The sequence below is a fragment of the Coptis chinensis genome, chromosome 7, assembly GCF_015680905.1.
Source record: "Coptis chinensis isolate HL-2020 chromosome 7, ASM1568090v1, whole genome shotgun sequence".
NCBI classification, from domain to species: domain Eukaryota; kingdom Viridiplantae; phylum Streptophyta; class Magnoliopsida; order Ranunculales; family Ranunculaceae; genus Coptis; species Coptis chinensis.
Window position 1 is genome coordinate 13,081,197 of NC_141462.1, and position 72,089 is coordinate 13,153,285.

Consider the following 72,089-nt stretch of genomic DNA (forward strand, 5'->3'; position numbering starts at 1 on the left):
GGCAAGTGGCGTTCTAGTAGGATCCAAGAGTTGAACTTTTCCGCAATATTAGAACACATATCGCCATATCTATTTCCTTGAAAATAAGCATTACACCAATGCTCATAACCTATGGTGGACAAAAATGTTTTCACTTGATTGCCACAAATATCTCGAAAATCAGCCATCACTTTCTCAAACTCATGGTGCGTCCCAGCATAGGCAAGCTTTGAAAAGATATCTAGGGTATGCAAGCGGAAGCAATGATTGTTGGGCATAGCTGAATTAAGATTATTTTTAAGGTGCCACAAACAATAACCATGATGGGAATCAGGAAAAAGCGAGCGACACCCACGAGTAGACCATGCATGGTTTCTGTTAGATGTAAAAGTTAGCCTACGATCTTTGGAGACCACCAACCTAAGTTGCTCCAAGAACCAATCCCAATTATCATCAATTTTAGAAAGTACAACCGCCATAGCTACTGGAAAAAACACGGAACACAAATAAACATTAATTACTGATTTGGTTTTACGTACCATACTCATTATGAAATCTTAACTCTTATATATAAAAATAAATTTTCATAGGCTAAATTATTATGTAAATATTAAAATACATAGGCTAAACTACTATATGAACGTAAATTTTCATAGTTTATGCTTGTTCAGTTTTACAAACTACTATGAATTACTATGTGAAAGTCACAAACTCAAAAAGACATACCCCCATTTGCATTTTTGGCAGTAGCTGACAAGACGTACACACCCCTTGTATTTTGTTTTCACGAAAGTTCCATCCAAACAAAGCATAGGACGACAGAAGTTAAAGCCGTGAATACAAGCACCAAATGCAACAAATAATCTCTTGAACTTTCCTGTTGTTGATTCCTTTTCCAAAACAACATGACTCCCTGGATTGGTTTCTTTCAGCTTTCCAACATACCAATGTAACTGATGATAAGATAAATCATGGTCCTCATGTATCTCCTTCAATGCAAGATCTATGCCGGTATGCGCAAAGTAATAATTCAAGTTCACACTATATACCCTTAGAAAATGGTTAGTGATTTCACCTGGCTTAATCAAAGGTTTGTCTCTCACCATATCTAAAACAATACTTTTTACAAGTTTACTATTCATTGGGGGATTGTTAACGTCAGCGAATCCAGCTCCACATGTGTGTTTTGCTTCCATTGTCTTTATTTCAAAGAACTTCGACATCTTATACTTCTTGGATGCGTGAACTCTCTATAGACACCCGGTTTCAATCTTCAAATAACACTCAGCCGTGACTCTATCAGAATCATTCTTCTTAATAAGAACTCTGTAATGATTAACAAGACAATGACGTAAAAGGTTAACACGAAAATTGGCACACCACCAGGAAATTTCTGTCCCACTCCAGTCAAAATAGGCAAAGAAGCGACATTAACATATTTTTCATTATATGTAGTAGAAGACATAGAAGAACTAGAAATACAAGAAGAAGCCTGAAGAGAGACTTTGGAACTAGAACCAGCGTCACACAAAGCAAAAAATCCTCTTGACAATACTGTTATAAAAAAGGTATCAAAATCTTTAATCAAATTGAAGCAAACAAGGGATTGAAGCTCCGAGTCAGTATCTATCATAATACGCTTTGAATCCATTACAAAAGACAGTTCTATAGACAATGGAGTAAGGTCTGGTCACTTTTTAGAAATCGTACGCTTCAAATCAGCAATCATATCGTTAGTCCCGACACAGACACTCATAATTTGCTTCTCGTACATAATAACAAAAAGAGCAGTTCCATCTATGTCTGCATTTGCAAAAAAACAACAAAATCAAATTGATGAACATATATAAATGTATTTTTACATAGTCAATATCACCAACGAAACAATATTTTTAGTAATTTAACTTTTAAATTTTCATGGTCCAAATAAAAATCGCAAAGAAGATGGAAAAGAGGTGAATATCTTCATGTCTAACCTTATTTCGTCAATTGAAAAATAAAGGAGGTCAAATCGTGTTATCCAAACAGATGAATCGGTGTTCTTATTGGTCGAAATTACGATGAATCTGTAAAAAGGGTAAAACGGATAATAAAATAAAATAGAAAATAAAAATCGGGCTGGATTTGCCCTGTTATTGGAAAACAGGGATATGGGCTGATGGGAAGGAGTTTATACTCAACCAAACCCCTAACGATTTTGGTGAGCCTTGGAATAAATGGGCTCTTTTGTGGGGTTGATTTTATATGGGTTTCAGGCCCATGGTAGGAACGTTGGAATACAATATTTGATATTCCGTGCGACATAAAAGAAAATATCGATATGAAGTTGTGGTGACACCAAAATCAGCGCTAAAAAAAAAAGAAATTTAAAAAGAATAATTAGTTTTGTGGCGATGGGGGACGTGGACGATGATTTATTATTGTTGAAAAGCTTTTACGACGATATCAGCGAAGTCGAGAGGGGAAACGAAGTCGAGAGGTAATAAGTAGTACTCAATTGAAATATTATTTTTTTAGGGTTTTCAATGTCTTACAATTACTAAATTGACCTTTAATTATTATATTTTGTTTTTGTATGTGGCAGGATACTATCTAGTTTCAAATTAAATGCATTTGAGTATCTTAATTTACCTTTTGATTCATCACTTGATGATGTCAAGAAACAATATCGTAAGGTAATCTTTTTTTCATCCCCCAACTTTTCTAAACATATGTTTCTTTGTCTTGTTCATTTCGTTTTTTTTTTTATTAGGTATCTTTGATGGTTCATCCTGATAAGTGTCACCATCCACAAGCAAAGCAAGCATTTCAAGGTACTTTTTATTTTTTATTTTTTTTTTACTCAATTTATACATTTTTTTCACTCATTTTGTTATTTGTGAGCAGCATTGGCAGAGGCCCAAAAGTTATTACTTGACCCTCAAGAAAGGGAATATATTCTTAGTCAAGTTAATGCTGCAAAAGGTGAGCAAGGAAGTTCGATTCTTATCTACCGCCGTGATGTTTAATTGTCTATTAAACTTAAATCATTTGGAGTTCAGTTTTCTTTAACAAGTTTGGAGAGAAAACCATTCAATTCAATGAGTGGACATTCTTCAGTATATCTTGCCTTAGTTCTATATCTTCCCTTTGCTATATGTTTCAATGTAAATAGTGTAGATTGCCGATGGGTTCTGGGTTATAGTTGTTTATGTCAAGGAAAGTATCTTGTACCATTCTTGAAAAACAGTTGCTTTAGTGCTGTCACTAATTTTTTATGCTGAATTGAGATGTACTGAGTATGGAATTACAAATTGAACAAGAACTTGTGGAATTTTTTTTAATTAAGTTGTTCCAACTCATTTTTTCCTTATCCTGGTTTTCTTTTGCATAAACTGTCTCTCTTACTAATCCCGTTTCACCTCATTTTTTTCCTGTTGTTTTTAGTAATTTTTGGTGGACAGTTTAATTTCTCTGACCATAAATAGTAGTGATAAAGCATTTGATGTAACTATTTAAGGCATTTTATTCTTTAGACATTTTCTACGTGTCCTAACATGCATATGATGAATTGCAGAAGAACTCAGAGCAAAGAGGAAGAAAATGTTAAAGAAAGACAATGCTTCTAAGTTAAAGTCACTGGTTGACGAGGTAAGATGAGGTCACATTTATACAATAATCAGTCTCTGTGGTTTGAATTAGTCTGTGTTCAGCTTTCTGCATCCTTTTTGTTCATTTTTAATTCAAGATCATCTAGAAATCATTAATTTCCATAAATTTGAAGTGTATTGGAGGATCTAGTGTGGTGCAATTGTATGATGCGGCTAGGCAAGGATGGATCCCGTAATCTAAGCTGTACTCGAGTGCTCAACACTCTGAAGGAGGGAGGGGGCAGTAGCTAAACTCTTAAAATTTTCTTTATTATTATTATTAATCCTAGGTTACATTGACACGGGCATGCGTGTTGGTGTCCGACACGGATATGGGGTGTCGGATACGGTGAGCAGTTGAAGATCGACACGGGGACACATATAGGAATAATTAATTAATTTTTTAATAATTATAAATTTATTAAATTAGATGGTAAATCAGAAATTCGAGGTAAATTAAATACAATATGTGTCCGACACGGACACGTGGATATGTATCTGACACAGATTTTTTTCAAAATATGGCGTGCCCATGTAACCTAGATTATTATTATTATTATTATTTTCTGGGGTGTCCTTATATATTTGAATGTTAGGGCATCTCCAATGGACGGTGTAAAATTACACCTCTACATAGGCTCCACATAGGTGCCATTCAGCTTTTACAAACTCCTTTCCACTCCATTTATTACTTCATTAGATATACCCACTTTGCTTTTCCAATGGGGGAATGGACAATATTTGTAAATTGAATAAATGATGAACCAGACCCATCACAATTTGTAACTTCTAATTTCCTTTAAAACACATGCGACGGACCAGATCCGTCGCAAAGCTATTAAGTAAAATTCCTCACACGTGGCTTCAAGTGACGTCCAAAATTTAAATTGATTCATACGTTATATTAAGTGACGTCCGGGTTTTTTATGAGTGTGTAAAGGAGATGTATATTTCCACCAACTTTTATCAACTAATACTTATTATATACGGTTTACACCCTCCATTTGGCCCATTGGGAGGGTGTTTTTGAACTTGGGGATGTATATTTTACAAACTATACAGTTTCCACTCTCCATGCCCTTAGTAATTGGGGGTTACTAACTACTACATAATAGAGTTTTTTATTTTATTTTTTCAAATACTTGTGTATGGCATATGGGGGAGTTAGTTGGTCACACTCTCATCCATTGTCAGTGTTCTTGGGAGGTTTGGTGCATTTTCTTCATCATTCTGGGTTGGTTTAGGTTGTTCCTCGGTCAATGAAGGAACTTTTAGATTCCTGAATCCAGTGAGTCATTCTTCTGAGGAAAGCAAGTTGTGGAATATCATACCTTTGGAGTTTGGACTTCATTTGGGGTGCTGGAGAGAAACAGGAGATATTTTGATGAGAGATCCTTATTGGTGGAGGAGGTGATCACTTTGATTAAAGGACTGATATTCCTTTAGTCGAAGGTTTGGGACGAGTGGTGGGCTACTCCTTTTGGCAGATTTGTTTTCCTATGTGAGTTTTTGATGGGCACAAGCTGGTGCAATCATCTTGTTTTGTTGTTTTTCTTTCTTCCGGTTTTATATGTTTATTTCCTTTTTTTTTTTCAATCGTAGAGTAGAATATATCTTAACTTTTATGTTTAAATTCTACTATTTTTCTCCATTTGATTATTGTAATACATTGCAAATTTGAAACTTTTACTGGTCAGGTAATAAAAATAAAAATTATAATTACCCCCCGCCCAGGATGCATCACTGCGGCTAGGCTATGGTGATGATTGAGTTGCCTTTCAGGAAATATATTAAAACTTGATGAATTTAGAGAAAACTCTTGTTGTTAAAAGGTCATCATTTGATATCTTCTGCTAATATTTGAAAGCTTTTAATCCAGATTTAACGTGACTAAACCATCTAGCAAGGTTCCCATCTGTCAGTTAGGGGTGAACTATTCTGTCTGCGTAGTTGCGACACTGCTTTAAACTTTCATAATTATAAATTGTATTTTAATTAAAAAAATCTGTGTACTATGGTTTGTTGGTTACAGCCCAAGCAACTAGGTGTTAAAGAAATGAACTCCCCCAACCTCGTTGTTAGTGGGTATTAAATTCATCCTGGTACAACCACCAGGGCGCCCGAGCTGCTGGACACTTACAAACTCTTATAAATCTGGTAACTTTTTTTTTTCTGTTTTAGAGAATGGTTTCATACTTCAAAAAAATCTAGTTTCAGACATTCTTCTTATGATGAAGACACTATTTCTTGAGTTGATGCAACCTGTTAGTATTTCTACTTTGACGCCGCCTGTGATGTTGGCAGGAAAGGCCACACTGGAGTTGGGTGGGGGTGGGGAGGTGTTCTCTTGGACTTTCTGTTTAATTTGTTATTAGTATGCACTGAATGTTCTTTCTATTTATAAAATAAAAAGAAAAGAAATGAATGCTTTTTCTGTATTGCCATTTAGTCATTTATCAACCCCACTATTTAGTGTACTTATAATGATTGCACCTAGTACTGTTGTTTAGAAAAGTTTTAATAGTGAAGTGAAATTAAGAAAATAACCGTTCTGCCCCCAAAATACAGGGAAAGTACGACCAACAATATGAGCAGTCAGAAGAGTTCCAACAACAATTGAAAATGAAGGTGCGAGAGCTATTAACGGATCACGAATGGCGCAGGAGGAAAATGCAGAAGAGGGTATGTCAAGAGCTGAAACAGCACAGTTTTTCATTTAATCTCTTTTCTAGTTAAGTACGTCCGTTTAATTGTGCTTTACTATATAGATATTAGAAGAGCAAACAAGATTGAAGGATGATGAAGCAGAAACAAAAGAAATTTGGAAAAGGAAGCGTGAGCATGAGGAACAGTGGGAAGGGACAAGAGAGCAAAGGGTTGGTTCTCAATAACTGCTATTTTTTATTTATTCACTTACCCTTTTTGCGTTTGTTTTTTGAAACTGATTGCTTTGTGTTTTTATATAATGGGTTTGAGTATCCCCATCAAAAGAAAATAAAATTTATTGGATAGGATAAATTACTAAATGCATGCGTAGAGATTTAAGAAGTTTTGACAAGCCACGCGATCTACTCAATGTAATTGGCCAAGTTTACTCTGGGGACTGATCATTGTTCCGTAATCACTAATCGCCCTTGTGATGACTCAATTGCTGGATCTCTTTTGTACCACTTACCATGTGTTCCTTCACTAGATGACAATCATGCTAGGACATACAACCATGGAATGTGGTTTTTCTGAAGGAATAGATTTTATTGGCATTTGGTTGGTAGTAGATGCTCATGTCCTCTTAGCATTCTGCGAATCCCATTTAGAAGCATAAAATTTATGCCCTGAATGCTGCTTTTGTGCTCTGCATCATAGCTCAGTCATGGTTCCTTTTAGCTGTGGGAGATTTTCTCATCATCTATCAATTGACTCTGTAGAATTGGCTGGTTTTCCCGCATTCCTAGGTTAATTATATCTCAATATCATTGGTGTATAACGATATTGTAGGACAGTACTTGGGTTTGATTCTACCAGTACGACCGGACCTTCCTCGTGGACCCTAGATTGAGCCACACGTTATTGAAATGCAGCTGGCTAAGAGCCACAATAGATCATGTTGAATTACTCCAAGACCATAGCTAGCCAGGGATTCGCTCCCCATTCGAAGTAGCATCCTTTCCTTATCGCTGCCCTCTGCCGCAGCCCGAACATGCCTTTAGGAACAGAACCTGCAAAACAGAACATGACAGAAGAGACATGGGTGGGAGGACAAAGAACTGACCTGCCGTTTCTGGTTGATCTCATCCTCTGTTTAAAGGTTTTTTCTTGTGTTGTTTTGCTTCTTATGTAATGCTGTCCTTACATATGGGTACCATGTAATTGAAGGATTCTAGATTCTTAACTGCTTAGCGTCAGGTAGCAGAACTAACTAAGGATACATCATTGGCAGGTCTTACAAAGACTGTGATTTCTTAAGGGTTATATAGAATATGTTATGCGAGCACTGCTATGCAGACCTACTTTTTCGACCTACTATTGCGACTCACTATTTGGATAATGTTGGTTTTCATCAACGTACAAGCAGGCACGTGTCTCGATGTAAATGAATAATTATCAGTTGGTAGGTTAGTTAAGTAGGTCAAACTAGTAGGTTTGTGTATAATTACTGTATGTTATGCAGCTAGCGGAATATGGGGTTTGCTTTCCAAGCTCGACTTTCACTTGACTATGGGAGTGGGTTTGTTCAGACTGGATCCAGAACATACCGCCATCAGTTGCTTGAAGTTGTCCAGTGGACCGCTGTTCAAGCTTTGTGGGGTTGGGCCGAAGGTCTTGGAATCAGCTTCCACCTTGACCTGGAGAGTGAAGTTCCAAGGTTTAGGGGTTAAACTTAGGAAAGTTAGTCTGTAGTAAAGTAAAGAAATTTGTTTGGGTTAGAGTGTGTCACAAATCTTGATAGCAGAGCATGAAATTTTCGTGACTGGTTATTATACATTTATAATCAGCAGGTCAGATGGGTCTTATCATCTCATGATTGATGATAATTGGTGAACCAGATTGGAAGTCTTAGAATTTCTTAATAGGAACCCGAGTTGAACAGTCAGTGTTACTATGATTTTCTTTTTACTGTTTTAGGTGTGGTTGAAAATGATTGAGTTGTAGCATCAGATTAAGTGACGTGTGTTATGCATCTTAATTATCATCTTTGCTTTTAGCAATAGGTATAATCGCTTTACTTTTAACATTTCCTTGCTATCTGTCCGTCTTCATGTTGTTACTGTGGAAACTGGCAATTTGTATCTTCTCATATCTTCCTTTGTTTTACTTCACATGGCAAGGTCATTTAAGGTTGAGTACATTGTGTTATTTTGTTAATGCTCATGGATCCTTTTTCTTCTGTAAATTTTATTTGTTTTCATAATTATTAAAAGGCCTACTATCGTCCCCTTGTCAGAAGAATATCCTTTTTCTTTTTTACCTTTTTACTTTTCCTAATTAAGTAAAAAATGAAAAGTCGTTTTTGGTTATTTTTGATGGTGTCAAATAGTGGAACATGCATTTGGTTGTTTTAGTTTTCCAAGTTGTTTTTACCACGTTCTCCTGAAATGGTGATGATTTACTCATTAGTTATATTTTCAGGTATCCAGCTGGAGAGACTTCATGAAAACGGGAAAGAAGGTAACCACATTAGAGCTGCATCTGTTTGTGTATGCGCGGTTTGGGTTGTTAATATGACAGGTTTATGTTATTTGTTTTTGCAGGGAAAGAAAGGGGAACTTAAACCCCCAAAGCTCAAGACCGAAGATCCAAACAAGTCTTATGTTCAAAGACCAGTTAAGCGAGCCTGAAAAGACAAGATTGGTTGATAGGATTCTATTACAGCTCAATTGGTAGGAATGTATTTGTTGGTAAAGTATCTGATGTATTAAGTCCTGTGGGGAGGAAAGCTTATTATTATTCAAATGAGGCAGCAGTGTGATAACAACTGGCTACCATGGATCGTTAACTAGCACCCACTTCTACCCCCCGCAAAATGTTCGGGAGTGAGATATGGTTCATCTACAAAACAGAGAAGCGTTTTTCCCACATGTTGCATAACAATCCTTGTATTTTGCCCTAGTGGCCGGCAATTTTATGCCAAACATTGAAGCATACTTATATCGACTTAGTAGATCTGTTTTCATGACAGCCATATCTAATTTCGAGGTTCAGCTATAGAAGTCCTTTTTGACAGTATAAGTATTTAGTGTTCGGAATTGCATCTGCAGTTTCACTCCTTTACTTCATGTGCAAAATGTTGGACAGATACATGCTCCTTGGGCTGTTTTCACAATTGCCAAATACGAATAGCAGAACAGGCCATTCTTTAACAAGTACCAGCTGACAGTAGCGCCTCAGCGGTATCAGAGTAACTTTATGAGTTTAATATATGAAGGGTGGTAATATTTTCACCCCTACTCTACGATAAGTTCACCGCATAGAAAATAAAATACCCATGATGCCCCCCCCTTCTCTCCAGCAGGCAGCAGCACCTCCCTGGCTGCACCCACCACCTCTTTTATTTTTTAAATTAATGGAAAAATTTGTATTAAAACCTTGAAACAAATATTAATGGAAAAATTTGTATTAAATCCTTCAAACAAATACTACATGAAAAAATGTTTTGGCTCAAAGAGGGAACATTTTTCTCCCTTTCTCTTTCTCCCGAGCCCTGCACATGTACGCCAACATACATTCATCTACCAGAGAAGCTAAATTTTGTTTAACTTGCTTCATAAATTGCAATTCATAATTGCTTGCCCCCTGCTCTTAATTCCATTCTTTCACCGCTAGATTAAGGGACAAGTAACCCTTTAGTTTTGTGGGCAATAGGCAAGCCAATTGACTAACTTTGCCAAACATGAAAATCTTTGTTTGAAGTGACAGTAGTAGACTAGTAGTCTCCTAAAGAAGTCAATATATCTCACAGGCTCATGAGAGAAGAAGAAGAGGCATGAGAATAATTGGACTATTTTTTTTCGATAATTAGTCAGAACGTCCTCCAACTTTTTATTCAACTTCTGACCAACTGGTCCATCACACGGTTAAGCAAAAGTTGACCTGACTTAGTTGACTAGTGCATCGAGATCCGAAACGAAACGTTACGATTTGGAAAACTCAAACAATAATGACTGATTTTATTAAAAACGATAAGCTGTCACCTCGTTTTACTTTTTATTTCGTTTCCCCGATATTTAATTATTCTGTTTCTCTCACCTCTCACTCCATCATCGTACCGGTAACCGATCCTTTTATCTCCCCGATACTTAAACCCGATACGTTTCAGATCGTTGACTTTTTTCACCCAAAAAAAGTATGTCGCTTAAACCCAATAGATCGGTTCCGATTTTATTTGTAATTTCACTTATATTAACTTTATTTATCCTTGTATTGTTTTCAGATCAACTGCTACGAAGTAGGATTTGAGTATCGAGTTTGTTTTTCAAAGTGTATCGGAGGAGATTTTTCTTCTAAGTAAGTCCCATTTGATTATGTGAAATTCTTAGTTTCATTAGCTCAATTTTTAGATTTCTTTATAGCAAAAACAGTGAAATGCATTTCTTTGTACTTGGCTAATTGTTAACATGTACTAGGAGTTAATGGTTATATATGAACGTGGTTGCTTTCAAAGCTTTATGAATGGAAAATATGATTCTTTTGGAGTACGAGGGGATAGTATACATTTTTAAGTATCATATTATGCTGGGTTTAGCTATTTTTTTTAAGCTTTTTGCTAGTTTTTCTTGTGCAGGTCTCGCAGTCCCCAGGCTTTTCTGTGCATTGTATGTTTTCATTTGCTTTTGTTCTTTAACAAATTGTACGTTATTACATGTTGAGGCATCAAACTAGTTGATCCGCGTTATGATTAGAAGTCAAGTCAAATCCGAGGGCCTATGATTTTTACGGTATTTTGGCACTTAGCCAGTCATATATATATATATATATGTCGATGTAGCCAGCCCGATATTTCACATTACTATGAAATCTTTCGAAGAGGTGGAACCCCCTTGTAGACAAAAGTCATATTATGTAACATCTTATACTCCATCATATAATCACCTGACAAATAGTTATAACTTGTTTTAATTTGGAACATGATGCCGAATCCACAAATTCTATTTTTTGGTTGTCAAATCTGACAATCTCTAACTGAGTTGGACTCTGAATACCTGTACCAGTGTCCATGATACAATGCTGCTAATGCTTGTGTGTTGGATACTCTTCGATTGTGATAATTTTTCACAAGGCCTTGCATATTTCCAACTCCTTAACCACTCAAACCTGCTTTAGTTATAAGTTTATTGTTTTCTTAGACGTTTTCGAAGAGACCACAAGTTGATCATATGCTACTCAAAAACTTTCCTTCTCATGACCCTTTTTACTAGATTCTTGGTTCCATATAAGGAATAAACCCTTTGGCATTGTAAAGATACTACAAGATCTAATTATTTCATTTCTACACAATCTACACTATAGAATCCTAGTTTGTAGATGGGAAAAGAAATCTGTGAATTTTTAAGGAGCTTTTCCTTTTGATTGTAGATGGCATAATCACTTTGATTCAATATCCACACTCCAGATATGTAGTGTACATTTGTTCTTTCTCCGTTTTCCCTACTTTTTTTTTGTAGAAGTGAGAATTCACTTCCAAAGTGTACTTACGGGAACCTCTTTTCTGCCATCCCATTTCCCAAAGGAGGGAGGTATTGTCTTAACCAGATGTGAGAACCGTACATCCATGTCAGCTCAACCGATCTTATTTCCTGGATGTGGTTCACATTGTGAATGTATGCTGTGCTTCTTGACCTGTTTATCCAAAAATCAGCTTTTGGATCTCTTAGTATATTTTTATATGAATATTTCAGTATCACGTCACTAACTGATTGAGGAGTCAAACTTAAGTTTTGTCATTTTTATTTTATTTTTTTCTTTTATTGTCTAAACTGCTGTTCTTGGTGGCGACGTTCTTTCTATTGTTCTCCCTCCCTTTCTCTCTCTGTCCAAAATATTTTGTTACATTCATTAACTCCTCTTCCAACATTCTATTCATTAGGTTTGTCTTTCTTTCACACACACACACACACACACACATATATATAATTATTATTATTTTTATCTTCCAAAACTCTTTTTTTCCTCCATTTGAACGAACCCTATATTTGTCGGTCAAGTGGAAAGGAAAATGTAGGAGATGCCAGAAAACTTTTACTGGAGTAATTAATCTATAATTATTGCAAGAATTCCATTCTATTGTTGAAAAAGAACATTGCTGAATTCCAAAAATCAAATTACTTCAAAATGCCATCTCAGTGAACTCAAATCTGGTGGAAGAGAAGAATTATCACTTTTGGAGTCAATACTGGCTTTCTTGGTGTATTTTCTTCTTAAAATTATTCTCATTGTGGTTTCATGTCCAATATCTGCTTACTTTGATGTAATTTATAAGCCCGTTCTTGTTTCCTTATTTTCATAATTTATGTATATTTTTTGTTATTGCATGCAGTATTGAAGAACCGCAGATTGCAAATGTTGGTGTTGCTATTCAATATATGTTAATGTGAAATTTTGCTAAAAAATGCCACGTGCCAAAGACATAGGGTGGCAACACGGGAAAATGGTTGGGGGACATAGGCACCATGTGCAATGTAATTACTGCCATAGGGCCATGATTGGAGGTATTACACGATTCAAAAAACACCTAGCAAGTAAAAGGGGGGAAATTAGGGGATGTGAGGCCGTCCCAAAAGAAGTAAGAGAGCTCATAAAGAAGCATTTATCTGCATGGAAAATTAGAAAAAAAACAGTGGAAAATAAGAAAAAGAAGGGAAATGAGGATGACTTGAGTGAATCTTCATCTGAAGATAAGGACACAGAATCAGATGAGTCAGATCAAGATACGGCAGCTGCTAGACTGGAAAACTTGCGAACCTTGCATGAAGGAGAAGCGGCGCGCCCACTGATGAAAAAGGGTTTACTATCTTTGTTATTCCTTATATTTTATATTTAATATCAAAATCCAAATAATCCTTGCGGAGCCTAATCTTTGTTTGCAATCATAGTGTAGACTCCATAGTCATTAATCCTGCAGGATATTATGTGGAAAATATTATCCCAATTATGTCCTTAAGAACCATGAATGAACTATTTACACTGTTAATACTTTCTTTTATCCTTCTACTGTGATATCCTATATACACTCTTTTACATGACTAAAATTTAAGTGTTCCTTAATGTGGGACTCGATTGCCGGTGCAAATCAAGCTTTTTAGTCATTAAAGCACTCAATACAATGGGCTCACTGGTCAGGTTAGAAATGTAGTAAATTCTTATCACCATATTCTTGTTTTTTCCCCTTGATTTTGAATTGTTGAACGGTGTGAGGCAGCTGAAAAGGGGCTAGGCCAGATGTAACAACATACATGAATCTGCTTAGGTGCTAAATACGATCTTTACTGGGTGGTGGAGAATTTCATTGCACATCATTTTGACTATACTTGTGATGCGATGGAAATGGCAGATTATCAAGTGCTAGAGGGAATACTTAGGAAATTTTTTAGTCTAGATATTACAATGGGATGATAAGAAGTTAAAATACCAAATTAGAGAAGTGTTGAATTCGGTTAGTAACTGATACGGTTGAATGGTGTATTTTGTATGACTGTTCTAGATCATTGGATTGGTATCCTGAAGCTTGGTTTTCCTTTTGGGACTCCGACCTCTGAAATTTATTTATACCTGATTTTTGGGAGAAAAAGTCTTGCTCGAAGAATGGACAGTATTTTGTCTCATAGTTTTGATTGAAGAATGATCCAGCTGGGCTCTGTTGTGAAGCATTTGGACAGCTCTTGAGAAACATATCCTTAGGACTGATATTGGTCACCAAAATTTATATTCGTGTAAAGTAGAATTTTATGTGCTGGGCTCGTTAGACTGTAGATGTTAGGTTGTTAGGTCTTGGGGATTGAAATAAAGAGTGCCTCAAAAGATTGTTGTGGGGATATAAAATGGAAGGCAGTGGTTTATATGAAAAATATGGGATGTGTATGGTACAATGTGGATGAGTGTTACTAGGTAAACTATAATGTTGTTTAAACTCTTAAACCGAAATCAAAATTATCGACCTGCCATGATCGTGCCTACTAAAGTAATTTGATTATTTTGTACCGAGACTCTTGACTGCTCTGAGGCCCTTGTACCTGTCATTTTGGTTTAATTGTTGTATTTCGTTCTGTTTTGTAATTATTTTGTTTTTTGTCACTTGTTTTCCACTCTTAGTTTTTTTTTGCTAACCGAGTGTCCGGGCCAGCTTACGCGCACCTCGACTAATTCCGGGGCCCGTCTCTACTTCTCCTAAAAATAATACAACTATGTATTTTAGCAATTATACTGATCTTCCTGCAAATACATCTTCTGACTTGTTGGATGTGATCAATTTAAGAAACCCTTTTTTAAGTAGTGTACTTTTCTTCATCGAACAGAAAATATATTGTGGAAGCAAGTTACAAAGGTCATCGAACAGCCAAACAAGAAAGTTTGCTTTATTGACACTGCATATTAGTTTGCTGCTGTCTTAGAAATCATGTTTAGAGATGGCTGGTGAAAGTAATCATCATGTAGGAAAGTAATTGGTCAAATAGAAAAAAGAAAATCAACTTGCTCGTGGTTGGACTGTATTCTTTGCCACTAAAACCAAGTGGATGAGGATTGGCTACCACATTTGCCCATGTCCTACTTCCTTATTCTGCGTTTCATAAGAATTTTTTTTATAAGTGTAAAATGTCTGTGATGCTCCTCACATTTGGCTAACTAATGTTGTTTATTATGGTTTGAAAATTAGATCATCAACTGCCAATGGTGGGAACCAGGGAGTTTTTTGATGCATTTTCAATAGTTCCTTCCCGAAATGAGCAAGTAAGATATCTTTGTTTACATGTGTTTTCATGTTTCTTGAATCTCATGTCCAGCTTCATGTGCTCGCATATCTTTTCTGTTTTTTTTTAATGGCATACTTTTAGTACCTGCTTATTGTTTTTTCTCATTCATTTTTGTGATTCTTTAAAGGGTTCGGCTCCTCCCAGAGCCACTGATCTTGGTTGGGCCCATGGAATGATGGTAAACGGGGATCGCCAAAAAATTGAGTGTAAATATTGTCATAAAGTGATCCTTGGAGGTGGAATTTCTAGGCTGAAGCAGCATTTAGCAGGGGAAAGGGGAAATATAGCTCCATGTGAGAAAGTACCAGAAGAAGTTAAGGCGCAAATGCAACAACATATAGGCCTCAAGGTTTTGGAAAGGCTAAAGAAGCATAAAGAAACAGAAAAAGCAAAGAACCCTTTGATCTCCAGCATACAAGGGAGCGAAGAAGGAAACAATGATGATGTGCAAAGGATCCCCAAGACATTATCTGTACGAATCAAGACTGGTAGAAGAAGGAAAAGGGAGGGTGGCGAAGCGTCCTCTGGCAGAATAAAAAGACACAGAAAGCAAAGCATAACATTTGCTACTCCTGTCAGTCAACGTCCAGCTTTTGCTTCTCAAGAAACCCTGGACCAAGCAGATATGGCTGTTGCAAAGTTCATATATGATGCTGGCATACCATTCAGTGCAGCAAACTCGTTACAGTTCCAACTGATGGCAGATGCCATTGCATCTGTAGGCCCTGGTTATAAAATGCCTTCATATCATGCTTTGAGGGGTAATTTGTTGAACCGAAGTGTTCAAGAAGCAGACGAACTATGCCAAGAATTTAGAAAGTCTTGGGAGGTGACCGGATGCTCGGTATTGGCTGATAGGTGGACTGATAAAACAGGTCGTACAATTATAAATTTTTACGTTTATTGTTCCAAGGGTACCATGTTCCTTAAATCTATTGATGCTTCAGAGGCCTCAAATTCATCTGAAGCACTTCTTAATATTTTTGATAGTGTTGTTCAAGATGTTGGGCCGAAGAAAGTTGTACATTTTGTGACAGACACTACCCCGAATTATAAAGCTGCAGGCAAGATGTTAATGAGTAAACACAATACATTTTTTTGGAGTGCCTCGGCAGCACATTGTATTGATTTGATGCTCCAGGAACTAGAAAATTTGAATGAGGTGAAGGAAGTCTTGTCAAAGGCCAAAAAAGTATGTCAGTTGATATACAACCACGAGTGGCTCCTTAACTTAATGAGGAAGAGAACAGGAGGAAGAGATATTGTCAGGCCCGCTCTGACTAGGTGCATGACCAACATCTTAACTTTGCAAAGTATCATGTCTTCGAAAGACCCTCTCCATCAGATGTTTACGAGTACCACTTGGATGCAGTCAGATTTATCTAAACAAAGAGCGGGGCTTGAGGTGATGGATACTGTGCTGGACCCTCTATTCTGGTCATCGTGTGACCAAGTTCTGAAGGTGACCAATCCCCTTCTTAGTGTTTTACACATAGCTGACAGTGAAGAGAGGCCTTCTATGGGGCATATATATGATGCATTAGAGAAGGCGAAGAAAGGGATTGTTGTAGCATTTCATAATAAGGAGTCTGAGTATTTTCCTTACTTGAAGGTGATTGATCACATTTGGGAAGAAGAACTTCATAGCCCTCTCCATGCAGCTGCATACTATCTTAATCCGTCAATTTATTACAGCACTGACTTCTCCACCAACAAGTTGATCCAAAAAGGTTTACTTGATTGCATTGAGACCCTAGAACCAAATATAGCTGCCCAGGATATGATCACGAGACAAATAACTTTCTATGAAGATGCTGTAGGGGATTTTAATCGTCCTGTAGCTCTACGCGGTCGAGAATCTTTGGCGCCAGGTGAGTATCCTTCATATATAGTGTCCACCGTCTTACTCTTTTTTTACAAATTATTTGTAAATTATTTAATGAGTATAGGTAGTATATGTAGTTGACGTGCGAGTTTTCCTGTATGTGTAGCTACTTGGTGGTCCTTGTATGCAGCGGACTATCCTGATCTGCAACGTTTTGCTGTCAGGATTTTAAGTCAAACGTGCAGTGCAACCCAATGTGAGAGGAATTGGAGCATGTTTGAGCGTACCCTTCTCAAGAAGAAGAACAGGTTGGAACAAGATAGGTTAGATAACCTTATATTTGTTCACTGCAACCTACACCTTCAGGAGAGGTAATTTCCCTCATCGTCATCCTGCTATAGTTTGGCTTGCATCGCTATGTTGAGATATCATGGTCAAGGGAATGTGATAGAAAATTAGATATCTCGAATTATCATGACCACATGCTTGCTTTATATTCGTTTTGAACTGGAAACGAAACATGCGAACCCATTCTCAATATAAAGGTCCTACGGCATTTACTTCTGCTTCAGTCATTTGAAATAAAAATCTTTATGTTCATTATGTGAATTCACCGGTAAACGTGGCTTCAGTTAATCAAGCCAATGATAAAAACTATTATTTATACTTATAGTTCATCCTGTTCCTGTAATCCCAGTATCAGTTCCATTTCGTGTCTGATATCTTGAATCCACCTGTTGGAGATCTGTCTTCAGTCTAGTATCATGGATCCACCTTTTGTACTAAAATTTTAAAACAAGAAAAAGGAACTGGAGGAAAATGCTCTGTTGTAAATTTTCAAGAATGCTATATGGAAGTTTATGTAGGACAAAAACCTGATTTTGGCAACTAGCATTATTCTACTTTAATAGTAAATTAGTAATAGTAAACTGGAACCAAGACATTCTTTTGATTTTGGTTAAAGAAGAGTTAATTAATAATAAAATAGGAAAAAAAAAATGCAATCCATCATTGCTCACCCATGCCAATACAATCCCCACCACCACTTGGAATCGTGGCCACATGTATCCTGGAGAAATTCAGAGTCTAACCTATTGAAACTGCCGTCATAGATGTTAGCTATGTGTGATTGAGGAAGGACAACATCACACTAGTAATCTGTATATCTTAGTTTTCTTTAGGAAATTGGCTTGGCTGCAGGTAATTGTGCAAGTGTGCAACTAATTGACTGAACACTATCTCTGAAAATGATCAGGCAGTCAGCAGTAAACAAGCCCCTGACGAAAGGCGTACAGGATCCTACGTGCTTGGAGGAAATGGACATTGATGTGGCCGATTGGGTCGAGGACTCCACCACTCTAGAAGGCGAGGACCTTCGTTGGATGGATGCAGCAGTACCCACTGATGCCATTTGTATTGACACTACTAGAGCAATGGCGGTTAATTCTGATTATGGCGCCAATGAAGACAGCAGTGATGAGACCAACATGTCTGATGAAAATGATGATTTGTGAGGCCTCAGCAGCCCCATTTACCCGAAAATCTAATTACATATTAACCTGTAGACTAATTTCTCAGTAAGGATTATGTTTGGTTGCGGAATGTAACTATGACTTCTTGTTTTTTTTATACTGTAAGCAGTCTGTATATTATATAGCAAAGGTCCGTGTAAAATAAGTACTCATTTTTCTTTTAGAATTGAGTTCCATTATAGAATGCTCGTACTTGTGGTGTCTTTTTAGGCTTCCTTTTAGATGGGTGCAAATGCAGTCTCAGTAGTGGTCTAAATTCTAGAAAACCTCCACAAACATTATTTTCTTTTTTCCTATGATTATGAAAGAGTATATTAGAGAAATATCCTCGTCCATAAGATTATTTTCATGTTCTAGGAAGGAGTCCGTCAATCGTGTCTGCGTCATGGAGATGCAAGATATTGATCCTCGTGGCGCATCTACCAATGCTCTGCCATTCGAACGAACGACATCCCCATCTTACTAGTAGAAAGTTAACAGAGCTGCTTTAGCTTCCGGGCCATTACCGGACTGGACAAGGGTATGCCTAGAACTGGCCCATTGATGTTAGCATGTCTAAGTTAAGCTCGACGATGTCCTACAGTTATTGGCCTTTTCTGTAGTGAACTTCTTGTGGCCTTGTGGCTTCATGATCCCGTTTGTAAAAATGATGATCATAATTGCATTCAGACTCCAACATAAAAAAATCTGAAAACGTTATGGATGCTAGTAGGGGAAAAGGGACACTGGCAGCCTGGCAGACAAGTTTTAGCTCTTTATTTATTCCCAATATGATTTAATCTTGTTAGCATCTGAGTAACAAAGTCTTAACAAAGATTACAAGTCCAGTTTTTGTACTTACAGAAGCGCATCCAAAATGATAATACTAACAAATATATGAACAAGTGATCTGATTAATTAGGTACTCAATTTGGCCTCAGTTTCTTTCTCTGTTTGTTTCTTGCTGTCCCTGTAAGCTCCATAAAAGAAAGAAGCAAAGCCCCAAAGGCTTAGAGCCAAGGCCATGCCTTTTTCGCCCGTAAACTTCTCTTTGTATACAATTACTCCGGCTATTTGCGTGATAGGGAGTAATGTTGCATTGATGACTCCGGCGAACAGAGATGAGGTACAAAATATCGTTCCCATGATTCCTAGAAACATTAGTTGCCAAGCTACTGCACTTGAAGCTAGCAATAAGTAGTACTTTGTCGAGCCTAATCCAAATTGACTTGCTTCTCTTGGTATTGCCTGAAACAAGAAAATTAATGCAAAAATTTGTTAGAAACGATTGTTTCAATAAACAAAACAATGTAAATTTAATTTGAACCACTATTATATTCATAGTTCATACCGGGAAGTCCTTGTTTACGATCATTCCAATGGTACAAAAAATCGTAGCAAACAAAGCTGTGCATAATTGGAACTGCAGCACAATGGAGTAAGTAATGGCTTTGGTGGCCTTAGCATATGTAACTTCTGTGACAGGTAATATAAATCCTAACAATCCTGCCGAAGCAATGGTGAGGACAAAGCCTAACATGTACTGAGCACTAGTGACACCCTGCGGGCGATCACCGGCACTCCTTAATCCAAGCATAATTGCACCCAAAGTCATTAGAACAACGGCGTTTATTGAGAAAGGAGTGAACTTTTGTCGTGTGATAATAAACGAAAAGAATGCGGTAAAAGCAAGTTGGGTAGCTAGGAGAAGTGCAGATGTTGAGACAGGTAAGTATGACAAGCCTAGTGAGTACATAAAGTTGTCTAATCCTGCAAAGACACCAATCGCAGAAGCGCATAACAAGAGCTTAGGGGATGCCCAGAACTCGATGCCCGGAGTTCGTCGTGAATATTGTATTGCAATGGGGATAGTAAGTATTGGAAAACCCACAGTTTGTAACCAACTAGGTACCCATTTTCTACTGCCACCATGCAAGAAATAAAGCCTAACTAGTAATGGACCACCAATTGTGCCGATGGCGGTGCATGCACAATTTAAGAGGAGGAGACTCCTTTTCGACATGAACGACTTTTCTGAACCATCATGGATACTTTTAGTGGAATGAGTTTGTGGCACACCATTCTCAATTCCATCTATGTTAAATGCCATGTCTTCTCTTCAAAGCTATATAGTCAAATTGATAACTTGTTTAGGCTGCTTTTTTCCACTCTCTCCCCCTCCCCCTTTCCCTAGCTCTTGTTTGCTAAGTGAGTGAAGTGATGCAAGATATGAAGTGTGTTGATGGAATAGCAAGAGTAAGTAATTGGCATTTATAATAGAGAGAAGAATTGTACAAGCAGCCTAACATGAAGTGTGAAAGAGCTTGTAATAATGAGCCAGAGACCACAACTTTTTGTTGGAAAGCAAGTAAGCAGTCCAGCTTTGACACCCAATAGTCCTAAACAATAATTCATGCTGTACACATGGGCATATAATTTGGTTATAGTTTTTGTTTCCTTACGACTATCAATATTCTATTTTATAACTAGTCGATATTAAACTGTAGATTAACTTTTAAAAACAAAAAGTAATAGATATGAGATATATTTCCACCCACGTGTTTTGGTCATAACAACACGTTTTGTGCGTTGTTGATTTACTAGGAAATAATTTCACATCTCAAGTTTCAACTTTCAAGTCACTGGAGTCACCTCCACTTAAGTAAAATTTCTGGTTTTTAATCATAATAACAAGAGTATTTCTAATTTTCTATAGTAAACAATTGTAAATTATTACTATTGTTTTACTAAAATGGATTGTAGTTCGTAATTGTTAGTGGCAGCGCCGGCACGAAGTCGTGAGTCCAGAGTTCTTAACTCTTGTTATTGTTGCAAGCACCCACCACCGTAGTTGTATATCAATGTTTTATTACTTACGCTGTCACAAATTAGATTGATCAAGAGGCTGATTTTGGTGTGGTCAAAAAATTTATCTCTATAATAATCCATCAATTGTCTAAACGAACAACAACAACAAAAGCAGGACTGTGTTGTCAAAATTTCATATGACGCCATACTCAAACTTCACTTGGACACGGTTGGGGCATGGCCCACATACAGCATGAACGTCGGTCTTAGTTGAAAAGTGGTATGTACTATGTAGTATGTACAAAGTCCAAACACGAGTTCCACACAAGTGCGCAACACCGGCCTATATTATACTCAATTCTCCGAGAAACCAAGAGTACCACCAGTCATAGTTCGTGATTCCGAACGAAATTTCAGAATTTCATTTGAAATTTCGGTTTTTCAAAAAATTGGAATTCCAAATATAAAGTCGAAATATTTGAAATTTTGGAATATAATAAGGGTTGAAATTTAATGAATTTCGGTTTTTAGATTTGTCGAAATTCCGAGAATTTTGAAATTGCTAAATTCTGAAATTGCTAAATTTGGCACCAACGCACTCTTAAGTTGCTAAATTTTGTTTTTGTTTTTTTCGATTGAACTTAGAAAAATCCCAAACGTTTTGGGATTTGGACCCAAAAAATGTAATTTTATATTTTGAAGTCCAAATCCCAAACGATGTGGCCATTCCAAATTGGGATTTGAACTTCGAAAAAAATATAAAACGAAAATTTATTTTTGGGTTTTTCTAAGTTCAATCGTCGTTTTGGGTAATTTAAGTCCCAAAGGTGTGGGTGCCAAATTTAGTTTCCGGGATTAGCAAATTCAAAATTCGAATTCGACAAATCTAAAACCGAAATTCATTAAAATGGCCAAGTCGTCGTTTAAGTTTGGGGTTTAAGTTTGGGGTTTTCGAATCCAACTTTTTTTGAAACAATGACATATTTGTAATAATTATTTTTTTTTTAGATTTTTTGAAACCAATGACACACTTGTAATAATTGTTTTTTTTTTTTAGAGTCTGCCCAAAATAAATTGGGGTCCGGCAGTAATATGACACAAAAGCAATGGCAGTCACCCGGCAGAGGCTAAGGAAGTAATCATTAGTCAACTTGAGTCCTTTTTCAACTTGAGTCCTTTTATATAAAACATATATTCAGGGATAATATGCTAATAGTAGATGCTCTCGCAGCAAGTGTTCCCACAAACATTATGTATGATGATGCCAATGGCAAACCATATGAGAGATTCTAATCAAGTGTCTTTCAATTGTCAATAAAAAGGCAAGGTCCCCTTTAAAAATCCTGCTTACCGATCAAAAATAAAATAAAAGAGAATATATAATATACTATGGAAAGTATCAACGAATTGTCTAGAGACCAAAGTTATCAAACTAACCCCCAAAAACCATCTAAGTACCAAATATTATAGAGCGAATCCAAAATTACCACTTTAAGAGGGCTGCTACAGCTAACATACATTATAAATATTTTTTTGGGGGTGAATTATACACTATTATAAATAATATATATTTTTTCAGCGGAAAAATTAGGTGTGCTGTAGCATACCAACACACAGTCACACACCCCTGCCAAACATATTACAAAACGATTTTAGATGAACTGGTGGCTTTGTCTCCCCAAAACCACTCCCACCCCAGTTCATTTCTTTTGGTGATTCTTCATCTGCATCCCCTCAACCTAACATAATAAATTGAGCTTTCTTTTATCAAATATCATATTCAAAACTCAAACGTTTTCGATTAAAATTTTGGAAATTGAAGAATGGATTGTTTTTTCTTGCCAACGAACAGAGCCGACGGAAAAGAAAAAAAAATACAGAAGAAGTGGTGGTGGACTTGTTGGTAGTGGTGGTGGGAGAGGTAGATAGCAAAGGCAAAATGGAGTGTTTAGAGCATTTGCAATGCAGGTGATAGTTTTCCCCCCCTCTATCACCGCCACCTCATCACTTTTCACCCCCCTTTTCACCAACCCGGTGAAAAACAAGGTGAAGTTGTGCAATGCAGAGGTGATAAAAAATATTTCGGACGGGATGTTGGATTCCGTCTGGAGGTTTTTGATACGAGACGGAATGTAACATCCCGTCTGATATTTTATAACGAGACGGGATGTAACATCCCGTCTGATGGCTCAATATCAACAGACGCGAACAGGCTCCATTTTCACTTCATTTCCAGCCAAAATTCCGATTTTGTAGCCTCCATTAACAACCTTTTAACACAAATTTCCATTCATAATGACTTCTCCACCCCCCAACCCATCCCCACCAACCTCACCACATGAAGAGCATTCCCGATGGTTTGGAAATGTTAAAATTTCCAAAAAAAGGGCAAAAGGATCGTCGCCGAGAACGCCAGAATGTGGGCGAGGAGGACGAAATTGAACTTGGGTTTAATTTTCCACCGCGTTAATGAAATCGAGGAACACCCACCATTAAGCGTCAACATCGGTCCGACACGTAGCAAATCGAAAGTGGCGGAGTCTCAAGTAAGTTTTTGATTTTTTTTATGTTAATTATTATTATTTATGTTAGTTTATATCAAGTTTGTTGTTGTGTAATTAGTTTGAATTTGTCGCATTATTTTAAAAAAAATAGTTGTAATTATATCGTATTAAGCGGTTTGTTGAATGTAGGAAGTACACTTATGGAAAGTCGTTGTGCACTTTCAAAATGTTAATGTCGTGGTGGCGTTGTATGAAATAAAAACAGATCCTAATTTTGTCACGGTTACCCGATATTATATCCGCCACACCATTTGGGAGTTTTTGAATTCTAATTTGGGACAAAATGATCGGCGTTGTTGTTTGGGATAGTTGAGCGGTGGTGGCAAACTACCCACACATTCCATTTCCTATGGGGTGAGTGAGGGGATTACCCCTCTTGATTTCACAATGCTCACGGGTATCCCAATTGGTTATGGAGATGCCGTTCCTTTTGATGAAACTTTAGAGGTTTTACTACGGCGATGAGTTTCTTTGAAGGTTTTGATTTGGTTGAAGATGATGAGCAAGACGAAGTTTTTGAGATTATCGGCTGAGCAGTTTAAGGGAGGAGCTATAAATATGAGTTGGTTTACTTCGAGATATTTGAATAGACTCAAGGAGAAGCCGAAAGACTATCATATTGGTGAGGAGTCGATCCACGAGTATGTACGTGCCTTCCTCTTCTACTTTGTTGGTGCGGTATTATTTGGATATGCTGATAGTTATTTATGTATCGGGTGGATGGCCATTGTCCCCGGGCGTAGAGAGGATGTGGGATTATGACCGGGTCAATCCATCTTGGCATACCTTTACCGGGCTAGACCCTCAGATTGAGACGAAAAGCCGCTAAAGGCAATTTGTGCGGCTTTGTTTGGATTATACCGTAAGTCTTATTTATTAAGTTATTGTTTCATTTCATTTATTTATCTAATTATTAATGTTGACATGTTTATATATATATTGATATTATATTTTATCTATTGATGATGATTGGTGGTATGAACATTTTCGCGTGTGATGCATCCCGTGTTGAAGAGGTTGGAAGAGGATGAGACTCATGACCGATTCCACGTATTCAAGCATGGGGGCTTTATCGTGAAAGCGAGGGGGTATGAGGACCTATCGCGATAATATTCATAACACTCGCCGCCAGATTGAGCTTTTAGGAGCTAGTCGAATTGAGTGGCAACCACGGGCCGAGTCCTTCATCTTCGGACCCTTTTATGCGGATATTCCGGATGTTCCGAGAACACCGAAAACCGTAGACTATCATATATGTGTCATAGAGCAAGGTTTCTTTCTCAGCGCTAATGATACTTATAGGGTCGATCAACGATGGTACCTTGGGGACGATGTTGGCGGCAAGTATCCGGAGAGATTGTTATACCTTACCCACCACCTATAGATATGACAGCCTCTGATATTCTTCCTGCTGTTCTTTCACACTATAGAGCAAACCCAAATGAGTGGCCAGACGCATCAACTTTCAGTTTTACGGGCGACTATGACTTATATTGGAAGAGGGTTGGTCGAGGTCTCTTGCTAGGTGCGTTATACCGGGCCACCAATTTTGAAGGGGTTACTTCTGGAGCATTGAGGCTCGACATTCATTTCCCAGGAGGAGTGGAGTTGCCCGCCATCCGCCTCCAGGTGTTTTCATGATATTCGGATGCCGCAAAAAGAACTCCACGATATTTGATGATGATGACCTTTGGCATTGGAGCATGATTACTTCTCGGGGCAAGATATGAGAATACCTATTCCACCGTAGATGCCGCAGTGGTAGCAGATTTGTCATGACTGATTCGAAAGCGCGAGGTTAGTATGATTTGAATTTATTTATGATTTGTTATTATTAGTATTCACTATAACCCCTAACTTGCATTTGTTTTGTTAAACAGGATGAAGTAAGGTCAGAGCTCCTTAACTACAGCTCTCTCAGTTATGCCATGTGTGAGTCCTTCATGGAGTCCTCTCGTCGCAGTTTTGAGTACTTACAAGAAGAACGTAATCGAACTTTGCAGCTTCAGAGACGTGTGCAAGAGTTGGAGAATGCTGGAAGTGGAGTACCTCAAGCTCAAGCTCAACCAGAGAGGCGACAACGACGTAGGGGGGAGAGCTCTTCGACCGAGCCTTCTCGTAGGGGGAGGAGGTCTCGATGAGATATTTTTTGTAGTTTGTAATAACCGCGTAGCCCATTACTTGTCTTATGGCGTTTGGGATTGTTGTTTGTAATGAATTTTTGATTAGCAGGTTTTTCTTTGATGAGTTTTGGATATGAATATGTCATTAAACAAAGGAGGTTATGTCCAATTTTTTTTAGAAATTATAAGTTAGTTTTTTTACCGAGTTTCTGTGTTAGACTTGGGTGTTGTTCATGATTGTTGTTTGTCTTATTTATTATTTTCAAAGTATATTAGCAGGTTTTTGATATGAATATGTCAATAAAACAAATGAGGTTATGGCAAAAAAAAAATTAAAAATTTATAAGTTCGTATGTTTCCAAAAATGGAACATTTGTTTCACTCGTTTCACATTCGTTTCACTCGTTTCACATTTGTTTCACTCATTTCCTGTCTTTGTTGAAATAGAAAATTTTTAGTTTGGAATATCACTCATTTTTGCAGGTGGTTTGGTTCTGACAGGTTCTGACAGGAATAGTGTATGGGGATACCGAGACGGAATGTAACATCCCGTCTGGTTTTTAAGCACTTCTCACTGCACATTTTACTATTCCAAACAATGGAATTATGGATGGGGATGGTGGCCCATTTGGAATTATTGAGGGTACATTTGGATACAATGTGTTGTCACTTGGAGAGTGAACAAAAATCTAATAAAATGTGTTGTCAATTGGTAAGTGGAGCAAAATCGAAGTATCACATGTGACCTTATCATATGTGACCTTACCTTTCATATTTCGTTTTACTCTTCTTTCTTTTAGATCAAACAAACAACACAGCCATCATCTTCCCCACAACCAAGCTAAAAATAGGAAAAATGTCTAGAGAAGAAAGAATTGCATATAACCAAAGGTTATGGGGAGGATCTAGTAGTAATAGTTCGTCTTCTGGTTTCACCGTCGCCTTTCCGGTACTTCTTCGAAGATGACTACATGGAAAGAGTAAGAGATGAGCATAATGATATGATGAGGTGAAGGAGGAGGAGGAGGTTGCAGTTATTATCCACTGCTGGGGCATTAATGACTCAAGCAGCCATTAAAATTGAAGATGTGGATACGCATAAAACGCGGTGGATCCGTGAAGGGCGAGAGTACACGCTTAGAGATGGTGGTGATTTCAAGAAACAAAAGATAATGAGGGATTACTTCACAACACCTTGTAGGTGGCCTCCTCATAAGTTTAGACGAAGGTACGGGATGACAAGAGAGCTTTTATGTATATGTTGCATACCGTTGCATCATTCGACGATTACTTTAAAGACAAGGTGGATGGATTGGGTTGGCAAGCAATTTCGGGGTTACAAAAAGGGACTAGCTGCAGCTTGCACAATTAGCAACCGGTTGTTCTTCCGATTCAACGGATGAGTATTTACAAATTGGAGATTCCACAAAGAAATGTATCTATGAAGCGTTGGTGCAAGGCAATTATCATGGCGTTTGAGGAAGAAGAGTACTTGAGACGACCAAGTGAAAGCATTAATCGCTAGGATATTAGCTGAAAATGCGCAAGGGGTTTTCCAGAATGCTTGGATCAATCGACCGTGATGCACCGGGTGTGGAAGAATTGCCCAAGTGGATGGGGTGGAACACATGTAGGGTACAAGAAGGAACCAACTTTGATACTTGAAGCCGCTGCGCACAAACATTGTTGGATCCGGCATTGCTTCTTCGCCTACCGGGTTCGCGATAATGACATTAACGCGTGCTTCATCGTTCTCATGTTTTTGAATCATTAGAGCAAGGTGAGGCTCCTGGCTGTTGCATTTAATGTGAATGGTAATGACTATGATATGAGATATTATCTTGTTGATGGTATTTACCCAAAATGGGGCACATTTGTTCAAGCCATTCGTTATCCAAGAAATAAGCATGAAAAGATCTTTACTCAACGTCAAGAAGCTGCAAGAAAGGATGTTGAAAGGACGTTTGGAGTTTTGCAGGCACGATGGCATATTGTTAAGGCTTCGCCGTTGTGTCATAGTGTTGTTGTTCTTGGAGATATAATGAAGGCATGCATTATAATGCATAATATGATTGTTGAGAATGAACGTGAAAGTGGAGTTTGGAATTGGAAAGGTCGAGGAAAGAAACAATACCGCTTATTTCGGAAGATGATGGTTTTCATTTTGTCTATCGATGATTGAAGCAAGAAATAAGATCGAAATGAAGTTACACATACTAATCTTCAAAAGGACTTAGTTGAACATGTTTTTAATTGGACCGCATTGAAGAAACAAAGAGATCCGGTACCAATTTATGATCCAAATTGGTCGGATCCGGATGAGGGAGAAGGAGGCGAAAAATTAAAATGGAAATGAAAATGTATTTCCTATGTATTTCCTATGTATTTCCTAACGAACTATTAAGTTCCAACGTATTTCCTATGTATTTCCTAATGTATTTCCTATGTAGTTCCAACGTATTTAATGAGTTGTGTTTTAATGAACTATATTACAATGTATTTTAATTTTATTGGTAATTGTATTTCTATGAAAATAATTATATTGGATGAGAACATACATAGTGCATTAATTAAAAAAAAAAAGTTAGATAAAAATACATAGTTCATTAATTAAAAATACAATGAAATTAAAATACATAGTGCATTAATTAAAAAGACAGTGAAATTAAAATACATAGTGCATTAATTAAAATACATAGTGCTTTAATTAAAATAAAATACTAGATAATTAAAATACATAAGCTTAGTTAGAGCTAGAACCACCTCTAGCCCTTCCCCATTCAAAGACGCGATTTTCAGCTTGTTGTTGCTCGATTATAAAAGCGGTATCGGGATGGAGGACACTTGTATCGGTCGCTAAAATCTTAGCTTCATATTGCATCTTTTGAAGCCGATTTTTTTCCAATTGAACCTGATTTTTTTCTGCTTGAATCCGATTTTTTTCTTCTCTTGCCATCACAGTTCTTTGACCATATGCAAGTTCCCTTTCCCTAAGTTCTAAGCATTTTTGTGTTTCATTTGCATCCTGTGAAAATGTATCCTCTAAACGTGTAAAGTAACCTCCAACATACCAATTGATTTTTTTGTTTCCTTTTGGACTTGGCTTTCTTCGATCCAAGAGGACGCCTCCATTTCTTTTGGACGCTCTATTTCTTGAGAACCCTCCAATTCAACTCCACCAACACTTGGTGAATTAGAAGTTGAATCTTCACCATCATTTTTGGCGACCTTTTCCCTTTGTGGGCGGCTTGACCTTGCCTCAAAAACGTTACTCCACTTTGGATTATCCTTGAGTATAACGTAACAATGATCAAGTGAAAAAGCCGATTTTTCTTGTAGTTGGTACGTCATCCTTGCCTCGACAACTAAAAAAAAAAAAAATGTGGTAATTAGACTAAAATAATCACTAGGACTAAGATAATTAAACTGCAATAATAATTAGACTAAGATAATAATTAGACTAAGACTAAAATGGAAATAATAAATACACTAAGATAATTAGACGAAGACGGAAATAATTAGACTAAGACTAAGATAATCAATAAATTCCAAATTGACAACGTTGTAATTACCCGGCTTTGTATTGTTGTACCACTTGCATGTCGAGCCTCCACCGCATTCACAATTGTAACAAATTTGTTCATCATTTTTGAAATATATTTCCACCTTTCGCTAATTGAATCGGGAGACCTATCCGACCCACGTGCTTGATTGAACTCGTTTGTTACACGATTCCAAAATCCTTTTGCATTTTGGAAAGCACCAACAATGGAGTCTTCACTAATTTTTATCCAAGCAAGACATAGAGCTTGATCATCGGACATGCTAAAGTGAGCTCTCGCTTTTGCTTGAGTGCTACCACTTGCTTGAGATGCTTGAGATGCTTGAGTTGATGCCATTTGATATTTGGTTTTTTTAAGAACTGATTTTAAAGAAGAAGAAATATGATATATGATTGTTGGAAGTGTGAGTTGAAATGAAACAAATGTTGTATATATACCAAAGTTTTTTATTTTGACCATTTTTTGACCGTTCTGACTTTTTGACCGTTGGTACACTAGCCGTTAGGACTCCGGACGGGATGTTGGATTCCGTCTGGTGAGTTTTGTAATCCAGATGGAATCCAACATCCCGTCCGAAATTAACAAGTCAGTGATAAACTCGGTGGAAGGTTTCACCTTGTTTTGAACTCGGGAAAACTATCACCGAGTTTATCACCCAGCATTGCACAGCACTTTTGGAGGAAAGTAGGTGATAGTTATCACTTCCCCCCTATCACCTGCATTGCAAATGCTCTTAATATTAAACAATAACAGTTTTCTGGCTTAGTTTTTGATTGTTGGGCATACACGTGTCATATTTTGGTTGGGTCATAAGCAAACTAAGTATTCCAAACATTGTAGGAAAAATGATTCCATCATTGTCCTATACTACCTCTTTAATGGAGTACCCAGCATTACTCTTTTTTCAATCTATTAAAGTTGAGTAGGTGACCAGTTTGACTCAACGCAACCACGTCTCTGTGATGACATTTAAAGTAAACTTACATGGATTTGTAGAGGCTGTTCGTGCCACTATTAGCTCCAGTGCTCAAACCTAATTTCCTAGAGAGGAGAAACCACCAGCTAGCTAGCCAAGTCAACCGAATTTGACTTCATTTGTTCAAATGCTGTAGGAACTTCCAGCCATTTGAATTCAATATTTACCGTATGATCATCAACTGTCCCTCACACCATTGGCCCTCCTTACCCAGGGGCGGATCTATGAGTTGGCTGCTGACCCCCTCCCCCCAAGTAACTTTGCTCAAAAACAATAAATACTTTGGCAACTGTTCACCCCAAAAAAAATCAAAAAAAAAATTTGTACGTAGTGGGAATTAGTACGAGACTACTAGTAGCCCCATCCTATTGGAGAATCATGCATCTGCCCGTCCTTACTCCTTACCAATTAATTCTATAAATATTTTAGTCAACCAAACACATCTCAAATTCTAAAAGATGACAATGGCATCCCCCACAAGAACACTAGTAGCAATATTTTCTCCTCTTCATTGGCTTCCATCACAAGTCAAGTTATCTTAGTTATATCTCATATATTTTTGCGCTATTCTTTCTCTTTAATTAGTTTTCTTTGATTTTAGTCCTTGCAGCAGATACAGAGAATTATAAGAACAGCGGAGAAAAGGATTTGCTATTCCTCAGCACCTTCGGCCAACCAGAAAAGAATGATCAACAATCCACCAAGGCCATCGGCGATTTCTTAAGTCATCAAGAATCCCTTTTCGGGCAAAGAAGAGAAAAGAAAAATGTTTATGTTATGTCACTTTTTGTATTGGATATGTATAATGATTTAGGAGTGCACTATATTCCCAGTAAATTAGAAATTAGGGTCCCCCTACCCAATTACACTACACATCCAAGTCAACTTGAGTTTACTGGTAACTTTGCTATGTGTAATATTGGCATGATCAATCTCTAGTCTCTTTTTGCATTCCACACATTTGTGCATAATGGATTTCAAATTGGTAAAAACCTAACGCTTGGCTCAAATGCTCAATAATTTTGGGATCCAAGTCTCTAAGACATTTTTCAAATTAACCCAACCACACCTGTTCTTCTACCGCTTTTGAGGTACATATTGTACTTTTCACATACTAATAGGATTGCGCACATGGAAATAATTGGCCAAGCAATAATATTATTCTGTCGGCCTCTAAGAAAGTCCATATGCGTACAATGGCAGAAACTGGATTTGAGTCCAGCAATTAGACATGAAGACGATCCCTATACACGTACAGATGGATGGAAATCCGTGATAGGAGCTAGGGTGTCAACCTACCTTCTCAGTCTCAGACAATTCAGTAAAGGTGGCAAGCTTGACTCCAGGAAAAAGGGTTTCATCGACATTAAACTGCCATAGATTTGTAGAGGTGGTCCACGCTACTCCAATGTCTTCTAAAACTCATTCAGTCAACAGTTGTTTGACTTTAGTTGTTCGAATGGTTTAGGAACCCACATACCACAGCTATTTAAATTCGACATTTTCCATTCATCAACTGCCCCGCCTCACTCCGTACTTACCATTTAGTCAACCAAAGACCTTTCCAATCTTTATCTCAAATTCTAGAAGACGATGGGATTCTCCACAGGAACACTAGCAGCAATCTTCATTACATTTCTTCTCCTCAATGGCTTCCACCATCAAATTTCAGGTATTCTTAATTTTACCTCAACATGCATATATTAAGATCGTAGCTTAAGTTGAGATATTTTTTTTAAGTATCTTCATTTCTTAGATTATTTCTCGTCAATTTTAGTCCTTGCAGATACAAATCATTATAGAAACAGCGGACGCATCAAAAAGTTGTTTGCATATCCTGGCACAAACAAGGCTAGCAGAAAAGGATTTATGCCTCCGGCACCTTCGGCCAACAGGAACAAAATGTTTGACACTCCTCCACCGCCAGCACCAATTTCTTAAGTCATCAAAGGATTTCGATCTGTATTTATTTCACTCTGTGTATTGGAGTGTAATAATGGTTTAATTAGGACTTTAGGATTGGAATATACATCAAACAAGTGCCTAGAAAATGTTTTGCAGTTTAATCGTGCTTGTTGCTATTGGTTTAGTTAGGTGTGTGATTGATAAACGAGGGTCAAGACATCGGATGATCGGAAGAATATATAGTTTCTAAAAGATCCCAGGTTATGTAGTATATACAGAATTGACCTCATTTGGGTTTTCACAAGTGCTGGGCACGCTCAGATGAATTGAATACAAGTAATTGGGCTGAGAGCCTAATTTTCCAATTTTTTTCTCCCTAAGTCTACCCTGAAGGAATCATAATTCATAAGCCTTCAAGAAAGCTTCTGTGTGGTACCCAGTGTTCTAAAAAACGCTAGGCGGTAGTCGGGCGGTGGGAGAGTGCCTAGTGCCTAGACATTTTAGGTAGTGTCTAGACGGGCTAGGCGCTATGCGGTTTTTTTTCCTAATATATATAGTAATACACACCTATACTACAAGAAATGAAGAAAATCATTTACCATAACTCAAAAAATAAATACAAACAAAGATACTTATTATAAAAATGCGTAATAGTCGAAGAATATCGACTTCATATAAAAACATACTCTTTGTTATAGTGATATATAATTTATATTAAACTTTAGTCTTTTAAACTCATTCAAATCTTAAGCCTACACGGGTTTTTAATTTTCGACATTTAATCATTCAAAAAAAAAAAAAAAAAAACTTGACTGGACCGCCTAGAGGCCGTCTAGCCCGCCTAATCGGTCTGCCTAGATCCGCCTAGTTGGTCCACCGATTTTTTAAACGACTTGGGCCTAGGCGAGTCGGTTGGGCACCGCCTAGCGCCTAGAGACTGCCTAGACTGATTTTTAGAACCGTGCTGGACCTGGGGAGAAACTGGACTCAAGTCCAGTAATTGGATGGTAAACAATTTCAATTAGAAGAAACCAACTTAACAGAGTGATTGATTAGAGAGGCAGAGCCAAAGTAGATGCTCTTTCAACCACAACTACAATCAGTTTGATTTACAAATGAAACTGATTGAAGATTAATTTACATAAATAGTAGAAAATGAATTAATATTACTAGAGCAGCCTCAATTTCAATTTACGGTTTCCCAAATTCCATGGTTTTCATGCGACGCCGGGTCTTTAGGAGATTTTCCTAAGAGTGCCAAACACAACATTTACCATATTCCCGTAAGCCGTTGAGGTGGCTTTTGTGCGGCGTGGTGGGTGTGTAGGACTACTTAAGTGGATCTTGTGCGAGGGCTGAGTTGGTGACAATGCATGACTACTTCATTTGGTGGCAACAACATTTTGATCATGTTTCACTGGTTAAAATGTAGTTACTTGGGCAACAACCCCTCTATATGAAGAGGTTTTACTATATATATATATATATGTATATATATAGCCGTTGAATGCCTGCCTGAGTAGAGAAGTATATGTAGAGGGCTAGGTAGGTGGTTGATATGATAAAAGCTAATTTAATATATATGAGATGAAAGACAAAACATACACAAACAAACTAGATTATAGTCAATACTAAAAATGTTGTGTATTAGAATAGGTCCAATATGGAAAGTCCCATGTTTCTATAAGTGTGGATATTCATATCTAGTAGTTTCTATTATAATGTTTTAGTTTAGTATAAGTATGTAACTCTGGGTAGAGAACAATCTCTCAACCTAAGAACTCTTTAACCCTAATCAATCTCTAGTCTTTTTTGGTCTTCTTCTTGGTGTTTATAATATATCAATGTCATAACTCTCCTAGCATCACTACTAACACAGAATTCAATATGGTATCGGAGCGAGGTTTAGTGGTATGCTAGGAGAGGAATCCCTCACCAAGAAAAGAAAAATCAAGTTTCTTTAAGTTTTTCAGTATAGTATTCAAGTCAAGTTTCAAGAAGAAGAAGGATATCTTACAAAAAAGAAGTTTTTATATCTGGATTTAAGTTTTAATTTTTTCTCTGGCGGTTTACTGTTCACAGCACTGTTCACAGGTACTATTCATCGACACTATTCACGATACTATTCATCGTCATGTTCAAGTAAGTTTTTTAAGATTCCGCTAGTGTTTAAAGTTTGTTTGAAGAATGCTAAGAGAGAGATCCGAAGTTTCTCAGTATTGGTTTCTTAGTATTGTTTCACTTCCGCAATCTACATCTTCTAGAATCTATCTGTCTTAGTATTGTAAGAGGGGCGCAACCTCTCTCTATCTCGCAGTCTCTGAAGTTAGTATTAGACGAGATGCACACGCACTCAGTCCGCAAGCCAAAAATTGTTTTCAGTATTGTTCGTTTTGTATTCAGAGAAGAGGGCGCGGGGCGCGCTCCAGATCGAATTGCCTGAGATGGGTGTAGGGTGCGCTCTTGCTTGACTCAACTTTTAGGCAGTTGGGCGCGGGGAGTGCTCCAATATGCCTTGACGGCGGGCCAAGACGCGCTTTGCCTCCACACATCAGGTTTCAAGATTTTTGAAGTATCAAGCCTTTGGAAGGTAGTTTGCACTCTCATCCAGGATTGGAGGGGTAGTATTGTTTGTATGCCGTTATGGATGTTTGGGTTTCTAGCTTCCGCGCAGTTGGTATTGATGTCGTATTCTATCTCAGTTTCTAGAACATGATCAAGTTGTTTGTTTGAAGTATTATAGGGGCACACGACCTCTCTCTCACGGGGAATTATTCTTTCCATCTTCCACTATTCCAGAAGTTCGCAGTCATAAAAAGGTGCGACCCACCCTCCACCTTCTATAGTGAGTATTGTTTGATGCATGTTCTATTAGAATTTTTGAAGTATGAAGTATAGTTGGAGTATGAAGTATTGTTTTTTTTTGAAGTGGGCATTGGTTGGTTGTATAAGTTGGTATTTAGTTTTCTCAGTTTCAAGTTCAAGTCGAAATAGACAAGCCTTTGTACTTTTCAACAACCTTGTATATTCCAACTTGAGAGGGGGAATAGGGAGGTATGAAGACATTCAGTAGTATATGAGGGAAGGAGAATATGGAGACGTATGAGAAAGAGTACTCATGTCTCCATATTCTAGCAAGCCTTGACGAACTTTTCATGACAAGGCATATCCAGTATTCAGTCTTCAATATGACATCTCCACTATTCAGTCTTTAGTATTCAGGTAGCAATCAAGCCTAAACTGCTAGTGTGTTTCAGGTAGCAGTCAAGCTTAAACTGTCAGTATGTTTCAGGTAGCAGTCAAGCCTTAACTGCAAGTATGTTTCAGGTAGCAGTCAAGCCTAAACTGCCAGTATGTTTCAGGTTGCAGTCAAGCCTAAAGTGCACTCATCATCAGGTAGCAGTCAAGCCTAAACTGCAGTCTTCAGTATTCAGGTAGTAGTTAAGCCTAAACTGTAGTATTCAGTATTCAGGTAGCAGTCAAGCCTAAACTGCAAGTATGTTTTAGGTAGCAATCATGCCAAAACTGCAAGTATGTTTTAGGTAGCAGTCAAGCCTAAACTGCAAGTATGTTTCTGGTAGCAATCAAGCCTAAATTGCACTCATCAGAATTCAGGTAGCAGTCAAGTTATAACTGCACCAGTATTAAGTATTCAGGAGTACCCATAATAGTATTTTGTTAACATTAACATTGATATTGATAGTAGCAGCCAAGAAACGCACATCAAGTCAGTGTTATTGTTTTCAATTTATATTATGACAACCATAACAGCGAATGGAGTGAGTAGTAGCCAAGCAGCACGCCACTAAACCGGTGTTATAATTTTAGTTTGTGACTGTGGTACACCTTCAGTATTTAGGTTAGGCCATTGCCTACACCGACAATTTCAGCTCTAGAACGTCTCAACAGTTGTTCGAGTTCTTCAACTAAAGACAATTCTATGCGAAAGGAGGAGCAGTATTCTTATCTTTTGTTTTTTGTAATCCAAGTTGTAATTTGCATAGTTTGCGTAATTACAGCTTGAGGGGGAGTATTAGAATATGTCAGCATTAGAATAAGTCTAATATGGAAAGTCCCATGTTTCTATAAGTATGGACATCCATATCTAGTAGTTTATATTATATTGTTTTAGTTTTGTATAAGTATGTAATTCTGGGTAGAGAATAGTCTCTCAACCTAAGAAGTCTTTAACCTTAATCAATCTCTAGTCTTCTTTGGTCTTCTTCTTGGTGTTTATAATATATCAATGTCACAACTCTCCTAGCATCACCACAAACACAGAATTCAACATTGTGTTATAGCTTAAGTAAGGGTTTCATGCTCACCTCAAAACATGTGGAAAAGAAATTAAGTTAGAAACAAATCAATGGGGAAGAGATAATGATTTTTACGCTTTGGATTATTATAAGACTAAATTAGAGATTAATAAGACTAGATTAACTAATTAAACTAATAGAAATAGGATTTTGATAAAAGAGAAGTTTATAGAGGAAGTAATAAATTAGAAACAAGTTTATTCATGATCCAACTAGTTCTTGTGTTAAAGTTATCATCTTTATCAAATTCCACAATGCAATGAAATAAATATTTATATTTTGTAAAATCCCTAATCAACTATTACTATCTCTAGTAAATAATCGATTAGCATAAGAGAATAACACTTCCATCATTCTCTTGAATGGAACTGCTAAACTCTAGTTTAAAACTAACCATTATTATCTCTAAAAATATAAAAGCTTCAAACTTTAAACACATAAACACAAATAACTAAATAAAACGCAAAGAATCCTTACATAGCCTTTATTAAAACTCCCCATAATGAGAGTTTTAACATAGTTTCATTGGATTAACACAATAGTAATAATAAAATTGAAGCATAGAACTAAAGGAAGAAGAAAGTTGAGATTTTTATTGGTGAAGGAAGAAGATGACAATGGTGGCTAACCCTAATTCTAACTCTAAAAATTAAACTAAAGATAGATAATACAATGGATGCTTATGGATGAAGTTAACTTATACTTTTATAGAGAACAAGTAGGGTTTTACATGTTGTGGTCGAAATTCTATCTTTACATAAGCTCATGGGCTTCAAAAACATATTAGGAGTCCAATACATAGAATTTAACTTAAGCCAAATCTGTAGTGTTTTACTATTATGCCCTTTTGGTCAACTTTTACTATTCTAAATAGATCTAGGCCTAGACCATTAGAAATCTCTTTCCGGCCGGTCGTTTGGATATAAAATGGGCCTCAATAAAGAGTCATGAGTCCACAGATATGTTTGTTTGAAGTTCTATTGCCTTTTCAGCAGTCTTTCGTCCGGGTTCACTTTTGTTTGACTTCTTGACTTGGGCTTTTTGAGGGATTTTTTTTTTCATAAATATTGGCCTTTATCCATGTTTTTCACCTAGCAATTAATTTAGTTTATTTTCACACACAATTGATGTCATTTCAACACTTACAAAAACAAGTAAATAGTGATAAACTCACATTATTATAAACATAATTGACTTAAATGAAATGCTATTAAAGGGTTTAAACTACAGTTTTGAGTGCTTATCAGTGGTCGCCACCAAAACTCTACCAAAGGAATCAAATTGATGTAAGATTATTAGTCCCTCTTTCTTGCGCCAGAATTCCTAATTTTTCGTTGATAATATTATTGTTTTGAAATTAGAATTATTATTTATTAGGATTTTCAAATATTTAGTAATTTCTATTTAGAGTTTAATTAGATTTAGAAGTTTATATTTCTTGGTTATCAAGTATGGCTTATCTATATAAGGAGGCTATTGTAGTTTTTTTTTTTGCTAGTTAAGCGAAACGTATTATAAGATGAAGGTGAACAAAATTGAAGAGTGGGTTGTGACAGATCCACACCTCACTCAAGTTACAATTAGTTTGTCAACTGACAAACTACCATTAGTGCTAAACGGAAGTATCTTTAGCTAAATCGATAATAATGCAAGGTCCGGATGTTCCCACCTTGTAAGCCAATTGGGTTTTCCATCTTCCACTCTTCTTAAATTGTCGAGTAATCTGCATCCTTGGTTTGCAGCTTGGTCCGCTGAAAAGTTCGCTTCCCTCCAAGTTGAAGTGATGAATTTTTTTGAATATTGTCAAGGATGCAGTTCCATCTGTTGGAGAGTTGCCACGGTAGTGTTGAAGTGCCAAATGCTTTAACTCCAACTTCTGAGTCACTTTCAATCCATACATCTAGCCAGCCTTTCTCAATAGCCACCTTGAGTCCTTCTACAATCGCTAGACATTCTGCCTAGTAGTAGAAACTCCTATATGCCTATGGTAGACAAGTAGAAAATCTCCATTATAGTTTCGATATGTACGTGGCTCTAACACCAGCGTTTCCTGGATTGCCTTGTGAAGCACCATTTGTATTGATCTTAGTGGTTGGTGCTGTTGGTGGAAGCTATTGCGTGCTTCGAATTCTCAGGGCATTTCTCAAGCGCCCTTTAATTCCCCAGAAACTAAGGATGTGGATGTCATCATGGTTCATGTGGGCTTTAGAGAGATGTGATGTGCAAAAGATCTGACTTCGGATTTGCTAAAAGCATTTACAGAGATTAGGCTTCTTGTCTTCAAAGACAATCTTGTTACGATGCTTCCAAATAATCGTCATGGTATTTACAATTGTCGTGTTCCAAAGTTGTTTGATGAATGGGTTGTTGTGTCATGAGAGTTTCAGTGCATCATCCAGCGAATTAAAAGTCCCTCGCATTTTGAATTTTTGTCTCAGCTATCTCCAAATCTTGCCTGAAAAAGAGCAATCCCATAATAAGTGATTGAGAGTTTCTTCATCTTTGTTACAGAGTCTACAACAAGATGCCAAATGGATGCCTCTTCTTTTAACGACTTTATCAATTGGAACTCCCCTCTGACAAAGCTTCCATGCAAATGCAGAAGTTCTCGAGTGTGTGTACTATGTAGGTGTTCCAAATGCATTTGGACCAACTGACTTCAGTTCTTTTGCTTCTAATTTCTTGATAAGCCAAAGCTACTGTGAAACATCCCTTTAGGTTTGGGCACCATAAAAGTGTATCTTCGTCGGTATCTCTTCCTTTTATAATGTAATGTGGCAAGGTTTGCAGCATCTATCAACTCTTGAAAGTTTTCTGGTAACACAATTGTTCCATTGTTAACAAGGGTACTAACTTTGGAATTATAGTCATGTAACTCTTGTTTAGTGAGTGCAATAGCTTCTTTAAGAGATTTTTTCCCAATCCAATTATCTCTCCAAACATCGACTTTGTTGCTGTTTGGGTGAGAACTCACGCAAACACACCAATGATCTTGTTAGAGAGGTTGATATAAAGTGAGAGAGACTATATCACCAATGGCTGCCTACGTATCCAAATCGTTCTCTGGAATCAAGTCTAAAAAATGCACGTAGTTCTTTGTTTGAAATGATTGTTGGGTATTTATAGGAAAATGAATATGTTAAGCTTCTTATTGCTTAAAATACCCTTTAAGGAAAATTTCTTATTTGATGAGATATTTCCCTCTTTGTATGAAATCTTTCCAAAAGATTTATATGAAAAAAATCCCTTGACATATCTCCGGACCTGCTATATATAACTTGGGTGCTATACTAGTGGTTAGTGTCATTGTCCAATAGAGGGCATGCCCGAATGCCACAGTAGCGGGCAAGCAAGCACGCCTCACTAGTAGGCAAGCGGGAATGCCATAGTAGTGGGCAAGCAAGCACGCCTCATTAGTGGGTGGCTCTTATAGTAGTACCCAATGATGGTCGTTCGTAGAGGTACGAGTACACTAGTACATACATCGCCCCTTCTTTGTCGGATGGAATTCGTTCCTTGCGGCGAAGAATAAACATTATATTATTGCAAAAGAATGAAACAGTGTGATTGAAATACCTGCGATGCAAGTGCATGACAAAGCTAATAGTAGCAACTGCCCGTTTGACATGGCATCTGTTAATGCTAGTGTTGGTATTGATGCCAAAGGAGCTGGTTAGGGGTAATTTACCCAGAGTGTTGAGCATCAGCCACATCAGATGCCAAAGGAGATGATATTCTTGTTTTTGAAAAGGACGTTGAAACTATGGAGAAGCAGCCACCGTTTACGAAAATCGAACGGGTCTAAGCCTCCTTTAATCGTTCTATTAAAGATGGGACTAAAAATAGTGTGCCTGGTGTCTCCTTGTATGCCACAAATGGTATACCAATCCACAACACGGATCATATTCCCATTGTATTTCTTGATGATGATGTGATAGAGGCGCTGAAGCCGACAGATGATATATTTTTCTCTACCAAGATGGTCGAAGAGTATATGAATAATCCATTGGTAATGGAGATGAGTTCGAATAATGCGAAAGGCGTGGATGATATTTCAGACATGTGTATTACTGGGATACACAAATTGCAAGAAGTAAAACAACTGCATATACAAATATATACTCCTTGTTTTGTTGTTTGATATAATTTATGATAAAGAAGCCATTTGTATAACTTGTATAATGAAGTTAGTACAGAGCTTTTATGTATATATTTAACTATGATTGCGTTGAAACCACAAGACTTAATTCGTAGGTGATTGCTGTACTACCCACTTTAAAGACAATTGGGTTCAAGTTGCAGAAGAACTATATGTTTGTTTATGGGGATATGAGTCGATAAAAAAAGACTTGTGATAGGATGCACTTATGTGGGCTAAGACTACTAAACTTTGCTTTTGATACGCTATGTTGCGAAGCGTGTTATTTGATTGGGGGTTGAGGTTATGACTCGATTCTAGTTTAGTGAACTGTAAGACATTTTTGCCTTTGCAACCTGGGGTATGCTGGTTCATGCGCTTCTTACATGAATAATATTTGTGCTTTAAGCATAGTGTTTGTTGGTGTTGGTGTTGCCATTGCTTACTTGACGATTTTTTTTGGGTGTATGGAGAGAGGTGTTGAAAACACAAACTCCACAACTTTTTGGTGCATGAAGAGAGGTGTTGAAAATGCAAACCCCATGACTTTTTGGTGTGTGGAGAGATGTGTTGAAAACGCAAACTCCACGACTTTTGGTACATGGAGAGATGTGTTGAAAACGCAAACTCCACGACTTTTTGTATATGGAGAGAGGTGTTGAAAACGCAAACCCCATGACTTTTGGGTGCGTGGAGAGAGGTGTTAAAAACACAAACTCTACGACTTTTGGTGCATGGAGAGAGGTGTTGAAAACGCAAACTCTACGACTTTTTGGTGCATGGAGAGAAGTGTTGAAAACGCAAACTCCATGACTTTTTGGTGCTTGGAGAGAGGTGTTGAAAACGCAAACTCTACGACTTTTGGGTTTGTATATGTTTTTTTATAGTTTAGCTTTCCTATCAACTGCTTGTCTTTAAAAATGGTAATTGAGTAATTGATATATATTTTATTTTTGACTAACTAACTGAATGAAAATAAAGAAATGTGGAATAATGCATTTTATTGATGAGTGATAATCTGAAAAACAAAAGAAAATTACTTCAAGGACCAGTTTTAAGGAACTGTCGGCCCAAACTACTAATTGTCTGGCTTGATAAAAGCCCATCCTAATCCAGGGCCGGCTTTGTTGTGTGAGTCGTTCATGTAAACAATCTATGAATCGAGTGATGGGGACGTAAGATTTGTTGGGCTTTCCTCGCCCCCAACTGCTGGTGCTTCACTAGAGATGCCCTCGTCTTGGTTGATTTCAGGGACAAAATTGTCAATTGGAAAATCTGTCATTAGGGATGCAAAGGTGTGACCTTTTTCTGAAACGCGAGGTTCAAAGACAATGCTGTAAGTGCTTAAATAGATGTCCCATTTAGCCAGTCTGCTTGATTCCTAAGCACTGCGGAAGACTTTGCGAAGTGGGTATTCAGTGTATACCTTGACCAATCTTCCTTGGAAGTATGGCTTGAGGCGTCTGGTAACATGAACCAATGCTAGAGTGATTTTTTCAACTCTCGTATATCTAGTTTCCACCCCCGTTAGGGTCTTACTAATGAAGAAGATTGGACGACCGTCTTCTCCATCAATGAACAGAACTGCACTGACTGCAGTGTCTGTAGCGGCCAAGTAAACTCCGATAGGTTGTCCTGTGGCTGGGCTGGCCAACATTGGTGGAGAGACTAAGTATTTCTTGATGGATTAGAAGGCATTTTCACATTCATCATTCCACCCTGCTGCATCCTTTAAAGTCTGAAAGAAAGGACGACATCAATCCGAGTACTTAGAGATGAAACGGTTGAGAGCTGCGAAGCGTCCTGTGAGCTGTTGAATCTCCTTTTTTTTTTTAGTGTTGGCATGGCTTGAATGGATCGAATCTGCTCTGGGTTAGCTTCGATGCCTCGATGAGTCATCAAATACCCCAAAATTTTTTTGGAGATTAGCCCGAAAGTGCATTTTGAAGGATTGAGCCGCATGTTGAATTCTTCAATTCTGTCAAAAACTGATTGTAAGTCAGAGATGTGATCTCCCTTATGATTGGATTTTACAATCATGTCATCAATGTACGCCTCCATTATCTTGCCTAATATATCTCCAAATATGGTGTTGATCATCCTCTGATAAGTGCCACCCGTGTTTTTTAAACTAAAAGGTATGACCTGCTAACAAAAAATTCCCTGATTAGCTATGAATGCAGTTGCTTCTTGGTCTTTAATAGATAGTGGAATCTGGTGGTATCCTGAATAAACATCCATAAATGATAATCGCGGGTAGCCAGATGTGGCATCTACCCATTCTGATATCCGCAGAAGAGGGTAGGGATGAATCGGGCAAGCTTTGTTAAGGATCATGAAATCGATGCACACTCTCATATATTTTACCATCTTTTTTAGGCTTGACTGAGAGTAGATGATCGATCTCCTCTTTGACCTTGAGTTTTCTATCCGGTGTCATACGCCTAGGTTTCTGTCGCACTGGCTTGATTGTAGGATCAATGTCAAGTGTGTGGCATGCAATATCTAGGCTAAGTCCAGACATTTGTTCTACTGACCAAGCAAATATCGTTTTGTTTTTTTATGAGGAGAATCCGCTTGTTTGCTTTCTAACAGTTCCGCCGATATGAAAGTTGTTTCGCCGCTTGAATTCCCAATATGCACTTCTAAGAGGCAGTCTATAGTTGGCGGCCCTTCATTTCGTGAACTAGCAATACAAATATAGTGTGGTACTTATTCTGACTTAGACACCTCCTACAAATTACTGAGAACTGTATTTCCTCGCATATCAGACTGACTATACTCCTCTAAGACTTTTTTGTGGCAGCTGTGGGAAGCCATTTGGTCGCCCCATATCTTACAAATTTTGCTGAGGGATGGGAATTTGACTTCCTGATGAAAAGTAGAGACTACTGCCCATATTGTGGAGCTAATCCCTTCCTAAGATTGCATTGTAAGGGGATTTGCAATTCATCAGAAGGAATTCAATGTCTGCCATCTTGTCCAAGAGTGTGACTGGTCAAGAAACTCTTCCCACTGGGGTTGTTGCTGTTCCATCAAAACTGACTATTGGATTATTTTCTGCAACCACCAAATTCTCTGAAAGCTGCATGTTCTTGTAGCAACTTGCAAAAATGATGCTGACAGAACTCCCTGTGTCTATCATTATGTGTTGAACTCGCCATAATCCAATGAAAGCATAGATAATGACCGCATCATAATGAGGATGATGGACGCCCATTAGGTCTTTATCACTAAAACATAAAGGATCGGGTCCGGTAGTTTCTGAACGAATTCCTTCTACAAAATCAATGTTATTTGAGTGATAAAATTAACGTAAGAAACCAAACTTGGCTCGTTGCTTATACTTCTGCCTTGTTTGTGAAATGTCATTAATTTTGGCATGACCAGCTAAGATGACATTGTAGCTCGTCATTGCTAAATTTTGCTTCATAGTCTTTGGAAGTAAAAACTCGTCTAACTGTCTTTTTTCAACTAACCTCTGTATCTTTCCCCTGAGAGATCTGCAATCTTCAGTTTCATGACCGAAATCATTATGGAAGTGACACCAAAGATTTTTGTCACTCCTAGACTTTGTGTTTTCAGGTAAGGGCATTGGAAGAAAAAGTAAGTTACGTCTTTTAATCTTCTCATATATTGCTGCATATTTGGCATTTAATGGAGTGAGCTTCATTTCTTCGCGAACTGTGTGTAATTTTTGTTGTCCTTCCGCAGTGTTTTGCTTATGTTTAGCTTTACCATCGCTTGAATCTTTACTTCGAAAATAATCTTTGTCTCTTGAGGCTTTTGCTATAACATCTTCTTCGACGTTAATGAACTGTTGTGCTCGTGTAAACAAATTAGACTTGGATTGCAGGGGTCTCGTACAAGGGAATTGTAAATTCCATTTTTATCGAAATGTATTCCTTCCTTGAATACATGAACGATCATTACGTCAGGGACATCAGTAACCTCTGCTTGCACTTGGCGGAAACGAATTACAAACTTTGCCAGAGTTTTATCCTTTTGCTGCTTGGTATTTAGCAAGATGTTGATATCCTTAGGACATGTCTAATTATGCTTGAACCGGTCTGTGAACTGACTTACTAATTCTTGGAATGATGTGATATAACGAGTTGGCATGCCGGAGAGCCAACGGAGAGCTTCTCTTTTTAATGTCGACGGAAAAAGTTTGCATAAGAGGGGGTCATCTCCACGCCAGAGAATTAGTCTGTTTTTAAATTCCATGACATGATCATTCGGGTCACCTTAGGAAGATCTTCATCAAACTTAGGAAGATCTGGTTGTTTGAAACCGTCTTGATGTTTTGCATTTTGTATGATTAGAGAAAATCGCCCAACGACATCTTTGTTAACTGCAAGGTCTTTCCATTGAGTTTTAGCTACACCCGCATTGGTCATTGTTTTCTTGATAATATCTTTGATTTGTTATTCCGTAAATGCTGCTCCTACGACCTCTTGACTTTCGACTTAAGGAGTGACTTCACTATATTGCATTTTACAGTGTGGTCGCCCCCAGTTGTTGCTTACTTCTAGATTTTGTTGGTGCTTTGGACTACGGGATCTGTGTCGGTAAGACAAGCTAGGTTACCATTCTGGGAAGTAGTTCCTTTGGTGTGGTTGCATTCTAGGCTGATCTGCATTAAATCTTATGTACCGGTTTGCCACATTCAAACCATGTCTAAGGTTGTGATGCAATTCGGCTCTGAGGTCATGATATTGGCGTCCAGCACTACCTCTTATTGTGGCTGTTGTCTACCTTTCTGACGCGCTACGATCAACGTTCAATGACCTTGTCTTGTTAAGGGAGGTATGATGATTACCTAACAATGTGTGTTGTTGTTCTTCGTGCCCTGTGTTATGACCACTGCTATACCTAGTGTTGTTGGTATTTCGAGATCTGGATCGCCCTCTTGAATGGGATGAATGTCTGCTTGACCTCGAGTAATCTTGGCAATGTTCGGGGATGGGTTCCAATGGATGGGATTTGCCATTATTATCTTGTATTTGGTTGAATACACTCTGATTTTCGCTAGATTTGGGGGCACTTGCCGATGTGGAAGATATAACATCGACGTCATCCCTCTGTACTTGCTTTCCTTGGTCCAGTTGTTTTTGCAAGTTTTTGTTGCATTCCTTCTCTCTTATGGACTTTTGACGCATCATTTCTAACATAAGGTAATCATTGTTTGCCGCCATATTTTCAGGATCTACTTCGTTTGCATTTGTAGCATCTAGATCTTGAGGGCGAATTATTGGAGCCTGAGGTGGTGGACGTCTAGATCTGAGTTGTTGTGGCACTTGGATAACTGAAGGCTGATCTTGCAGATCTGTTACAGCGGGTTGATCTATCACTTCCTGATTGACTAGAACTTTGGGATTTTGTTGTTGTTGTTGTTGTTGTTGTTGTTCTTGTATTCTTGTTCACCTGGGACCTTGTAGTTTTTGCCATTAATGGTGCTTGGAAGAAGTAACGTGGAAGAGGGCCCGTCAATAAGGACCACGGATGGTGCCAATTATGTTTGGGTGAGAACTCACGCAAACACATAAATGATCTTGTTGGAGAGGTTGATATGAAGTGAGAGAGACTGTATCACCAATGGTTGCCTACGTATCCAAATCGTTCTCTGGAATCAAGTCTAAAAAATGCACGTAGTTCTTTGTTTGAAATGATTGTTGGGTATTTATAGGAAAATGAATATGTTAAGCTTCTTATTGCTTAAAATACCCTTTCCTTATTTGATGAGATATTTCCCTCTTTGTATGAAATCTTTCCAAAAGCTTTATATGGAAAAAATCCCTTGACATATCTCCGGACTTGCTATATATAACTTGGGTGCTATATTAGTGGGCAGTGTCGTTGCTCCAATAGAGGGCATGATTGAATGCCACACTAGTAGGCAAGTGGGAATGCCATAGTAGCGGGCAAGCAAGCACGCCTCACTAGTAGGCAAGCGATGCCACAGTAGCGGGCAAGCAAGCATGGCTCACTAGTAGGCAAGCGGGAATGCCATAGTAGTGGGCAAGCAAGCATGCCTCATTAGTGGGCAGCTCTTATAGTAGTACCCAATGATGGTTGTTCGTAGGGGTATGAGTACACTGGTACATACAGTTGCCATTACCAATGGACCATTGGATTATGGGGTATACTTCCAACAATGCTGCTTTGATGCCTTGCCATATAGATGTAGGTCTGAAGTACCCAATCACATCCCCATGTCTTGTGTAGTACTTAAGCTTATGATCTTGAGGTTGCCTTCTTTGTAAGGTGTACAAACCTTATCCCATGCAACAGTAACTCCTTTTCTTATGGTAGGGTCACCACTCCAGAGAAAGTTCCGCATTGCTTGTTCTGGTTCTTTGATCACCCTGTGAGGCCACTTGTATATAGACATATTGTAGATAGGGATGCTATTGGTCACAGATTTGATCAAAGTACATCTGCCTTGTAGTGAAAGCATGTTTCCTCTCCAGCTACTCAACTTCAATTTGATTTTCTCTGTTACTATGTTGAGTGTAGTTCTTGCAACTTTACCTTGTATTAAGGGAACACCAAGGTATTTTTCAGGAAGAGTACTTTCAGTAATACCCATAATAGCAGCAGCATGTGTCTTTCTTGCGTGAGTGAAGTTATCAAGAAAGAGCTTGCTTTTGTCGTTGTTCATAGTCTATCCCGAGGCTAATTCATATCTGTGAAGGAACTTTGAGATTGCTTTGAGACATATGATTTGGCTATTTGTGAAGATGATGATGTCATCTGCAAAGAGCAAATGACTTGGGGCTGGCATACCCTTTACATGTAGCATATGCATGATGATTTTTTTGTTCATTAGGTCATTGATTCCCCTGCTCAAGCAATCTTCTGTCAATGCAAATAACAATGGTGAAAGAGGATCGCCTTGTTTCAGTCCGCGTCCCACTGAGAAATACCCCACTGGTCCACCATTTAAAAGAACATACATCTTGGTCGATTCCATGATTGCTATAATCCAATTGATCCAAGTGATCGAGGGAAAATCCCATCTTTGACATCACTTGACATACAAATTCCTAGCTCATAGTGTCAAAGGCTTGTGATATATGAACTTTAATAGCAGCACTGCCACCAAAGGATTTCCTATTAAGCTCATTTATGGGTTCAGAAGCAAGTCCAATGCTTGACTGCACACACTTGCCTTTGATGAATCCATATTGTTCTTTGGAAACAAATTTGTGCATGATGCCATTGAGTCGCCTTTGTAATATTTTGGAGATGATTTTCATAAGAGAGTTACCCATACATATGGGTCTAAACTGATTGAGCTTCTTTGCTTTGGTACACTTGGGAATTAAGGTGATGAAGTTAGCATTGAGGCCTTCTGGAACAGTGATATCTTTGAAGTAAGATTGCACTGCTATGCAGACATCCACCTTGATTATACTCCAACAATGGTGATTGAAAACTGCCTTTTGAATTTCCTGGAAATTTGGAATTTTATTAAGCATCTGGTTGTCTTCAATGGAAATAGCTTGAGGGATGAGATTCAAGAGTTGTTCATCTTTCTGTGTCTCACAAGCTTGGAATTTCTGCTCATAGTATGATAAAGATAAAATTGAATAGTCTACCTACGAAATGAACAATGAAACTCAAAACGTAAGTAAACTAAAACTAATCTTAAGTGTCTAATTTATCAAAGATTTCTCTACTCTCAATCCCTTGAGATATAGTGGAGTAAGAGGTTCGTTCCACTCCTAGTGCTCTAACATGGAATGTTTTCTAGTCTAATTGATCAATCTTAAAGTCAATGAGAGCTTTACGAAGGTGATATACTATGATACTTACTGAATTTGATTATTTGAATTTAAACTACGAATACTATGGAAATATGATTGTTTTGAATCTAGATAAAGGATTAGAGGGGAATTGAATCCACCTTGAATCCAACTTAATAGCCTAGCATAGATTCTTGTATCTCGATTCTTACGTTCTTATGGCAAGAAATTCAAGTTCTAATCCCTAGTGTTCATGGCATTTCTACCGAGTACTAACTAGCATGTGAGGTCGTCCACCCATTCTCATGGTGAATCACGACCTTCTAGATTGGAATAGATTCTACAATGCTTCTACACTATACCACCAAGTTTTCATCAAGGCTTCATCAACCCCTCTAATGGAGGTTTAGCCTTGAATCATTCCGCAATCATTCCCATATGAATCTAAACTACACATATTATCAAGATTCGAAATTTACTAATCTAAACTAAACAATGATTAAATTCCAATTAACAACTAAGAAATGGTAACCAATCAACAATTAAAACTAGATCTAATAGATTGAAATAACACAATTCAAATTGATAAAATAACTATTTTATTTATCTAATCAATCAAGAACAATGATTCAAAGACTTAATCTAAAACAAGAATTGAAAATGGAACTAAAACTTAATTTAATTAATGAAAACAGATCTAGAATTATCTATATTATTTTAGGTCTAACTAGCTACCATTAACAAAGAGCTAAGCTTTGGTTTTTATACTTTCAGATCCAAAAATCGTGCATGGGCTTGGAGCCATGTTTTGGGCCAGAGAATCAGGCCCAAAACCCAATTCTTTCAGTCCAAAAAGGCCTCTTCCTGCTGCAGTTGGCTTCAACAGACTTATCATCCACTTCTGCTCCTCTGATTGGGTCAAGGCTTGGACCATTGGAAAGCTCTTTCCGAGACGGTCGTTTTGACATAAGGTAGGCCCCATTCCGAGGTCTGAGTCCAAAGATACAGCTTTCGGAAGTTTTGCTGACTTGTGTGCTGTTTCAACCCGCGTCGACTTTTCAGCTTTTGACCGGGCTTTAGAAAGGCTTTGTCTTCTTGAATCTTGGCCTTTAATCATGGAACTCCTTAGTAACCGACCTTAGCTCCTTTATCTCGCTAAAGTGGCACATTTCTGCACATAATGGACTTTGAAACCTGAAATGCAATAAAACACGTAATCAGTGTTAACTCTTAATTATTACTCACATAATTGGTCTAAAAGTATGATCTGTTGCGGGGTTAAAACTACAGTTTTGGGCTCTTATCAAACCACCCCAAACAGCATTTTGCTTGTCCTCAAGCAAAGATGAGAAATTAGAATAAGTGACCAAAAATGGAGTTTTATCTACTCGCTTTCACTGAGTCGATTGCATTGACCATATGCAACAAGGCGCTTAAACCACTAGGAATTCCCTAGTGGACGAAGTTATAGCCTCGTGAGAGTTTTCCAATGAAGGTACTCACAAACTTCAACTATACTACAACGACTAAGAAATAAAACTATTGTTTCCTCATTCATGTCCCAACTATCTATACATCTCACTAGCAAATGAATAAGAATAACCAAGTCAAAAACCTAAACTAATATATGCATAATAATCAATCATCTATGATACAAAGATATATACTATGAGTAATACTATGAAATGCCTAGCAGGTTCGTTTCTGAAAACTCGAATAAGCGCCCTTAAGTAGGTCCTCACATAATTGTCAAGACGAAAACCACTCGATTTTTCCGCCAAGTTTAAACTTCTCCAATTATGTAGTGGGTACACTTTACCTTACAATCTCAATGACAACAAGGAAGCCGGAGTCGATCAAACACATCTGCCACTTACTATCACACTGACCTATTCCTAATTGAGCTAGAGGTCTTTATTAGGTGTTGCGGGGATTAGGAGATGGTTTAAGAAGGAAGGAAATGGATATTCAAAAGGACAAGTCTGAGATAATCGAGTCTTCATATTATGTAACTTAGAGAAAACCTTGTTATTTTCTTTTGCTTATATACTTTGTTTCCATCCTTAGCCATATTTTTCTTTTTCTTTGGCTTTTGACTCTTTTATTCTATTTTTTTGGAGTTTTTATTTTATTTCTATTTTTATTTTTCTTTTCTTTGGATGGAAACTTATTTTCTTATTTTCTGAAGCAACTAACTAATTTTTTGTTTACACATGTTTTTCTCTTCTTCTTTCTTCCTCATTCTATTCTCAGACTTATTCTAAATTGGGTAGGTTATTTTTTTTTTATTTATTTTTTTTTATTTTGTTTTGTTTTTGTAACAGGGTAAAGGATTTGTGGTTTATGAAAAGCTAAAGAAAGGCTTAGAGGGGCGATTAGCGGAAAATAATTCATAGGTTTGAATTTCTGGCTATATCGATCCAAAGAGGGCCTAAATTCTCGCTTAGGATATGGCATAGTGATCAAGCAAGTGGACGTGTGATTTTTCTATCCGGATTTTACTTCTCCCTTGTGTCATTTCTCAAATATTCCGCTCATATAAGGCTTTAGGCTATATTCTCACAGGATTTGTAGAATAAGTACTATAGCCTAGCTTTCAGAAACTTACTGCTAACAATCATAGATACTCATGTAATATATTTATAGATAGATGCAAATATTATTACCTACATATTAACCTAAGTTTCTAACAATTATTCTAATGCAAAAGTTACGTGAAGAGCATAGAGAAAGAAAACAATACCAATATTCCTAAGTGTATAGCATAAACTTATTTATTTATATTTTTGAAATTTTTTGAAATTTTAACTAGAAACAAATGCATATTATACATATCTATATCCTCACAGATGCCTTAATTACACATGTTTCTATGCCCCCCCCCCCAAACAAGAATCATGCTTTGTCCTCAAAGTATTGTAAATAAAGAGGGTAGGAAAAATACCATTGAAACGTGTGAAATTCAGGAACATCTGTAAAACAAAGTTAGAACGCACTAATATAGGAAATAAAAACCGACGAACTCTATAAGAGTTCCACCCATTATGGGGTAACCGAATTAAATTGCTTGGGACATAAGCGCACACTAACAAAACTAAAAACTTACCTTATCTCCCTTTTAAGCATCATCTTCCTCATTAGTGAGACGAGGTTCCTTTGCATCCTGCCACTCCATTGTAATTTGCCAAGCTTGCCGCCAGCTTATCATCTACTAATGCTAACCTTTGTTAAGTGTTATCATGTCCGGATGGGATGTACGGGCAACCAAATGAGGTTGCACCTGCCATCCCGCCAAGTCATTATTCGCGAACGAAGCGAACCACCCGATTGGTGGGTCTCATGACTTCAACCCTTTTCCAATCTGTGAATTGTGCACGTAATCACGTAAACAACTACGATGATGCGGATTACCAAAACAGGCATAAGAAGATACTTATGCCTCATGCTTTGGGCTCTCTTAAGACTAGCGACTAAAACTCGGGGAATGTCATATCGGCGACGTCCCTCAGCTAAAGCGAGGAAAATGTCACCAGCAGTACTGTTTGCTGAAATGAACTGCCATTCCCCCAAAATATTCATCAGGATGAATAACATGGTGGTGCCTACGTTTAGGGAAAGGCTACCAAGGGCAATGCTATATCGCCCCTGGTCCATTACTCGAAATACCCCTCCCCCATAATACTCATGGAAATATGTATAATCATAAAGATATGCATTATCGGTCATATACGCCCATGTGTGAACAGGATCAGGTATTGGTAATCCTGAAACTAGAGCGACCACATTTTTATCGAATTGATGTGTCGTGTCCTCGACTACGACAGAGAATTCTTGTTCTCCATCCTGATTACAATAGAATTTAACATGGTCGTAGAAATAAGCAGTAAGCTGTGGTGAATATGAATCGTCATCACTTACCAGTAGATGACGCCATCCTAATTGCGCAGATTCTTTGTCGGAACCAATGTCCATAGGTCTCGGTGCCCAACACATCTTTGAAGGACTGTTCAGGTATGACTATAGGAGATGTCATCACAATAACTCTTTGAATAGCTCCACAAAAATCCTGGAATGACCGTCTGAAAATTCGAATTTTTCGCGTTAACAGAAGGCAGGGCGCGGGTGCGCTCGTGTAGGGCGCGGTCGCGCTCGTGTGTTAATGCTTTTACAGTGTTTTGGGCGCGGGTCGCGCTCAAGGAGGGCGCAGGTCGCGCTCTGACAAAATTTTTCGAAAATGTAAAGGGCATGCAGCGCTCTTCGAGACGGCGCAAGCTTTCGAAGAAAAAATCGGAGTTTGGAGCAAAAAGAAAGAAAAACTTAGAGTGGAAGGTGCGGGATGATGGTGGGATGTAGTGTGGTTTGTTAGTGTAGAAAAAAAGGAGTTTAAATAGGTTCTGAGCTACCAAAACGAATCGGGAAGTTCCCAAATTTTTTGAAGGCAATTTCCGGAAATAGGAAAATTCCAAAACCGAAAATGGAAACAAACCATTTCCATGATTTTCTAAAAATCCTGGTATCTTTCATACTGGATTTAGAATTGTAACTTCTAAACTCTCGTAGATTTCATGCTATCACCACACAAGTCATAGATATGCCGATATCGGCCAAATTATCAACCTTTCCTCCAAGACAACTTACATCATATGATCATATAACGACTTATGCTCGGTCTAAATATTTCCACCCCAAACGAAGTCGGGAAGGTGTGATTAATGATAAAAACAAGCAGTACTCGAAATTAACCAATTATATTAAAAATAAAATTTAAATCCAAACAACATAAAACAAACACATGAATATTTAAATTTAACTATCTAATTAAAATTCAACTAATAAAACGAAATTATGAAATAACAGCGAACTCCAACTGGGGTGAACACCTAGTTTTGTGATGATGATGGACCCTGGGATGGAGATTGGCTCTGGGATGGAGAATGGCTTGAACCATCTGTCCTTCGGCGACGACGCTCATGCCTGTCGGACTCGGCTGAAACAGAGTCCTCCACGGGTGGGCATCGTCGTCAGAAGCATCTCTATTCGAACAAGCGTTGGGCTTCCATCTCAGCATCCGAAAGTACTACATATTGGGTTGTTGTCTTTGGTGGATAGTCTCCATGTTAGACAAGATATCGCCCGTAACCCCTTCGAAAGCATTTCAAATCTCCTCAAGGTTCCCTTGTTTCTTTTGAACTACACTCGCCTATCTCGGATATTTTCACAAATACCATAAACGCGACCGCAAGGCAGTTTTGCAACACTTGCATGCGTTCTAAATTAGAATTACAATTATCTAATGCATCTTCATCCGGACATGTCATATCCTCCCTTTCATCCTCCGACTCATCCATTTTTCTTCGACAACGGCCAAGTCTCTTGGATGCAATCCAGATATAGATACTTGCATTAGAATGCAATTCGATCTTAATAGGAGTAGATCTTGCGGACAGCTCTAAAGGAGAGCATGATCTTCGTGGATCAATACGGGGAAGAGGCGCAAACTCTTCCCCACTCCTCGAATCACATTAAACATTAAATCGAGGATGCAGAAATTATACTTCTTTGTTTGCAAAATCAAGAGAACGCGTCGCACATTGCGCAGCCGATATCATCGACTTTGTCTTTCCCGGGATCGTTCCTACCAATCCACCGAAGCTCTGACCCGGTTGATTGGTTCTCAAGGTGGTCCGGGCGGACGAATGGGATGTCGGATTGTATTCACCCTCCACGACAAGATCCTTCATCAAAGCAGGAACTCCAAAGATATCTCGATTCCTGAATTGTCGCTACTAGGTTGCTTTCAAGCGCATTCCTAACAGTTCGCTAACAACCGTCTCGTTACTTCTCTCCGCGTTCCTCCTAACTTTATGAAAATCCTATCCCTTCCAATTCTCGCTTTTTATAAAACTGTTCTACCAAATCATAGTGATAGAACTCCTCAGTTGAGTACCACAGTCCGTTCCAATGTCTCTTGAACATCTCCGCCGTAAAATGGGCTAAACCGCCGGAAACAAACGCGTGTTCCGCAAAAATTCTACGTCAGAAGCGCCATTGAAATTTCTTAGACTACTAATGGTTTGTAGACTGTGGGGGAGGCGAGTTTTGAAGAAAACTACTAAAAATGGCGTTGGTGGCGGTGGTGGTGGTGGTGGAGACTATAATTGGTGGCTGTTTTTCGGAGTTGGGTTGGTGGTGATGATGGTTTAGAGAAGATTTTAGGTGGATTTGATTTCCTTGGTGTAGGTGTAGTTAGGTTTTCTTCCCTCTCTCTATATTTATTTTTTTATTTTGGTTTCCAAAATTTTATTTAACTTGTAACCGGCGGGATGGAAGTGGAAACACTATGCGTGCGGTTTGGGAACGAAGGTGACGCACCGTCGTGCGTGCGGTTTGGGCCCAAGCCCAGTTTGAATTCCAAAATTTCCGATTTTTCGCGCAAATTCAAACTCAATTTGCCGCTTCGTTACTGGCCTGATTTTGGCGAATGAGTTATGAAAATGATCAGTAGAGAATTTCCAATCCAATGATCCATAAAACACTCAATTCCAACCATGGGTGACGTATAAGAGGGTGGAAGAACGCCTCGAAGTGCGTGTGTGACGTAAGTTATGCGAACGAAGGAAATCTAAGTTTAGATTATGTCAACCCAATTGAACTACAAGTAATGGGCCTAAACAAAACCAATGGAAAGTTCGAGCAATCCCGATGGAAAGATCGACGCCTGACCCCCAAAACAAATTTTTAAACACAAAATTTGTTTACAACGTGGGTCGTTTAAAGTCAGATTCCCAAGACTTGTTGGATTGCTATTTCTATGATTTTAAGAATTTTAATTTTATTTTATGTTTTATTAGTATATTATAAGAAAAACAAAAAATAAATAAATATATAATTCACCCCATAGAGGAACATGACTAAAAACCGAAAAACATGCAAAAGTGGAAAACGGAATTATGTTAACCGTGGACTTAGGATCCGGTACTTACAGCCACACACTCCATAGGGAGGGCCGGTTACCTGAATGGTGCACTTATCGAAGATATGGAAATGAAAGTAAGTACACCAAATGACAAGGGTCGATCCTCATAGGCGTGGTCCTCGTAAAAGGACTTCCTCTACATCGTGGGGACGTGGTTCGTGAAAATGTTTTAACCGTTGACCATTAACTTGAAAGGTAATGTTGTCGTTTGGATTTACCAAGGTGATTGCCCCGTAAGGGGTGACTTGATAAACTGAGAAAGGGGCGGACCAACGGGTTTTAGTTTTCCGGGAAAATATGTAGACGGAGTTGTAAAGCAAAACCTTTTAGACCGACCACAAACTCTTTTGCGCCAAGATATGCTTATCATGAACACGTTTCATGTTAGCTTTATACTCCTTCACGAGATCATCGCATAAATCGCTCACGGATTTTTTCAAGCTCATTCAATTGCAACTTGCGTTTGACACCCGCCTCATCAATATTGAAGTTAAGGCTTTTATAGCCCACGAGCACGGTGCTCTAATTCAACGGGCAAATGATATGGTTTCCCAAATACAAGTCTAAAGGGAGACATACCTATAGGAGTTTTGAAAGCAGTTCTATCGCCCATAAGGCATCCGATAAACGCTTTGACCCGGTCTTTCCTATCAGGGTTTACAGTTGTTTCTAAAATCTTTTTGATTTCCCTATTAGAAACTTCTACTTGTCCGCTAGTTTGTGGATGATAAGGAGTTGCTACTTTGTGTGTAACTTCATACTTTTTCACTAGGGATGCAACAACTCTGTTGCAAAAATGTGTTCCACCATCACTAATGATGGCTTTTGGAATGCCAAACCGACAAAAAATATATTCTTTAATAAAAAATACAACGGTCTTATGGTCATTGCTACGGCAAGCTAGGGCCTCTATCCATTTAGACACGTAGTCCACGGCAACTAGAATATAAATAAAACCGTGGGAAACTGGGAAAGGACCCATGAAATCAATGCCCCAAACGTTGAAAATTTCTACGATCAAGATTGGATTTAATGGCATCATATTACGTTTTGTAATTCGCCCAAGTTGTTGGCAACGAATACACGTCTTGCAATGCACTTGGGCATCCTTAAAAAGGGTAGGCCAATAAAATCCACATTGAAGAACTTTAACGGCTGTTTTCATCCCACTAAAATGTCCACCACACTCTTTGTCATGGCAGAACGATAGAACTTCATTATATTCCCACTGGGGAATACAACGACGAATAATCTGATCTGCACAATACTTAAAAAGGTAGGGCTCATCCTAGTAGTATAACTTAACTCTGGCCAAAAACTTCTTACGTTTATTTCTTGACCAATTATAAGGCATAACATCAGCCGCTAGATAATTTACAATGTCGAAGATACCATGGTCTTTGAAAAAATGGCATCTGAGATGTTCATCGTGGAAAAGAGTCCGTATGGACTCGAATCGATCCCGATCGTCATTTGTGAGTCTAGATAGGTGGTCGGCAACTACATTTTCGACCCTCTTTTTGTCCTTTATTTCTAATGTGAACTCTTGCGGGAGAAGGATCCATCGGATTAATCTCGCTTAGCATCCTTCTTCAAAAGAAGGTACTTAAGGGTCTGCATGGTCCAGTAAAACTAAAGTTTTAGAACCAACCAAATAAGGACGAAAACTTATCTAAAGCATAAATGACGGCTAAGAATTCTTTTTCTGTAGTTGAATAATTTCGTTGAGCATCGTTTAATGTTTTACTAGCATAATAAATGACAAAGGGACTTATTATCTAGTTTTTTCCCCAAGACCGCACCAACCTGCATAGTCACTAGCATCACACATGAGTTCGAAAGGTTTAGACCAATCGGAGGTCAGTATAATTGGTGCAGAGGTTAGGCGGCTTTTAAAGTTTCAAAAGCCCGCTTACGCTTAAAATTAAAATCAAAGATTGCATCTTTCAAAAGCAGATTAGTTAAAGGCCTAGCTATTTTCGAGAAGTCTTTAATAAATCGCCTATAAAAACCTACATGGCCTAGAAAGGCTCTAATATCACGGACAGTCCGTGGTTTAGGTAGAGTCACTATCTTATCTAGTTTGGCCTTATCTACTTCGATGCCATCACTAGATACAATGTGATCTAGTACTATGCCATTTTCACCATGAAATGACACTTTTCCCAGTTTAAAACAAGGCTCTTTTCTTCACACCGTGTCAAAACCTTAGACAGGTTAGACAAACAGTCTGTGAAGGAGTATCCATAGATAGAAAAATTATCCATGAAAACTTCCATAAAGCGCTCTACCATGTCACTAAATATATGAAGCATACACTGCTGGAAGGTTCCAGGAGCATTACAAAGGCCAAAAGGCATTCGCTTATAGGCATACGTTCCAAAGGGACATGTGAAGGTAGTCTTTTCTTGGTCATCAATATCAATAATAATTTGAAAATAGCCTGAGTAGCCATCCAGAAAACAATAAAAAGCATGACCAGCTAGGCGTTCGAGCATTTGATCTATAAAAGGTAAAGGAAAGTGACCCTTTCGTGTCATAGCATTTAAACGTCTGTAATCAATACAGATCCTCCATTTCATAGGACCTTGTGTGACAACATAGTCACCATTTCCGTTACGAACCATGGTAACTCCTCATTTCTTAGGAACTACAAGAATGGGGCTGATCCATTTGCTATCAGAGATTGGGTATATGATACCCGCATCGAGTAATCGTAAGACTTCTTCCCTAACCACCTCTTTCATGGCAGGGTTCAAGCGACGCTGAGGTTCGCAAGACGTTTTCGCGTTATCCTCCAAATGGATACGATGAGTGCAAACATTAGGGTCAATTCCCTTAATGTCAGCTAGGGACCAACCAATCGCAGACCGATGTTCCCTAACCACCGGATTAAACGCGGTCTCTTCATCCTTAGATAATAGAGAAGATATAATTACGGATGATTACCATCCGGATCAAGTTAATATATATTTTAACTTTGGGGAAGGGGTTTAAGCAATCGGGGGAAGGAAAATCAATAGATGTTTTGTCGGGGTCCTCATTTTGCATAATGAATACTTGCTTAGGTAGCAAGTCTTCATACTCGATAGAAGGAGCAACCGGGCGGGTCTACAACTTGTGTGGACTCAAGGATGGTGTTGACTTCCTCTAAGTAGAGTCATTTACAAAATCTGACTTTCCAAAAGAAAGGAATTTGTACATATTATTTTCAGGAAACGTGTTGTTAAAATAATCTTGAGCTAAGCTCTCGATCATGCTAACCTCCCCATCTATAGACGAATCTGGTAATTGTTTCATCATCTTGAAAACATTTACCTCAACTGTGAGATGGCCAAAAGATAAGGACATCTTACCATCGCGGCAATTAATAAGTGCGTTGGCAGTTGCTAAAAAGGGCCGCCCTAAGATGATCGGTACAGAGTCATTAGCGAAATCTGTATCGAGGATAACAAAATCAGCAGGATAGTAGAAATCCTGAACCTTAACAAGCACGTTTTCCACTACACCTTTAGGATACTTAATTGACCTGTCCGCTAATTGCAATGTTATTTTTGTAGGTTGCATTTCCTGTAGACCTATTTGTTTGTACAAGTAATACGAGAGTAAGTTAACACTCGCCCCCAGGTCTAATAAAGCGGTCGTCGTGTGGGAATCTCCTAAGGTGCATTTTACAGTAGGACGACCAGGGTCCTTGTACTTAACAATTCCATTATTTTCGGATAAAGTTGGGAATTGTTCAGTTAAAAAGGCGTCTTTAGGTATGTTGGTTTTACACCTAGTAGTGCACAACTCTTTAAGAAACTTAGCGTGATTAGGTAGTTTTTAATAGCTTCGAGAAAAGGAAGGTTTATCGTTAGATTCTTGAAAACGTTCCTAATCTCCTCAAAGTTTGTATCCCTGGTTAACATGGCTAATTTTTTAGGGAACGGTGGTTTAGCTCTATATTTAGTGTATGGCTCGACTTGATGTGTAACCTTGGCTTTCTGTTTCTTAGGTTGTGGTTTAACTGGTACCTCTACTGTGGTAGGCTCTTCAGTTTCTATTTCGGTATCTAGTTCGATATCCGGTGTAGGGAGTACTGATTGGGTAACTATAGGCATAGTTACTTTGTTATCAACCATTCTTCCAGAACGGAGAGTGGTGATGGCATTCAGGTCACCTACTATTGTCGTTTCCGCATTAGTATTACCGTTTACCTCAAAAGGTCGTGTTTGTTGTTTTAGGGTTTGGTATAGCTTGTCCTGGAAACACGCCTTTTGGTTAGGCTTTCTCTTGGGCTAACTGTTGTATGCCCTGATTTATGGATTGTAAGATCTGTTGGTTTGATTGAGTCATTGATTGGAAAAGTTGTTGGGTAACCTGTATAAAGGCGTCGATACGGTCCGGTTGTGTAGGTGTAGTAGTCACAGGTGGTGCGACTGGAACTATCTCACGTTGATTATTTATGGGTGGGTTTTGATAGTTACTATTGTTAACCGGAACGATACCTTTATTGGTATTATAACTATTATAATTACTCGACCTTGTGCTACACCTTTGTCGTGGTTTTAAGCTTGGTTGTTATAATTATTATAATTTCCTTGACCTTGTCCCCGCCCCTGCCTAGGTGGAGCTTGATTATAGTTGTTTGCTTGCCTAACATTTTGGTTATTAAACCCTGGAGGTGTAACTTGTTGATTGTTTCGCCAACTAAAGTTGGGATGTTGTCTCCATGGGGCATTAGGAATAGGATAGTTATTAATGGAGCAAACATTATCTTGCTCTAATTGTTGTTGTTCATAGGCGAGGACAATAGGAGTCGGGTGCTCGTGGGACTCAAACAGAAATTATATGGGTTGGAGTTGACATTCATGACGGAATAGGCTTGTGTTGAATAGAAATAGCCTCTACCTTTTAGTTAGAGATTCGATTAAATTTTTAAGTTCGATCGGGTTTCATCTCAAACATACCGGGCGGCCTTAACTATTGAAGAAGAACTAGCGCAGCGGGGATATCATCACTCCAATTGTTATTGCGTTTAGTTTGTTCTTCTAAAATTTGTAAGCCTCCGGGGCTCCTTTTTACTTAGGAAACTACCCCCATTCATTATGTCAAGGACTTCTTTATGGTGATGTTGAAGTCCTTTGAAAAAGGCACGAACTAACGTGTCTTTTGCTAGATTATGGTGTGGACGCTCTATAAGTAGATCGGTGAAACGATTCCAAGCCTCAGAAAACGATTCATGAGGATTTTGTCGGAAAAAATGAATCTTGGAAAGCATCTCATCCGTCTTTAGGGGTGGGTAAAATGTTCCATAAATAGTGAACAAGTTTAGCCCACGAGTCCACAGAGTTAAAGCGCCAAGCGCTTAACCAAGACGCCGCCTTTATCGGGCTAAGGTGAAGGGAAATACCCTCGCTTTAATTTGTTCCGCACCAACCGTAGGATGATGGAATGTTGTAAGGACTTGTTCAATCCTACGATGTGTTGGTAAGGTTTTTCATGGCCTAACCCATGGAAAACGGGTAACAAATTAAATATGTTTGGGGATTCAAAAATCCCCATCGGTCCGCTAAACGATGCAAGATTTAGGGCTATCGCTCAAAGCTTTGTAGAAGTCGAGAGAGGAGTCTCTTTTCTTCACCATTATGTCGTATGGTTGGTGGGATAGTAGTTAGAGGTGTAGTGATTGGTATACTCGATATGTTTGTTTGTTGACGGTTAATTACGCTCGGTGTTTTTCTCCCACCGGACCTTAATCTCATGCAAGTCTAAGTCTAAACATGAAAACAATCCAAACAATCTTGATATTTAGTATGAACCTCTAACCGAGATCACGAGGTATGGAATAAAGGAATACCTGATAGCGTCCTTTGCTTCGCTTATGAATAACGCCTTGTTTACGGCGTGTTCGGTGTAAATAACAAGTTAGAACACTCAAGAACTAAAAAATCGGGTTCAAACAAACCGGGTAGAAATCCGCAAAATTTTGCTTAGGGGCGCAGTGCGCTCGCGATAGAAGCGGTCGCTCCCTAGTCCAGTAAAGTGGCTGGTCGCCGAGGTCCAATAACGAGGGAGGGTCGCTCGTGGTCCAGTATAGAGCGCAGCGCTCCTTTAAGCGCCGGTCGCTATCGGTGTATATTTTTTTGCGAACTTTTTCAACGCTGAAACGGATAACCACAGTATGAATCAAACAAGGGTGGGTGGGTTTAATGGGACTTAAAAATGACTAATTCTACTATGAAAACAATGCTAAAGTGCAACTAAGATGGCAGCGGCGCCATTTGATAAAGATATAATTAAATAGTCTACCTACGAAATGAACAATGAAACTCAAAACGTAAGTAAACTAAAACTAATCTTAAGTGTCTAATTTATCAAAGATTTCTCTACTCTCAATCCCTTGAGATATAGTGGAGTAAGAGGTTCGTTCCACTCCTAGTGCTCTAACATGGAATGTTTTCTAGTCTAATTGATCAATCTTAAAGTCAATGAGAGCTTTACGAAGGTGATATACTATGATACTTACTGAATTTGATTATTTGAATTTAAACTATGAATACTATGAAAATATGATTATTTTGAATCTAGATAAATGATTAGAGGGGAATTGAATCCACCTTGAATCCAACTTAATAGCCTAGCATAGATTCTTGTATCTCGATTCTTACGTTCTTACGGCAAGAAATTCGAGTTCTAATCCCTAGTGTTCATGGCATTTCTACCGAAAGTACTAACTAGCATGTGAGGTCGCCCACCCATTCTCATGGCGAATCACGACCTTCTAGATTGGAATAGATTCTACAATGCTTCTACACTATACCACCAAGTTTTCATCAAGGCTTCATCAACCCCTCTAATGGAGGTTTAGCCTTGAATTATTCCGCAATTATTCCCATATGAATCTAAACTACACATATTATCAAGATTCGAAATTTACTAATCTAAACTAAACAATGATTAAATTCCAATTAACAACTAAGAAATGGTAACCAATCAACAATTAAAACTAGATATAATAGATTGAAATAACACAATTCGAAATTGATAAAATAACTATTTTATTTATCTAATCAATCAAGAACAATGATTCAAAGACTTAATCTAAAACAAGAATTGAAAATGGAACTAAAACTTAATTTAATTAATGAAAACAGATCTAGAATTATCTATATTATTTTAGGTCTAACTAGCTACCATTAACAAAGAGCTAAGCTTTGGTTTTTATACTTTCAGATCCAAAAATCGTGCATGGGCTTGGAGCCATGTTTTGGGCCAGAGAATCAGGCCCAAAACCCAATTCTTTCAGTCCAAAAAGGCCTCTTCCTGCTGCAGTTGGCTTCAACAGACTTTTCGTCCACTTCTGCTCCTCTGATTGGATCAAGGCTTGGACCATTGGAAAGCTCTTTCCGAGCCGGTCGTTTTGACATAAGGTAGGCCCCATTCCGAGGTCTGAGTCCAAAGATACGGCTTTTGGAAGTTCTGCTGACTTGTGTGCTGTTTCAACCCGCGTCGACTTTTCAGCTTTTGACCGGGCTTTAGAAAGGCTTTGTCTTCTTGAATCTTGGCCTTTAATCATGGAACTCCTTAGTAACCGACCTTAGCTCCTTTATCTCGCTAAAGTGGCACATTTCTGCACATAATGGACTTTGAAACCTGAAATGCAATAAAACACGTAATCAGTGTTAACTCTTAATTATTACTCACATAATTGGTATAAAAGTATGACTGTTGCAGGGTTAAAACTACAGTTTTGGGCTCTTATCATAGTACTGGGTAACATAATGTTGGATACTGTCTTGAGTGGTAAGAATAGTATTATCTCCAGTGTGAAGCTCAGTGATATATGCAACACCTTGTCTAATCTTGTGAATGGTATGGAAGTAGTTGGTGTTCCTGTCCTCTTTCTCATCAAACTTAAGTCTACTCTTCTGTCGCCAAAATGAAGCTTTATTTTGAAGTGCCATTTCCAAATCTAGCTCCTTTTGTATTACCTCATGTATCATATGATCATCCTCAAGGTGATTATCTGCTTGAGTTTGTGCTTTTAGAAGTTCAGATTCTACCCTCCTTAAATTGATTTCTATATGACCATATACTTCCAAATTCCATTTCTTGAGATTCAGTTTGAGCATTTTGAGTTTCTTGATGACTCTGAACAATGGTGCTCCCTCAAGATACTCTTGCCAACTACTTCTGACTGTTTCCATGAAAGTGGGATGCTCGATCCAACATTTGTTAAAGCGAAAGGGAATGTTTTTCGACTTTGGGACAATAGTAAAGGCACCACAAAGTGGCGAATGATCAGATCCCAGCCTACTGAGAACTCTATAACTCCAACCACTGAATTTGCTGTTCCAGGCATTATTGTAAAGAGCTCGATCAAGTATACTGCATATTCTCCTGTTGCCAATCTGGTTGTTACACCAAGTGAATTCATTTCCATCAAAGCTGCTTTCCATGAGATTGCATTGGTTAATACAATCAAAGAATTCATGCATGGATGTTTTGTTTGGAGGCCGTCCACCTTTCTTTTCAGAGCATCTAAGAATGGTGTTATAATCTCCAATAGTTAACCAGGGAAGAGAAGTCGAGGTTGCCTTCAATTCTCTCCATAACTGTCTTCTATTGCTATATAGGCAATTGGCATGTATGCAGTAATGATGCATTCCTTGTAGAGAATAGTAACTTGCTGCTCTAATGCATGTATTTTCTGAACTGTGACACCTTTTTTTTTGTGAGGATCCAAATATTACCCAAACGAGAGTCTGTGTCATTATATAGGAAAAAGTCCTCAAAATAAGTTAAGCCATTAGACCTTAGAGCAAAGGAATTAGGCTTAACTAATGGTTCTGCAATGCACAAAATGTCAGGACTATGGGATTTAACCAAGTATCTTATTCTTTTGACTGCTTGTTCTTTTCTTATTCCCCTTATGTTCCAGAAAATAACTATCATTGGAAATAGATGGGGTGGTGGTACTAAATCTGGGGAACTAGAGTGGGGGAATAGGCAAAGGCTTGCCCTTATCCACCACAGAGTCAGGTTGGGAAAGGTTGGCCCATCTCTCCTTGAAGACATTGATTTCAATAGCAACAACAGCTTGAGTGTCAAAATTCACTTCATCAACAAGAGCTTCAAAGTTATTGCTAGTATTAATGCTAGGTAATACCATATGAGGAGTCTCTTGGGTGTCATGAATTGAGGTGATAATGTTTTCACTTGCCGTTCCTCCTCCAAAGAGATCAACATAAAAGTGATCAACTTTATCTGGATCAATGATCACAATTTTAGAGGAGTTAGAGCCCAAGGTTAGTGCTCTACAATCTTTTGCAGTGGCATTGTGAAGGTTTAGATTGTGGTGGTAACTTCAAAAGGGTTTGTTTTAGAAGCGAGGTTCATCCTAAATTGTTTAGAGTTTGAGTGTGGGAGTTGTGAAGAAGAAATGTAGACTCTTGTACATATTAGATTGGTTTTAAGCTAATGAAAACATGAAAGCTTTAGTTGTTGATATTGAAATGACTTGAAAACATTGAAAGAAAGATTGCTTGAAGATTGAAATAAGAACAAGTAAAACAAGATTGAAGATTTAAATAAGAACAAGTAAAATAACAAGTTTTGATTGAAAGGAAATAAAACAAACAATATAATAAAGTAAAAACTTGAATTGAAAAACTAGACAAGAAATTAAACAAACCAAATGGTTTGGATCCTAATACAATGGATGGTTTCTCTCTCCCATACTTTTGGGTTATATACCCCTACTTTTGCCTTATACAGATTTGCCCTTCTCCATTACAAATTAGATACCTCACACTTCACTTTTGCTTTTTGATTTCTTCTTGACCAAGGTAGATTTTGGGAGAATGCCATATTTTGAGATAAGGGCCTCCATCTCTAGTCTTCTGAATTGAGGGCTTTGACCTTTGACCTTGACCTTTGAGTTTGACCATTGAGTTTGACCATTGAGTTTGACTTTTTCATCACTTTTCTATAGCAGCTTCTGGTCTTCATAATAAGCGTGATTAAAGCTTCTTTTGGTGCTAAGACGCAGCTTTTATGATAAGTGGTATGAAATACTTCTTAACTTGAAAAAAGCAATAAAAGCTATGAGTTGTCTTTTCATTAAGCGTAAGAGGGACTGTAATGCAGCAATATACAGGTAATAAAATGCACATTTGGAAGCTGATCACCACCCCCAAATAGCATCTTGCTTGTCATCAAGCAAAGATGAGAGAAAAAACTAAGATCACAAATGAGTGATTTATTATAAGTTATACTAATCTCGTTTTGCAGAGTGCGATTGCATTGACCATATGCAACAAGGCCTTAAACCAATAGAAATTCCCTAGTGGATGAGCTTTAAGCCTCGTGAGAGTTTTCCAGTGAAGGTACTCACAAAATTCTTCTATTTCGTACAAATGGTCTTGTTTCCATATTTATTCTCAGAAGTTCATACATCTCATTAATGGTGAATAAGGACAAGCTCCTTAGAATAGCATATATACAGTAATTTAATCATCTAAAGATAAATGCGCAAAACATGAGCAATGAAATGTAAAAGCAGAGTTTCTTCTGAAGCTTTTGGAGAGCTTCCTTTAGGTGGGTTCTCACAGGGGTGTGTTGCAATCACAACTCTTTGATAGATTCACTCAAGGTTCGTTCTCTCAAGTGCAGCGGGCACTTATATTCCTCGCATACTCAAATGACGTCCAAAGAAATCGGGGCCGATTGATCACGCTTGCCACTTACTATCACACCATCATGTTCCTAATCGAGCTAGAGGTCTTTTATTAGGAGTTATGGGGCTAGGGTGATCGTTTAGAAAGAAAAAGAAAAAGAAAAAGAAAATCTGAAAAGTCAAGAAACTGGGTCTTCATGATACTTGTAACCAGAGAAAAACCTTGTTTTGTTCTTTTGCTTCTGAATTGTGATACATTCTTTCAGCACTTTGGCTTTTGACTCCATATGATTTTGAATTTTGGGAGTTCTAACTTTGCTTTTGTTTCTATTTGTTTATGATATCATCTCCTTTTGATTTTGAACTTTTGGGAGATTCGATTTTTTTTTACTCCTTTGATTTTTTTGGAGTTTTGGTTTTTGATGGGTCTTTCTTTTCTTTTCTTCTCTTTATTTTCTTTTCTTTTTGAAGCAAATAACTGTTCTATTTGTGTACAAGGTCTTCTCTTCTCTCTTTCTGATATCCATCAAGTTTTCAACTCATCAGCTGGGTAAGCTTTTTATTGTGTGTTGTAACGGGTTAGGAATTTTTGGTGAAGAATAAAAAGGCTTTTAGAAATGGTGAAAGCTCAAGAGGGGTAACTAGAGGAAAACTATCTTTTTGGGGTTTTAACGTTTATTTGGCTATATCAATCCAAAAAGGGACTAAATTCTCTCTTAGGATATGGCTTGGTGATTAAGCAAGTGGACGTGTGGTCTTTCTATCCGGACATCCTTTGTGTCATCACTCAATAATCATTCAGATGAGGCTTTTGGCTAGATTCTCACAAGATATGGAACTTAATTGTTCTAACCTTAGCTTCGGAAACTCACTGCTATATACAAACAAATGTTGATGCATGCCATTCATGAAAAGATGCAGAAACTATTGTATGTACATTAGTCTAAGTACGAAGAACATGTCTTTACTCTATTGCTATAATGAGACTTCTAAACTTTTTATTCATCATAAAAAAAGGAAACAAGACTTTTTAATATTAAACGGAAAAATATTTTTGGTCTTTTTCAAAAAAAAATTTTTTTGAAAGGAAGAAATATAATATTATATCTACTATATAGAAAATGCATAGTTTTTGCAAAATATTACTCTACCACCCCCAAATAAAACTATACTTTGTTCTCAAAGTATGAAGAAATAACGAAAGAGATTACCATAGAAATATGAGCAAAAATGGCGATACACCTGTACTCTGTTCTTCATGATGAAAATATGCCACCCCCAACTAAGTTTGGGGCGTGGGTTGTTTGATATAGAACGAGAAATACATGGTTTATTATACTAAGGATAATTATTCTACTATGAAATCTTTTTGGGTTTTTGTATTTTTGAAAACATGTATGAAATGCATGAAAGAAAAATGAAATTTTTTGGCATGATGTATCTTTTTTACCTTCTACTCATAAACCAAATTCCACAAGAAAAATAAAATAAAATAAAATAAAACAAGCAAATAATATTAAGCATATAATTAAACTTATACTATGTCATACACATGAGAAAGAAACAGAAAACTAAATAAATCAAACTATGCGGACACTAGGAATCCTAGTCAGAATCCGTGCGTGACTCGTCTCGACGTCTAGAAGATCCTTCTCCTTGCTGACGTCGGGACCTAGCATGTCTATTACAACACGGGAGCGCGTCTTTGATGTTCTGGTGACACTGTGCTGAAAACGTTGATGCTCCTGCTGGAAAGACCGTTGCTCCTCTCTGATGGTCTGCTGTTATGCTATAATGTTCAGTTGAGTTTCCCTGAGTTGGTGTAGATACGAATGTAGAATCCTCTGGCCCCCATGGAGGAAGTGATTTCCATCCATGGGCTGAGTGAACAGTCGAGTGGCATCTTTAGCGAAGTAATCCACCTTCTTAGTCGGGCGTGCTTGCTCAGCGGCTCTGGCTTTAGGTGGAAGCCATAACTTTTGGATACAGTGGGCATAAATAGGACCTGTGGTAGCGTCCTTGACCTCCAATAGGGCGTCTGTGGCTTGGAACCCCCAGTGTTGCATGATCCTGGTGACTAGCACTGGTAGAGGGGTGGTTGACTTATTCGGTTTGCAGAGTTGCTCAAAGATAAAGGAGACGATGCAGAAGTTGTTCTTCTGCTCTTGAAGAACCCATAAAAGATGAAGCATCGCCTGACCTATATTCGAAGGCTTAGAAGAGCCTAATAGGTTGTAGGCTATCCACTGAGATACTGATAGCTGGTTCCTTCATAGTGAACTTTGAAATGCGCAGTGAGACTTGGGGGTTTTAACCCTTTCAAGAAATGTCTCTACCATCATCACATAAATGGTCTTATCATCTGGGGACTATTACGTCTGAACATAAGCCTTCAGAAGAATCCCCAGAACTCCACTCACCACATCCTTGGTGAGCTCCAGCGAGCGGCCATCCTTGACAACCGTGATGTGGTCATCCTCCCCTCTAAGCATGCAGTTATAAAGTGAAAGAGTAAGAGAGGCAGAATAAGCCGCACCTTCCAACAAAACCAAGAGTTCCCATCTCAGCCCTGAAGTGGACTTTAAATAGATCAGAATAGAAGAGGTCTTGAAAATTTTGCTTCGGCACGATTTTAAGAACTCGAGCCATTTAGAGTAGGGATTGATAAAATGGGGGTTGAAAATGGAGTAGGCTGTAAAAAAATTGGGTGGAGGTGTGTATGGGTGTAGGGGCGGTCGCGTGAGCTGGTGTGGGCTGCTAGGGTTGGGGATTTTCGTGATGGAGAAGATGGAATGTGGGTGGTCTGAAGTTTTAATATTGTAGTGAGTATACTTCAAAAGAGTTTAGATTAAGAGTTAATGTTCATCCTAAATTGTTTAGAGTTTGAGTGAGGGAGATATGAAGAAGAAAGGTAGACACTTGTAGGATTATAATGGTTCTAAGCTATGAAAACTTGAAAGCTTTGATTGTTTTATTGAAATGAATTGAAAACATGAAGGGGAAGATTGATTAAAACATTGAAATGAAAGCAAGCAAACAAGGTTGAAGATTAAAACAAATACAGGTAAATAACAAGTTGATTGAAATAAAGAACAAGGAAATAACAAGTTGATTGAAAGGAAATAAAACAACAAGAAAAATAAATACATAAATTGAAAAAAACAAGACAAGAAATTAAACAAACCAAATGATTTGGATCCTAAGACAATGGATGGGTTCTCTCTCCCTTGCTTTTTGTTTATATACCCTTACTTTTGCCATTTATAGATTTGTCCTTCTCCATTACAAACTAGACACCTCACCCTTTCACTTTTTCTTTTGCTTTTTGGTTTCTTCATAACCCAGGTAGGTTTAGGAAGAAAGTCTTCATAATTTAAGATAATTAGGGCCTCTATCTTTGGTCTTCTGATTTGAGGACTTTGACAGTTGACTTTGACCATTGTCTTTTACCATTGACTTTGACCGGTTGACTTTGACTTTTTCAGTACTTTTCTACAGCAGCTACTGGTCTTCATAATAAGCGTGATTAAGGCTCCTTTTAGTGCTAAGACGCAACTTTTATGATAAGTGGTCTGAAATACTCCTTAACTTGAAAAAAGCAGTAAAAGCTATGAGTTGTCTTTTCGTTAAACGTAAGAGGGACTATAATGCAGCAATATACCAGTAATAAAATGCACATTTGGAAGCTGATCATCACCCCCAAATAGCATCTTGCTTGTCCTTAAGCAAGGATGAGAGAAAAAACTAAGATCACAAATGAGTGATTTATTAGTAGTTATACTAATCTCGCTTCGCCGAGTGCGATTGGATTGACTATATGCAACAAGGCCTTAAACCACTAGGAATTTCATAGTGGATAAGTTTTAAGCCTCGTGAGAGTTTTCCAGTGAAGGTTGATAAGAGCCCAAAACTGTAGTGTTAACCCCTTAATAATAATACTTGTAGACCAATTACGCGAGTAATAAATAAGAGTTAATGCTGATTACTTGCTTTTATGTATTTCAGGCATTGAAGTCAATTATGTGCAGAAATGTGTCACTTTGGTGAGATAAAGGAGCAAGGCTGGTTGCTAAGAAGTTCTGTGATTAAAGGCCAAGATTCAAGGAGAAAAAGCCTTTGTAAAGCCCGGTAAAAGCTGAAAAGTCAAAGTCAACGCAGGCAGAAACATCACACAAAAGTCAGCAGAACTTCCAAAGACCGTATCTTTGGGCTCAGACCTCGGAATTGGGCCTACCTTATGTCAAAATGACCAGCTTTGAATCAGAGGAGTAGAAGTGGACGAAATGTTTGTAGAAGTCAAATCCAGCTGAAAATGCTTATGTGGACTGAAGAAATTGGGTTTTGGGCTCGATTTTCTGGCCCGAAACATGGCTCCTCAGCCCATGTACAAAAATGTGGATGTGGTCTCCTCCATTTCAAGACACAAGACTTAGCTCTTAAGCATTCTTAGCTTTAGGTAGCAAATAACCATTAGAGAATAGTTTAGATCTAGATTTAGATTTTAAATTAATTAGTTTTTCATCTTACCATGTTTGAATTTAGTTATTGAATCAATTGTTATTTCTTCATTAGATCAATAAAGTTAGTTAGTTCTTCATAATTTAGTTTCGTTTTCCATTAATCATTTTAGTTTTAATTCATAGATTTAGTTATTTGTCATTATTAGTTTAAATTAATTCTTGCATGATTAAATTTCCATTTGAATTAAAATAAACAAAGTTAAAATCTTTATACCATGTCTTGTTTAAATTCATTGAGAAATGATAGTATAATGATTCTAGGCTAAACCTTCATTAGAGGGGGTTGAAGAAGCCTTAATGAAGCTTGATCTAGTTAACTTAGAAATCGTCGTGATAATCTATTCAATTCTAGAAAGTAATGGGTTTGATTGCTTCACATGCTAGTTATTATTTGGTAGAGATTGCCATGAATAATTAGGGATTAGAATTACCAATTTGTTATGCGAAAGCATTTCGATTTGGATTGCGACATTTCTTTGTTAGTTGATTAAGTTAAATTAAGGTGGAATCAATCCCCCTAATTCCTTATCATAGTATCAATTTAGTATTCCGTAGTCGTATAAAATCATATCTTGTTAGTTAAATTTCCATCGTAGTATAAATTTCATAAAACTCTCATTAACTTTGGATAGATTGATAATCTTATGAAATACGAATTTTAAAGAACTAGGAGTGGAACGAATCTTCTATTCCCACTATATTGCTATAGCATTCGAGAGTAGAAATCTTTGATAAACAATCTAGAACAGTCGGAATAAGTTTTAGTTTTACTTGCGTTGAGTTTTCGTAATTTATTCGTAGGTAAAACTACATTTTACCTTTATTAAATGGCGTCGCTGCCGTCTTACTTCCCTTTATTATTGTTTTCTTTAGTATTGTTAGTCTTCCAAAGTCCCATAACCCACCCACCCTGTTTGATTCTAACTGTGGTTGTTTGTTTCAGAACTGAATTTTTTTCTCGCAGGAAAACACGGAGCGCACTTGGTAGGCAAGGTTGGAGCTCACCTTGTGCTGAAGCGCCTGGAATTTGAGTTTCACCTGAGCGTGACCTGCGCCCTACCAAGGCAAAACTCAAGCGCCCCCCGCGCTTAAGTGGTTGGAACTCGAATTTGACTCGAGCGCGACCCGCGCCCTACCAAGGCAAAACTCGAGTGCCCCCCGTGCTTAAGTGCCTGGAACTCGAATTTGACTCGAGCGCGACCCGCGCCCTACCAAGGCAAAACTCGAGCACCCCCCGCGACCCGCCCCCTACCTAGGCTAATTCTGAGCACGACCTGTGCCCTATTCTGAACCACCCGATTTCCATAGGTTAGTTCATACTTCCATTTCTTCAAGTTATTCGGTGTTTTAACTTGTTAAATATATTGAGCTCGCGTAAAC

General features: G+C 38.0%; 4 protein-coding genes and 1 long non-coding RNA gene across 7 annotated transcripts; 3 read left to right on the forward strand and 2 right to left on the reverse strand.

The window, feature by feature from the left end:
* The first annotated feature begins 2,116 nt into the window (after positions 1-2,116).
* Positions 2,117-9,335, forward strand: LOC147486113 (Chaperone DnaJ-domain superfamily protein). Its single transcript, XM_086570548.1, has 9 exons — positions 2,117-2,458; positions 2,564-2,654; positions 2,732-2,792; positions 2,866-2,943; positions 3,536-3,609; positions 6,177-6,290; positions 6,377-6,484; positions 8,736-8,774; positions 8,858-9,335. The coding sequence occupies exons 1-9, from the start codon at positions 2,373-2,375 to the stop codon at positions 8,942-8,944; spliced, it is 738 nt and encodes a 245-aa protein (XP_086426674.1). The 5' UTR covers positions 2,117-2,372; the 3' UTR covers positions 8,945-9,335.
* Positions 9,336-10,012: 677 nt separating this feature from the next.
* Positions 10,013-18,630, forward strand: LOC147486114 (uncharacterized). Of its 3 annotated transcripts, XM_086570545.1 has the most exons (8): positions 10,309-10,449; positions 10,537-10,610; positions 10,888-10,918; positions 12,640-13,105; positions 14,974-15,047; positions 15,198-16,941; positions 17,062-17,266; positions 18,151-18,630. In XM_086570545.1, the coding sequence occupies exons 4-8, from the start codon at positions 12,712-12,714 to the stop codon at positions 18,407-18,409; spliced, it is 2,676 nt and encodes an 891-aa protein (XP_086426671.1). In that variant the 5' UTR covers positions 10,309-10,449; positions 10,537-10,610; positions 10,888-10,918; positions 12,640-12,711; the 3' UTR covers positions 18,410-18,630. The 3 variants fall into 3 exon arrangements, with proteins under 3 accessions (XP_086426672.1, XP_086426671.1, XP_086426670.1); XM_086570544.1 differs by lacking the exon at positions 10,888-10,918; XM_086570546.1 differs by lacking the exons at positions 10,888-10,918; positions 12,640-13,105 and having other exon boundaries at positions 10,013-10,449.
* A 531-nt stretch (positions 18,631-19,161) lies between these two features.
* Positions 19,162-20,862, reverse strand: LOC147486115 (purine permease 3-like). Its single transcript, XM_086570547.1, has 2 exons — positions 19,758-20,862; positions 19,162-19,654 (listed from the first exon to the last, which is right to left on the reverse strand). The coding sequence occupies exons 1-2, from the start codon at positions 20,514-20,516 to the stop codon at positions 19,325-19,327; spliced, it is 1,089 nt and encodes a 362-aa protein (XP_086426673.1). The 5' UTR covers positions 20,517-20,862; the 3' UTR covers positions 19,162-19,324.
* Positions 20,863-31,147: 10,285 nt separating this feature from the next.
* On the forward strand, positions 31,148-32,506 carry LOC147486116 (uncharacterized). The gene is made up of 2 exons (XR_015202933.1): positions 31,148-32,112; positions 32,218-32,506. It is a non-coding gene; the product is annotated as an uncharacterized LOC147486116 (long non-coding RNA).
* A 30,747-nt stretch (positions 32,507-63,253) lies between these two features.
* On the reverse strand, positions 63,254-64,177 carry LOC147486117 (uncharacterized). The gene has a single exon (XM_086573649.1). It carries the CDS (start codon positions 64,175-64,177, stop codon positions 63,254-63,256), a length of 924 nt encoding a protein of 307 aa, XP_086429775.1.
* Positions 64,178-72,089: the final 7,912 nt, after the last annotated feature.

Coding starts and splice junctions, on each gene's coding strand:
- LOC147486115 (XM_086570547.1), bottom strand. CDS start 20,516: ATGGCATTTAACATAGATGGAATTGAGAATGGTGTGCCACAAACTCAT. Junction 19,655..19,757: donor TCGTAAACAAGGACTTCCCG/GTATGAACTATG, acceptor TTCTTGTTTCAG/GCAATACCAAGAGAAGCAAG.
- LOC147486114 (XM_086570545.1), top strand. CDS start 12,712: ATGCCACGTGCCAAAGACATAGGGTGGCAACACGGGAAAATGGTTGGG. Junction 13,106..14,973: donor GCGCCCACTGATGAAAAAGG/GTTTACTATCTT, acceptor TTTGAAAATTAG/ATCATCAACTGCCAATGGTG. Junction 15,048..15,197: donor TTCCTTCCCGAAATGAGCAA/GTAAGATATCTT, acceptor GATTCTTTAAAG/GGTTCGGCTCCTCCCAGAGC.
- LOC147486113 (XM_086570548.1), top strand. CDS start 2,373: ATGGGGGACGTGGACGATGATTTATTATTGTTGAAAAGCTTTTACGAC. Junction 3,610..6,176: donor TAAAGTCACTGGTTGACGAG/GTAAGATGAGGT, acceptor CCCAAAATACAG/GGAAAGTACGACCAACAATA. Junction 6,291..6,376: donor GGAGGAAAATGCAGAAGAGG/GTATGTCAAGAG, acceptor TTTACTATATAG/ATATTAGAAGAGCAAACAAG.
- LOC147486117 (XM_086573649.1), bottom strand. CDS start 64,177: ATGCATCATTACTGCATACATGCCAATTGCCTATATAGCAATAGAAGA.